The sequence below is a fragment of the Toxotes jaculatrix genome, chromosome 20 (assembly GCF_017976425.1).
Source record: "Toxotes jaculatrix isolate fToxJac2 chromosome 20, fToxJac2.pri, whole genome shotgun sequence".
NCBI classification, from domain to species: domain Eukaryota; kingdom Metazoa; phylum Chordata; class Actinopteri; family Toxotidae; genus Toxotes; species Toxotes jaculatrix.
Window position 1 is genome coordinate 1,666,532 of NC_054413.1, and position 70,182 is coordinate 1,736,713.

A 70,182-nucleotide genomic window follows, 5' to 3' on the forward strand; every position below is an offset into this window, starting at 1 on the left:
ACTTCAGTTATACATCAGGTAACAAATCATAAAGCTTTGAAGGGTCGAACACATTCTTCAAATATTAAACAAAGCAAACTTACATATCATTTACACTGTCCAAACTACAGGAGGACGAAGCGTCCACGTGAGAGCAGCCAGTTTTCTGTGCCCCCCCCCCTCCCACACATCTTCCTGCATCTGGCCTGTCTTGTTTTGGTCAGAGTGAATAAGTCATTTGAATACACTGCATCAGGCTCTAGGAACATGTCTCTCGGGGCCCTAGGCAGAAATTGATAGTGGGCCCTCCGACCAGTGTTCATCCTCCTTACATAATAAATAATATCACACTAACAAAAAAATGTGAAATGTAAACATTTTTTATTTCTTTTCAAAATAAGAATAAGAACATTAAAAACGTGCGGTTTAACAGCATCATACAAACATACATTTTTCAGTATCAGAAAACCACAAATCCTCCTTGACTCATATGGAAAACACAATAATATACACACAGCACTCGCACACAGTTCACAATAACTTCTGACCTTGGGCCCCAAGCATTTGTTGTGGGTTAGAAGGCTGAATGTGTGGAGGAATCATTTTATGGAAGAGAAGGTGTGAAGCAAGGAAAAAGAAAATTCCTTCACCATGTGAGAGCAGGAAACCTTTGCTGTGGCTGATTTGGACTGTAGATGATATTTTTTACTGAATGAGCCAAGATGAAGGTTTACAATCTAAATAATAGAAAAACAGCAAGAAAACACAATAATATCAACAATACACTAATTTAAAGTTACAACTTTAATTAAAGGGTGGGGAGGTGACGTGGCTTCATTCTCCTGCAAAACACAATGAAATAAAATTCAGCATCAGAAACATATGAAGGTAAAATCCAAACAATCCCTTATTTATTCCTTCAGAATAAAATACAAGTTGTGCAGAGCAAAATAAATCCTCACAGCATCATGATTCCTTCATTTGATTTTCTGTTTCATTTTGTGAGTTTGATGTTTTCATATGATGCATTTTGTTAAACTCTGCTGCTTTGATAGAATAATGTTCTACCTCCACTTTTTAATTCATTTCCTGTCTGTTGTTTGTATTGATCAGATTATTTTGTGGACTCTCTCAGGTCAACAGGAAAACAGGGACAATCAGGGACAGACAGAGTCAGACATTATTTTGCCTTTCTTCATTTTACAATACAGGACAAGGACAGTTACTACTACTGCTGCTGCTTGCGCAGCTGCTGCTGCTGCTTGCGCAGCTGCTTCCACAGCTGGTCCCGCTGCCCCTTCTGCTCCCCCAGCTGCTTGCTTAGCTTCTTGCGTAGCTGCTCCCGCTGCTCCTCCTGCTCCCGCAGCTGTTTGCGCAGCTTCCACTGCCGCAGCAGCAGGACCAGGACAGTTACTGCTGCTGCTGCTGCTGCTGCTGCTCCAACCACTCCACCTATAATGAGTCCAACAGTAGAAGGCTCTGAAATAGAAACAGAGTCAGTTAGTTGAACTGTCCCATGATGGTGTTTTCTGCTGTTGTGATTTCTGCAGCTCATTACAGATAATAACAGCTGCTGTTGAGGATCATGTTGCTTCAGTGTGGTAAGATGTTCAACTGTTTGAGGCACAGTAACCCACCACATTAGATTAATAAAGTTCCACTGTGACTGCAGCTCTGCTTTAAACCAGAGGATGTTGATTCTACATTTGGATGAATTCACAAATATGTTTCTGTATTTACTGTGTGTTTCTCATACCGTCCACTTTCAGGATGATAAATGATTCCTTGTTTTCTCTCATGGTGCTGGTGAAGCACCGATATCTGCCCTGGTCCTGAACCTCCACCCCTGTCAGCTGGAGTGAGGCGTTTCCTCTGGAGATCTGGTCCTTGAACAGTGATGTTCTGCCTCTGAAGCTCTGGTCCTGGTCTGTGAGCTGGTCTTGGTTGCTGTAGTAGGAGTGGACAGGAAGGTTTGTTGCTCTCAACTGAATCCAGTCGATTTCCACATCAGGACCGACCTGGAAGCTGCACGGTAAGATGCAGGTCTCCATGGAAACACAGGAGACCTCAGTGTCTGTAACATGAAGGTTGAACAGATGAATGTGATTGATGCCCCCCCACAGTCTGATACAGAAGGACTGAAGTGAAGAGACTTGACTAATGAATGAAGGTATCAGGCTGAGCCAGCTGTGTGTGTTTGGAAAGGTGTGATCATGTGAGCAGACTGACGACCTTTGACTCTAAATTTCATTTCACTTCATCTCAACAAAGTTGGATTAACTGGTTGGTTTCAAAGTTACATCTGATGGAAGCTTCTGCTCGAAGCCACAGAGTCGAGCTTTTATCACAGTTTCTTGTTATAACATTAAAACTTGTTCTGTTATAAAGAGAAATGTAGATATAACAAGAGGTGTCTTGTCAAAAAACCCCAATATATTTGTACCAAGAATAGAACGAAAAATATGAAAAATGATCTTGTAGGTACAATTACCTCAAACTGTGTGTAGATATAGAAGTTGATCAAATATTCTCAGTAAACAGATTTTACACTAAACAAGAATCATAAAATGAAACACAGGAAGTGAGTAAATACACTGCTCAAAAAAATTAAAGGAACACACTGAAAACACATCACATGTCAGATATCTGTACTGATATGGACTGCATAATGTGTTAGGAACCAAAGGATACCACATTGTTGATAGAAATGAAAATGATCAGCTCAATTCAAAGACACCCTGAAAATCAAAGTGAAAAAAGGATTCAGCAGGCTGGTTCATTTGCAGCAACTCAGAATGGTACTCAGCAGTTTGCATGGCCCCCACGTGTTTGTATTCATGACTGAAAACATCGGGGCACGCTCCTAATGAGACGACAGATGGTGTCCTGGGGTATTTCCTCCCAGATCTGGACCAGAGCATCACTGAGCTCCTGGACAGTCTGAGGTGCAACCTGGTGGCGCCGGCTGGACCAAAACATAATGTCCCTGAGGTGCTCCATTGGATTTAGGTCAGGCGAGTGAGGGGGCCAGTCAATGGTATCAATTCCTTCATCCTCCACGAACTGCCTGCATACTCTCACCACATGAGGCCAGGCACTGTCCAGGAGGAACCCAGGACCCACTGTCCCAGCGCAGGATATGACAGTGGGTCCAAGGATTTCATCCCGATACCTGATGGCAGTCAGGGTGCTGTTGTCTAGCCTGTAGAGGTCTGTGCGTCCCTCCATGGATACGCCTCCCCAGACCATCACTGACCCAGCACCAAACCGGTCATGCTGAACGATGTTACAGGCAGCATAACGTTCTCCACGGCTTCTCCAGACCCTTTCATGTCTGTCACATGTGATCAGGGTGAACCTGCTCTCATCTGTGAAAAGCACAGGGGAGCAGTGGCGGACCTGCCAATTCTGGTGTTCTATAGCAAATGCCAATCGAGCTCCACGGTGCTGGGCAGTGAGCACAGGGCCCATTAGAGAAGTCTGTTTCTGTTTGGTCAGAGACATTCACACCAGTGGCCTGCAGAAGGTCATTATGTAGGCTCTGGCAGTGCTCATCCTGTTCCTACTTGCACAAAGGAGCAGATACTGATCCTGCTGATGGCTTAAGGACCTTCTATGGCCCTGTCCAGCTCTCCTAGAGCAGTCCTTCTCAAATAGTGGGGTGTGCCCCCGGCATCGCACCGGAGATGGAGATAAAGAGACAAACAAAAGTCACCTGACAGCTAAGGGGAAGACGAGGAAGACGAAGCGTATGTAGTGCTTGATGCGAAATGTTTTCTTCTTCCTAGGGGGGACTTAGCAGAAAATAATTGAGAAGCACTGTCCTAGAGTAACTGCCTGTGTCCTGGAATCTCCTCAATGCTCTTGACACTGTGCTGGGAGACACAGCAAACCTTCTGACAATGATACATATTGATGTGCCGTCCTGGAGGAGTTGGACTGCCTATGCAACCTCTGTAGGGTCCAGGTATCGCCTCATGCTACCAGCAGTGACATTGACCCTTGCGAAATGCAAAGCTCGTGAAAAACAGTGAGAAAAGATGAGGAGGGAAAAATGTCAGGGCCCTCCACCTGTAAACCCATTCCTGTTTTGGGGGTTGTCTCATTGTTGCCCCTTTAGTGCACCTGTTGTTAATTTCATTAACACCAAAGCAGCTGAAACTGATTAACAACCCCCTCTGCTGCTTCACTGACCAGATCAATATCCCAGAAGTTTAACTGACTTGATGCTGTACTCTGATTTAAAAGTGTTGCTTTAATTTTTTTTGAGCAGTGTATTTGTTTGGTCCTGTCGACAGCAGCTGCTGTAGTGAACGTCTCACTCACCTCCTCTGGAAAGAGTTAACATCCACAGAAAGGTCACAGCCCCCAGAACCAGGTTCCACTGGACCCTGATCATCCTCCAAATACATTTAATGTCACAACACAGGAACTGTACTGAAAGATAAGAAGAGATCTGAAGATGTTTCTTTATCTTTTTGTTCATCCAGGTGCAGCCTGTGACAGATTCTGTGGAAACAGCAGCAAACTTCATACTTTCACTCCTCTGTATTTGACAGCTTCAGTTACTGATTCAGATTATTGATGCAAAAATAATCAACAAACAAATAATTATGTGTTATTATACATATTACAATCCAGCAGTAAATAAAGTTGTTAACAGATACTTACTTTGAGGTTAGTTTGATCCGACTCTGCTCAGAGAGAGAACACGGAAACTGACAAATGGAAAGCAAAGTCCGGTCTAACTGCATTTTATAAGCTGACTGGAGATAAAATATCAAGTGTTCCAACTTATTGGTTGCGCAATAAAGTTAATCTTTGTGTGCAATAAAGTTTTTCTTTAAAAAAAATTGAATCTGTGAAGCAATGATTTGGGAAAATTTAAGGTGGACTGACCTTTAAGGTGGACCATCGAACCCCACCACATTAAGTTTTGATGTCTCACTCAGAGAATCGATGGGCTCAGAGGTCAAACCTGTGTTGTATAATTTATTAGAGAAAATATTTATTGTCCCAGTTTGAGACTGAAATGTTCACTGTTGAATCAGAAAGAAAAAAACACAGTAATCTATTTATTTTCATTATTTCTGTTATTTTGAGGCTGATAAACAGCTTCAGTGGGATTTACATGAAGACTGGAGTGTGTGTATATTTTTAATATTTAACATCTGTGTCCAAACAGGAAGATTAGAGATGAAAACGGAGGAAAAAACTCATCAAGTTGACAGTGAGAGGCTTCAGTCAGTCGTTACAGCGTCCTCTGCTGGGCAGAAACTGAAAGCACCGATCATCTGCTGCTCTGAGAGAAAGAAGAAGAAGAAGAAAACAGGTAAAATCCCATTAAATATAATTCAGCATTTGTGCTGCATCTGTAGCTCAGATTATCTTCAAGTTCCATGTTAAATTTATTTGAGCTTGTGAAACAGTGATGAGATATAAAAGTGAGAAATCTCCCTGATAATACTGAGTGGAATGAGCTTTTACTTCAGCTGCTTTAGTTAGAAAAGAGTGGCCACGGTTTAAAGTGTATATCAGCTCCACAACTGACCGTTGGATCCAGCTCATCACAGCACAGACGCCGCCTCTCTCTGTGTGCTGTGCCTGCAGTGGACGACCTGATCACATGATACTTTCCAACCAGATTTAGGAAAAGAAGCAGCTGAGATTTTAGCCCAGAATCAGCACATTATCATGAGCATGTGGACTTTGAAGAGACGATGCTGTGAAGTGGGCGTGTTCACACACAAACAGCACACTGACTGTGATGAGGTGAACTACAACACTATGTACACATGTAAGTACATCACTGGCTCCACCTACAGGAGACTCAGGTGGGAGGCGTCTGTGGTTTGATGATGCTGATCCAACAGGAGAGTTGTTCAGTTTCCTATTAAAACATTTTCACCAAAGTAAATATTAGAACCATCTCAGTCTAAAACATCACAGTTCAACAGCACCATTAACTACAGCGTCTAAAAGAAGCATCAGTGTGAAACCAGTAGAATATGGTTTTAACTCAGCTCATCTTTAACTAACTGGCCTGTATTAATGTAGAAAAGGCCCAAAGTTACATCATATATGTTCATTGTGTGACGTTTGTAGATGTAGTGTTGGTCGGCTCTCTTTGGGACGGCTCCCTCTGCTGGCTGATTCGGGTAACTGGCGGCATTCAGACAGTGGATGTTCCGGCAGAGTGAGTGAAGCTACGGTTAAACAGGTAATTACCGTCACGGTGAGCGGTCTGTGCGTGGGTGAAATGTAAGTACGTGTGTATCGTTGACTGATTGTGTTACGTTCTGCAGCTTGAAATCACCCTGTTGTTCGGCGGTTTAACTTTAGCACTAGCCCTGTTAGCGCTGTCAAGCTAGTTGTAGCATTTAGCTTTTAGCTCGCCCCTTCGGACTGAGTGTACGTCACGTCAAGTCAAAGTCAACTTTATTGTCAAAACCGTATGTACAGGTCATACACAGGTTATGAAATTGCAGTGCTCCCTCGGCCCACAGTGTTACAGTAAAGTAGTAAGATAATTAAAGACAGAATAAACATAAACAGTATAAACACACAGTTCCATCAACAATACACAACAGTATAAACAGTATAAACATATCTCAGTAGTTGAGAATAAAAGACAATAAACACGTCATGTTTATTGTTATTGATTTGAGTTGTTAGTGTGACGTAATGAGCGTTATGTGAATGTCACTGTATGATGTTATATATGTGTTAATATACTGGTTGTCAGGTGAACTGTGTTTAAGAGCTGGGACAGTGGGAATTAAAGGCAAATGGAGAAATAACAATATCAGTACTGTTAATGTTTATTGATCATCAAGAGCCTTCATTTTTCATTCATTCATTGAACTTTATTACTGTATTTGATATAGAGAACCACGTGGGCTTTTAATGGGCTTTAGTTTGAATAAGATACTGATGGTTCCTGTGGAGACACAGTGGAGCAGTGATCAGCACTATAACCTACAACCCTCCAAAAGAATGAGGCTCATCACAGTAAGTGTCCAAAGCTATGAATGAAACAACCTGTGAAGCTCTACTGAAGCTCTACTGAAACTTCAGTTATACATCAGGTAACAAATCATAAAGCTTTGAAGGGTCGAACACATTCTTCAAATATTAAACAAAGCAAACTTACATATCATTTACACAGTCCAAACTACAGGAGGACGAAGCGTCCACGTGAGAGCAGACCGTTTTCTGTGTTCACAATGAGGAACTACTCAAGCAGGTGGTCTGGCCCCCCCCCCATCCTCCCCCTTCCCCCTCTCCTGCACCTGTCAGCTAATGGTTGAATGGATAAACTGGTTTTCTGTCTCATGCTCAGTGCTATGCTACTAGCAATGCTAGTTTTTCATTGGCCTGTTTTGTTTTGGTCAGAGAAAATAAGTCATTTGAAGACGCTGCATCAGGCTCTGGGAACCTGCGATTCACCATCAGAGGAGATTCTAGAGTCTCTCAGGGCCCTCAAACCAGTGTTCATCACCCTTACACAATAAATAATATGACACTAACAAAAAAATGTGAAATGTAAACATTTTTTATTTCAAAAGAGCACATTGGCATTTTTTCAATAGTAGAAAATAATAATAATAGTAGAAATACAGATAGAAAACAATAATATCAACAATACACTAATTAAAAGTTACAACTTTAATGAAACGGTGGTGGAGCAACGTGACGTAATTTCCTGCAAAACAAAGTTAAATAAAATTCAGCATCAGAAACATATGAAAGTAAAATCCAAACAATCCCTTATTTATTCCTTCAGAATAAAATACAAGTTGTTCAGAGCAAAATAAATCCTCACAGCGATCATGATTCCTTCATCTGATTTTCTGTTTCATTGTGTGAGTTTGATGTTTTCATATGATGCATTTTGTTAAACTCTGCTGCTTTGATTGATTTAATAATGAAATAACTTTGATTCAGTGCAGCAGTTCATTTCTAACACAAAAGATTTACTTCTATTTGGTCTCTGTCTGACTCTGTCTGTCCCTGATTGTCCCTGTTTTCCTGTTGACCTGAGAGAGTCCACAAAATAATCTGATCAATACAAACAACAGACAGGAAATGAATTAAAAAGTGGAGGTAGAACATTATTTTACCTTTCTTCTTTTTACAGTACAGGACCAGGACAGTTACTGCTGCTGCTGCTCCAACCACTACACCTATAATGGCTCCAACATTGGTAGAAGGCTCTGAAATAGAAACAGAGTGAGTTAGTTGAACTGTCCCATGATGGTGTTTTCTGCTGTTGTGATTTCTGCAGCTCATTACAGATAATAACAGCTGTGGCTCATATAGACTCAGAGTTCCTAACTTGATGCTGCCTCACCTGGACCTTTGTCCATCCTCAGAAAGGTGTTGCTAATCAGCGTCTCCTCAGTGTTACTGAGTTCACAGGTGTATGTCCCCTGATGATTTGAAGATAAGTCCTGTAGCGTGAGGCTGCCTGACTCTGACACAGCCTTCACCTGCTGCCTCCACTGCTCTGAGGCTGTGTAGGAGCCGTCAGACCTGGTCTGGTTCAGGATGGTCTGAGTGTGGTTGAATCTCCAGATGAGACTGAAGCCTGTTAGAGGAGCGTCTGAGTCAGTGCAGGAGATTGTTGTTTCAGTGTGTGAACCACTGAGAGCAGCTGTAATGATATAACACAGAAACACATGAGAAAAGTAAGAAGATCATATTTTACTGTGGATCTGGTTCCAGATCGACCGACTTGACTTGTGAACCACTGCACTGCTGAAACAGCAGGTAAAATGTGATCCTCACACAGTGTCCTCAGACTGGTTCTCCTCCCGAGTCTGTGAGTGCTGATGGTGCAGGTGTAGACCAGATCAGTATCAGTGTCTGAACGTATCAGAGAACTGCTGATGTTGTAGAGCTGCTGCTCAGTCTGCTGGACTGTGGTTTTCCTGTGGAGGTTCCTGTTGGATGGAGGTGTGGTGGACCAGGTGAGCTCAGGCTCAGGGTAGATCCCCTCTGAGCTGCAGGTGATCCTGTTTCCTACCTGCTCAATGTTGACTTTATTTACTGGAGCTGCAAAACCAGAGGATGTTGATGTTACGTTTGGATGAATTCACAAAGAACTTTAGCTCAAAAATGAATTTTCAATTCAGCAATTTGACAACAAGGTTCATAGAGTTGTGTATTTACTGTGTGTTTCTCATACCGTCCACTTTCAGGTTGATAAATGATTCCTTGTTTTCTCTCCTGGTGCTGGTGTGACACTTGTATCTGCCCTCGTCCTGAACCTCCACCCCTGTCAGCTGGAGTGAGGCGTTTCCTCTGGAGATCTGGTCCTTGAACAGTGATGTTCTGCCTCTGAAGCTCTGGTCCTGCTGGTGGAGCTGGTCTTGATTGTAGTAGTAGGAGTGGACACGAAGGTTTCCTGCTCTCACCTGAATCCAGTGGATGATGGGATCAGGACCGACCTGGAAGCTGCACGGTAAGATGCAGCTCTCCATGAAAACACAGGAGACCTCAGTGTCTGTAACATCAGGTACAAACAACTGATCTTTATTTTAAAGTCTGAAGAAGTAGGCAGCTTTTCAGTATCATGGATAAATCACTGAACAAGACTAACAGGTCCAGGACCAGCGTCTCTGGACCAGAACCTCTTAATGAAGGGACCTCAGAGCGGCTGGATATGAGTTTCCAGTGAGACGTCAGTAAATCCTCACAGTGAAAGCTTCACACTGTAACTACAGTATATCAGTAAAAACATGCTGAGGTTTTACTTTGAGCAGAGTTACACATGTTTTTAAAACCATCATGTTCTGGAAAAACCTGGATGTATTTTGGCCTTTTCTCGCCCCCTCGTGTTGATTCTTGAGTATTTTTTTATAAGGTCAAGGGCAGAACGAAAATGGCAAAATTAAATTTTAAACCAAATTTCATTTCAGCTCATCTCAACAAAGTTGGATTAACTGGTTGTTGTTATAACGTTAAAACTTGTTCTGTTATAAAGACAAAAGTTCATTTCAACAACATGTTGGTTTTGTGAAACTATGAAAACGTTTTGTGATATAAGATAAAGTGAAATGTTGATATAACAAGAAAAGTTTCTTGTAAAAAAAACTATAACTTAGTAAAAAGAATAAAATGAAAAATGTTTTGTGAAAAATCTTGTAGGTACAATTACCTCAAACTGTGTGTAGATATAGAAGTTGATCAAATATTCTCAGTAAACAGACTTTACACTAAACAAGAATCATAAAAGAGAAAAGTTTGTCCTGAACATGAAACAGAGGAAGTGAGTAAATATTTGTTTGGTCCTGTCGACAGCAGCTGCTGTAGTGAACGTCTCACTCACCTCCTCTGGAAAGAGTTAACATCCACAGAAAGGTCCCAGCCCCCAGAACCAGGTTCCACTGGACCCTGATCATCCTCCAAATACATTTAATGTCACAACACAGGAACTGTACTGAAAGATAAGAAGAGATCTGAACATGTTTCTTTATCTTTTTGTTCATCCAGGTGCAGCCTGTGACAGATTCTGTGGAAACAGCAGCAAACTTCATACTTTCACTCCTCTGTATTTGACAGCTTCAGTTACTGATTCAGATTATTGATGCAAAAATTATCAACAAATAAATAATGATGCGTTATTATACATATTACAATCCAGCAGTAAATAAAGTTGTTGACAGATACTTACTTTGAGGTTAGTTTGATCCGACTCTGCTCAGAGAGAGAACACGGAAACTGACGAATCGAAAGTAAAGTCTGTGTTTTACCACGTGACTGGTTCCTGGAGATAAACATAACGTGCCCCAACTTGATGGCTGCGCAATAATGTTTGTCTTCTTGCTCTTTAAAAAAAAATTGAATATGTGAAGTAATGATGTTGGAAAATATAAGGTGGACTGTCCTTTAAGGTGGACCATCGAACCCCACCACATTAAGTTTTGATGTCTCACTCAGAGAATCGATGGGCTCAGAGATCAAACCTGTGTTGTATAATTTAATAGAGAAAAGATTAATTGTCCCAGTTTGAGACTGAAATGTTCACTGTTGAATCAGAAAGAAAAAAACTATTTCTGTTATTTTGAGGCGGATAAACAGCTTCAGTGGGATTTACATGAAGACTGGAGTGTGTGTATATTTTTAATATTTAAATCAAACTTGAAGCGTCACAAACATCCACATCTGTGTCCAAACAGGAAGATTAGAGATGAAAACGGAGGAAAAAACTCATCAAGTTGACAGTGAGAGGCTTCAGTCAGTCGTTACAGCGTCCTCTGCTGGGCAGAAACTGAAAGCACAGATCATCTGCTGCTCTGAGAGAAAGAAGAAGAAAACAGGTAAAATCCCATTAAATATAATTCAGCATTTGTGCTGCATCTGTAGCTCAGATTATCTTCAAGTTCCAAAACAAAAACACATTTTATTTTTGTTCCATGTTAATTTTATTTGAGCTTGTGAAAAAGTGATGAGATATAAAAGTGAGAAATCTCCCTGATAATACTGAGTGGAATGAGCTTTTACTTCAGCTGCTTTAGTTAGAAAAGAGTGGCCACGGTTTAAAGTGTATATCAGCTCCACAACTGACCGTTGGATCCAGCTCATCACAGCACAGACGCCGCCTCTCTCTGTGTGCTGTGCCTGCAGTGGACGACCTGATCACATGATACTTTCCAACCAGATTTAGGAAAAGAAGCAGCTGAGATTTTAGCCCAGAATCAGCACATTATCATGAGCATGTGGACTTTGAAGAGACGATGCTGTGAAGTGGGCGTGTTCACACACAAACAGCACACTGACTGTGATGAGGTGAACTACAACACAATGTACACATGTAAGTACATCACTGGCTCCACCTACAGGAGACTCAGGTGGGAGGCGTCTGTGGTTTGATGATGCTGATCCAACAGGAGAGTTGTTCAGTTTCCTATTAAAACATTTTCACCAAAGTAAATATTAGAACCATCTCAGTCTAAAACATCACAGTTCAACAGCACCATTAACTACAGCGTCTAAAAGAAGCATCAGTGTGAAACCAGTAGAATATGGTTTTAACTCAGCTCATCTTTAACTAACTGGCCTGTATTAATGTAGAAAAGGCCCAAAGTTACATCATATATGTTCATTGTGTGACGTTTGTAGATGTAGTGTTGGTCGGCTCTCTTTGGGACGGCTCCCTCTGCTGGCTGATTCCGGTAACTGGCGGCATTCAGACAGTGGATGTTCCGGCAGAGTGAGTGAAGCTTCGGGTTAAACAGCTAATTACCGTCACGGTTAGCGGTCTGTGCGTGGGTGCAATGTAAGTACGTGTGTATCGTTGACTGGTTGTGTTACGTTCTGCAGCTTGAAATCACCCTGTTGTTGTTCTGCGGTGTAACTTTAGCATTAGCCCTGTTAGCGCTGTCAAGCTAGCTGTAGCATTTAGCTCGCCCCTTCGGACTGAGTGTACGTCACGTGACGTCACGTTATGTTTATTGTTATTGATTTGAGTCGTTAGTGTGACGTAATGAGCGTTATGTGAATGTCACTGTATGATGTTATATATGTGTTAATATACTGGTTGTCAGGTGAACTGTGTTTAAGAGCTGGGACAGTGGGAGTTAGAGGCAAATGGAGATATAACAATATCAGTACTGTTAATGTTTATTGATCATCAAGAGCCTTAATTTTTCATTCATTCATTGAACTTTATTACTGTATTTGATATAGAGAACCACGTGGGCTTTTAATGGGCTTTAGTTGGAATAAGATACTGATGGTTCCTGTGGAGACACAGTGGAGCAGCGATCAGCACTATAACCTACAACCCTCCAAAAGAATGAGCCTCATCACAGTAAGTGTCCAAAGCTATGAATGAAACAACCTGTGAAGCTCTACTGAAGCTCTACTGAAACTTCAGTTATTCATCAGGTAACAAATCATAAAGCTTTGAAGGGTCGAACACATTCTTCAAATATTAAACAAAGCAAACTTACATATCATTTACACAGTCCAAACTACAGGAGGACGAAGCGTCCACGTGAGAGCAGCCAGTTTTCTTTGTTCACAATGAGGAACTACACACACACTGCTGCTCACTTATTTCACTTATTCCTCCTCCTCTTCCACTTCGTAGCCTGAAAGTAACAACTTTCACTGTGACTTAACTTCCGTTGTGAGGCTTTTGCGTTTGTGTTGCGATGTTTGCATTGCGACTTTCTCAGCCACCGTAGTTCTGGACTGTAGCTTGATATTTTTTTCTGAATGAACAAAGATGAAGGTCTAAAGTGTAAATAGTAAAAAAAACAGCAAGAAAACACAATAATATCAACAATATACTCATTAAAAGTTACAACTTTAATTAAACAGTGGGGAGGTGACGTGGCTTCATTCTTGAATAATGAATAACATTGAATAATGTTCTACCTCCACTTTTTAATTCGTTTCCTGTCTGTTGTTTGTATTGATCAGATTATTTTTGGACTCTCTCAGGTCAACAGAAAAACAGGGACAATCAGGGACAGACAGAGTCAAACATCATTTTACCTTTCTTCATTTTACAGTACAGGACCAGGACAGTTACTGCTGCTGCTGCTTGTGCAGCTTCTTGCGTAGCTGCTCCTCCTGCTGCTGCAGCTGCTGCTGCTGCTGCTGCAGCTGCTCCTCCTGCTCCTTCAGCTGCTTGTGCAGCTTCTTGCGCAGCTGCTCCTCCTGCTCCCGCAGCTGCTCCTCCCGCAGCTGCTCCTCCTGCTCCCGCGGCTGCTCCTCCTGCTCCCACAGCTGCTCCTCCTGCTCCCGCGGCTGCTCCTCCTGCTCCCGCAGCTGCTTGCACAGCTGTGGGAGCAGGAGGACCAGGGCAGTTACTGCTGCTACTGCTGCTGCTGCTCCAACCACTCCACCTATAATGGCTCTAACATTGGTCGGAGGCTCTGAAATAGAAACAGAGTCAGTTAGTTGAACTGTCCCATGATGGTGTTTTCTGCTTTTGTGATTTCTGCAGCTCATTACAGATAATAACAGCTGCTGTTGAGGATCATGTAGCTTCAGTTTGGTAAGAGGTTCAACTGTTTGAGGCACAGTAACCCACCACATTAGATTAATAAAGTTCCACTGTGACTGCAGCTCTGCTTTAAACCAGAGGATGTTGATTCTACATTTGGATCAATTCACAAATATTTCTCTGTATTTACTGTGTGTTTCTCATACCGTCCACTTTCAGGATGATAAATGAATCCTTGTTTCCTCTCCTAGTGCTGGTGAAGCACTGGTATCTGCCCTGGTCCTGAACCTCCACCCCTGTCAGCTGGAGTGAGGCGTCTCCTCTGGAGATCTGGTCCTTGAACAATGATGTTCGGTTTCTGAAGCTCTGGTCCTGGTGGTGGAGCTGGTCTTGGTTGTTGTAGTAGGAGTGGACATGAAGGTTTCCTGCTTTCAGCTGAATCCAGTCGATTTCCACATCAGGACCGACCTGGAAGCTGCACGGTAAGATGCAGCTCTCCATGGAAGCACAGGAGACGTCAGTGTCTGTAACATGAAGGTTGAACAGATGAATGTGATTGCTGCCCCCCCACAGTCTGATACAGAAGGCCTGAAGTAAAGAGACTTGACTAATGAATGAAGGTATCAGGCTGAACCAGCTGTGTGTGTTTGGAAAGGTGTGATCATGTGAGTAGACTGACGACCTTTGACTCTAAATTTCATTTCACTTCATCTCAACAAAGTTGGATTAACTGGTTGGTTTCAAAGTTACATCTGATGGAAGCTTCTGCTCGAAGCCACAGAGTCGAGCTTTTATCACAGTTTCTTGTTATAACATGAAAACTTGTTCTGTTATAAAGACAAAAGTTAATTTTAACGACATGCTGGTTTTGTGAAATAATGAAAAAGTTTTGTGATATAAGATAAAGTGAAATGTTGATATAACAAGAAAAGTTTCTTGTAAAAAAACTATAACTTAGTCAAAAGAATAAAATGAAAATTTTTTTGTGAAAAATGATCTTGTAGGTACAATTACCTCAAACTGTGTGTAGATACAGAAGTTTATCAAATATTCTCAGTAAACAGACTTTACACTAAACAAGAATCATAAAAGAGAAAAGTTTGTCCTGAAAATGAAACAGAGGAAGTGAGTAAATATTTGTTTGGTCCTGTCGACAGCAGCTGCTGTAGTGAACGTCTCACTCACCTCCTCTGGAAAGAGTTAACATCCACAGAAAGGTCACAGCCCCCAGAACCAGGTTCCACTGGACCCTGATCATCCTCCAAATACATTTAATGTCACAACACAGGAACTGCACTGAAAGATAAGAAGAGATCTGAACATGTTTCTTTATCTTTTTGTTCATCCAGGTGCAGCCTGTGACAGATTCTGTGGAAACAGCAGCAAACTTCATACTTTCACTCCTCTGTATTTGACAGCTTCAGTTACTGATTCAGATTATTGATGCAAAAATCATCAACAAATAAATAATGATGCGTTATTATACATATTACAATCCAGCAGTAAATAAAGTTGTTAACAGATACTTACTTTGAGGTTAGTTTGATCCGACTCTGCTCAGAGAGAGAACACGGAAACTGACGAATGTAAAGTAAAGTTAGGACTAACTGCAGTTTATCAGCTGACTGGCTCCTGGAGATAAAACATATCATGTCCCAACTTACTGGTTGCGCAATGAAGTTAATCTTGAGCTTGAAGGGTCACAAACATCCACATCTGTGTCCAAACAGGAAGATTAGAGATGAAAACGGAGGAAAAAAACTCATCAAGTTGACAGTGAGAGGCTTCAGTCAGTCGTTACAGCGTCCTCTGCTGGGCAGAAACTGAAAGCACAGATCATCTGCTGCTCTGAGAGAAAGAAGAAGAAGAAGAAGGAAACAGGTAAAATCCCATTAAATATATTTGTGCTGCATCTGTAGCTCAGATTATCTTCAAGTTCCAAAACAAAAACATTTTATTTTTGTTCCATGTTAAATTTATTTGAGCTTGTGAAACAGTGATGAGATATAAAAGTGAGAAATCTCCCTGATAATACTGAGTGGAATGAGCTTTTACTTCAGCTGCTTTAGTTAGAAAAGAGTGGCCACGGTTTAAAGTGTATATCAGCTCCACAACTGACCGTTGGATCCAGCTCATCACACCACAGACGCCGCCTCTCTCTGTGTGCTGTCCCTGCAGTGGACGACCTGATCACATGATACTTTCCAACCAGATTCAGGAAAAGAAGCAGCTGAGATTTTAGCCCAGAATCAGCACATTATCATGAGCATGTGGACTTTGAAGAGACGATGCTCTGAAGTGGGCGTGTTCACACACAAACAGCACACTGACTGTGATGAGGTGAACTACAACACTATGTACACATGTAAGTACATCACTGGCTCCACCTACAGGAGACTCAGGTGGGAGGCGTCTGTGGTTTGATGATGCTGATCCAACAGGAGAGTCCTCCTCCAAAAACACATCCCTGCAAAGCACAGTGTGGTTCAGAGGCTCCCAGTCAAAGAGCAGAGTGTCCTTCATTAATGTGTTAGTGTGTGTAACATGAAAGTTATTGATCAGAAGCTGAAAGTCAAACTTCAGAAAAGTCAAGAAGACGCAGCAAAGGAAAGACGATCGTCTGCTGAGACACTGGATGAGAAAACGTTAGTGTTTACTCCACAGGGACCATTTAATCCTTCAGTGTGTAGTGGACAGCTTCACTTGTCCTCAGCTTCTCTTCTTCACAGTTCTTGTCCATATGACATGAATGTCTCCATGTTCACAGTCATTTCACACAGTCACAGCTCGGGACTGCACGCTGTGTCCAGAGTCTGCATGTCCTTCAAGCAGAGGAGTGTGGCTGAGGTTTCCATCATTCTGATGAGACGTTACTTCATTCGTACGTTCTTCAAGTTCAGTTCCTCTGAAAACAAAATGAAATAAAATCCAAACAATCCCTTATTTATTCCTTCAGAATAAAATACAAGTTGTGCAGAGCAAAATAAAGCATCACAGGAATTATGATTCCTGAGGTAGAACATTATTTTACCTTTCTTCTTTTTACAGTACAGGACCAGGACAGTTACTACTGCTGATGCAACTGCCGCTCCTCCAGCTGGTGCTCCTCTGGCTGTTGCTCCTCCAGCTGGTGCTCTTGCCGTTGCTGCTGCTTTTGCCGCTGCTCCCGCAGCAGCAACAGGACCAGGACAGTTACTGTTGCTGCTACTCCAACCACTCCACCTATAATGGCTCTAACATTGGTCGGAGGCTCTGAAATAGAAACAGAGTGAGTTAGTTGAACTGTCCCATGATGGTGTTTTCTGCTGTTGTGATTTCTGCAGCTCATTACAGATAATAACAGCTGTGGCTCATATAGACTCAGAGTTCCTAAGTTGATGCTGCCTCACCTGGACCTTTGTCCATCCTCAGAAAGGTGTTGCTTATCAGCGTCTCCTCAGTGTTACTGAGTTCACAGGTGTATGTCCCCTGATGATTTGAAGATAAGTCCTGTAGCGTGAGGCTGCCTGACTCTGACACAGCCTTCACCTGCTGCCTCCACTGCTCTGAGGCTGTGTAGGAGCCGTCAGACCTGGTCTGGTTCAGGATGGTCTGAGTGTGGTTGAATCTCCAGATGAGACTGAAGCCTGTTAGAGGAGCGTCTGAGTCAGTGCAGGAGATTGTTGTTTCAGTGTGTGAACCACTGAGAGCAGCTGTAATGATATAACACAGAAACACATGAGAAAAGTAAGAAGATCATATTTTACTGTGGATCTGGTTCCAGATCGACCGACTTGACTTGTGAACCACTGCACTGCTGAAACAGCAGGTAAAATGTGATCCTCACACAGTGTCCTCAGACTGGTTCTCCTCCCGAGTCTGTGAGTGCTGATGGTGCAGGTGTAGACCAGATCAGTATCATTGTCTGAACGTATCAGAGAACTGCTGATGTTGTAGAGCTGCTGCTCAGTCTGCTGGACTGTGGTTTTCCTGTGGAGGTTCCTGTTGGATGGAGGTGTGGTGGACCAGGTGAGCTCAGGCTCAGGGTAGATCCCCTCTGAGCTGCAGGTGATCCTGTTTCCTACCTGCTCAATGTTGACTTTATTTACTGGAGCTGCAAAACCAGAGGATGTTGATGTTACGTTTGGATGAATTCACAAAGAACTTTAGATCAAAACTGAATTTTCAATTCACCAATTTGACAACAAGGTTCATAGAGTTGTGTATTTACTGTGTGTTTCTCATACCGTCCACTTTCAGGTTGATAAATGATTCCTTGTTTTCTCTCATGGTGCTGGTGTCACACTGGTATCTGCCCTGGTCCTGAACCTCCACCCCTGTCAGCTGGAGTGAGGCGTTTCCTCTGGAGATCTGGTCCTTGAACAGTGATGTTCTGCCTCTGAAGCTCTGGACCTGCTGGTGGAGCTGGTCTTGGTTGCTGTAGTAGGAGTGGACATGAAGGTTTCCTGCTGTCACATATTTCCAGTGGATGACTGGATCAGGACCGACCTGGAAGCTGCACGGTAAGATGCAGCTCTCCATGAAAACACAGGAGACCTCAGTGTCTGTAACATCAGGTACAAACAACTGATCTTTACTGAGAACAGAAAAATAAATCTGAGTGTTTGTGTTAGATTCAGTTTGTTGTATATTGATGTTGATTTATTTTTCCCAGTTCATCAAACTCAGCCAAAGCTGTAAGTTACAGACTGAATCCACTCAGCTCCAAACTTTGAACCAGCTGGAAACAAACAGAGTCCTGGAGCCTTCTGCTGTTCACTTTGTATTGATGCTGGTTCACAGATGAACTGAGCAGAGGGTTGGTCACTGTACATGTGGCTGAAAGAGCTCAGTCCATTGTTTGTTCATCCATGAAGAGCGAACAAAGAGTCACTGGGTCTAAAATGCGGTTGTGTGCAGTTGGTCAGCAGCAGCTGTGGTTTAGTTTCTGTTTTCCAGTCAAACTCTGTCAGAATAAACTCCATCCTGTCTGTTTCCAGTCTGTGAGCTCAGACATGATCGAGTTTTATTTATCACCTTCGTGTGTGTTTGTGTGTGTGATAGATTCACCAAACAGACCACCGCCCTCCATCTTTGTTCTCATTTTCTAACTTTATCTTTCAGAATCAGAATCAAAATCAGGAAAACTTTATTAATCCCTGTAGGGAAATTCTTTAAAGTTTATTTGTGTGTTGGAGAAACACAGCGATGATTCACAAACAGACCTGTGGATCGTGTTGTTGTTGTTGTTGTTTATATGGTGAACGACAGATAAGGGATCCAGTATTTTCAGCTCTAACGGCTCTGAAGTCTCTTATTTCCTTTTTATGTAAAACTCAGAGGACCAGACTCACTCACCTCCTCTGGCAGGAGACACAATCCTCAGAAAACTCCCGATCAGCAAACACACGACAAAGTGGAGACACATCACTCTGTGAGCTCCGTGCGGTTTAACGGTTTTTCTAACGGTTCTGAGGGTCCTCCGCCCTCTGCTGAGGGAGGGTGTGGGATTATTCCAGGAGCTGCACGAAGAAGAATCAACAACAAACTGATCAATCATTGAACGATGGAAACAGATAAAACGTCTTTAGATGAGAGCAGACGTCGGAGTTTTCAGTTTCATAAAAAACGAGTCAGACTGATGGAAAAATAAGTTTCCACTTCTGTTTTTCTTTGATTTTGGGGAAGTTTCAAATGGTCACATGTTCCAAAAAAAAAAAAACCCAGCAGTGCACAACCATCAACCCAAAACATTTATTTTATAACTCGAACCAGTTTCACATTCCACAGCGTTTATAGCTAAAGTTAACTTCCTCTGTCTGATCCAGTACAAACTCCACAATTAAACACGTTCAGTACAACACAAACACCCAGGGTGCAGTGCGCTGCGTCCTCTGAGGACCTGCTGCTGTGAGACTCTGTGAAGTCCAGAGGGAGTTCAGTGAGAAAGAGCAGCCACACGGGGAATTCACCCACACACAGCTGGATGAATAGAACCTGTGAAAGCGGAGCTGAACCACCAACAAAGAAAAGGACAAGAAGAAGAACATCGGTGAAAACAAGCAGCACCAGAACAGCGTGGAACAAAGATCCGGCCTGTGAGCAGCTGTTGGTGTTCGTGTGTGGACTGAAACGCGTGTTTGTGAGAAACTAACATTACGCACAAATCTGTTTATTTGTTTATGTCACGTTAAACATCATTTGTGAGCATTTAGAGTGTAATGTTTCTGAGTGGGAATAAGATCCGACGGCCTTTGAACGCCTCACTCAGCTCCCCCGGTAGGAGTCCACAGAAATGTCCGGAGCAGCACAAAGAGCGGAGCTGATCCTGGACATCCGCCGTCACCGGGACAAACACCGGGATGAGACACATGATCCGTTTCCCGCCTCCAGCTCCCTCTGCACTGACACGGTGCAGACCCACAAACCTCCCGCTGCTCGCAGCTCCGCGGTGTTTGTTGGAGGCGCCGGACAGGAGGGAGGAGCGGGAGGACTCACCCTCACAGCGGAGTCCGCGGAGGCTGGAGGAGGCGAGTCAGACCCGACACAGTCCGTCTGATCCATGTGGGGAAAGGAAACCGGCTGAGTCTCCGACACTGAGACCGACCCGGTTCTTAAAGAGACCGGAGCCTCGCTCGTCCGGAGTCGACGCGGGTCACAGAGAGCCGGATCTCAGGTTCCTCACAGCAAGACACGCTGATATATCAGTGATGTTTTTTGTATTATTTTTATTCCCACTTTAAATTTTTAAATGCAATTTGTAAATGTCTTAAATATTTTCTGTAGCCTGCCTGATTTTTTAATCCATAAAAAATTGAGCTCATAAGAACTTTCCAAACTTTAGCTATAAAAACATTAAAAACACATTTTTATTGTAAATGAGAAAAAACAACTTTGCAACAAAAGCAAAACAAAAATAACAGCTGAGCACCAAAAACACTTGTTGCAAACTGTTGTCCATCCAGCACCTCTGCACATCTGCAGCTGCAGCAGCTGTTACCAGGTAAACTCACCTGCGAGTTGCCTTAGTTAAGATGATGTTGCTTCAGTCGGTACAGTAAACAAACCTGGCAACACCACAGTGAAACCTGGACGTTTCAGATGCAGATTGATTGTGAAACATGTAACTGCTGCTACATTTGAAATGAACGTCTGAAACTTCAACAAAAGAAAATGAGAATCAGTGTTTGTTTACTTGTTAACTGTTGTTTAACAGGACTAAACTCAAACTATGGTAGAAACTCTTCTGTAACTCACTGCTACTTTTCCTTTGGTGTGCAGTGTCCTTCATTTATGTTTTCACCAAATGGATCCAAACACTGAACTGAACGTCTTGTTCTCTTTTTTTTTGTTTGTAAAAGTTACAGCTCAGTTCAGCTGAAAGTCAAACTTCAGCTTGTTGATCCATTTTGGTTTTGCTCAGTCATTTCACACAGTCACAGCTCAGGACTGCTCACTGTGTCCAGAGTCTGCATGTCCTTCAAGCAGAGGAGTCTGGGTGAGGTTTCCATCGTTCTGATGAGATGAAGCTTCATTCTTAAGTTCTTCAAGTTCAGTTCCTCTGAAAACAAAAAGAAATAAAATCCAAACAATCCCTTATTTATTCCTTCAGAATAAAATACAAGCTGTGCAGAGCAAAAATAAATCATCACAGCGATCATGATTCCTTCAGTGCAGCACAAAAGATTTACTTACTCTTGGTCTCTGTCTGACTCTGTCTGTCCCTGATTGTCCCTGTTTTCCTGTTGACCTGAGAGAGTCCACAAAATAATCTGATCAATACAAACAACAGACAGGAAATGAATTAAAAAGTGGAGGTAGAACATTATTTTACCTTTCTTCTTTTTACAGCACAGGACCAGGACAGTTACTGCTACTACTACTGCTGCTACTGCTCCAAGCACTCCACCTATAATGGCTCCAACATTGGTCGGAGGCTCTGAAATAGAATCTGAGATAGAAACAGAGTGAGTTAGCTGAACTGTCCCATGATGGTGTTTTCTGCTGTTGTGATTTCTGCAGCTCATTACAGATAATAACAGCTGTGGCTCATATAGACTCAGAGTTCCTAAGTTGATGCTGCCTCACCTGGACCTTTGTCCATCCTCAGAAAGGTGTTCCTTATCAGCGTCTCCTCAGTGTTACTGAGTTCACAGGTGTATGTCCCCTGATGATTTGAAGATAAGTCCTGTAGCGTGAGGCTGCCTGACTCTGACACAGCCTTCACCTGCTGCCTCCACTGCTCTGAGGCTGTGTAGGAGCCGTCAGACCTGCTCTGGGTCAGGATGGTCTGGTTCAAGATGGTCTGAGTGTGGTTGAATCTCCAGATGAGACTGAAGCCTGTTAGAGGAGCGTCTGAGTCAGTGCAGGAGATTGTTGTTTCAGTGTGTGAACCACTGAGAGCAGCTGGAATGATATAAGACAAAAACATGCAAACAGAAAAAAAGTAAATCATTTTTTTTTCCAGATTCTGATAAGAATCACTTCACAGTCACTCCTGGTTCAGTGTAGAACTTATACAATACTAACCCTGATCTAACAGTCACACTAAAAAAAAACAGTCTGGATCTGATGGATCCGGATCTGATGGATCTGGATCTGGATCTGATGGATCTGGATCTGATGGATCTGGCTGCAGTGTGTCAGAGTTTGGCCTCAACATCCATGAATCCATGGACCCAACCTGCCTTGTGTCATCAGTCCAGGCTGGTGGTGGTCTGATGGTGTGGATGTTTTCTTGGTTCACGTTGGACCTTAATACCAATCAGTCATGGTCTGAATGTCACAGTCTGTCTGAGTATTGTTGCTTTATCATCTTCTAATGGCGACTTCCAGCAGGATGATGCTCCGTGTCACAAAGGAAGAGTCGTCTCATGGTTTCATGAACATGACAATGAGTTCAGTGAACTTCAGTATCCTCCCTCCCAGTTACTTTCCACTGTTACTTACTTGGTTTAAACAGACTGGTTCTCCTCCTGTGTCTGTGAGTGCTGATGGTGCAGGTGTAGACCAGATCAATATCATTGTCTGAACGTATCAGAGAACTGCTGATGTTGTAGAGCTGCTGCTCAGTCTGCTGGACTGTGGTTTTCCTGTGGAGGTTCCTGTTGGATGGAGGTGTGGTGGACCAGGTGAGCTCAGGCTCAGGGTAGATCCCCTCTGAGCTGCAGGTGATCCTGTTTCCTACCTGCTCAATGTTGACTTTATTTACTGGAGCTGCAAAACCAGAGGATGTTGATGTTACGTTTGGATGAATTCACAAATATGTTTGTGTATTTACTGTGTGTTTCTCATACCGTCCACTTTCAGGTTGATGTATGAATTCTTGTGTTCTTTGGTGCTGGTGTAGCAGTGGTATCTGCCCTGGTCCTGAACCTCCACCCCTGTCAGCTGGAGTGAGGCGTTTCCTCTGGAGATCTGGTCCTTGAACAGTGATGTTCTGTTTCTGAAGCTCTGGTCCTGGTGTTGGAGGTCGTCTTGGTTGCTGTAGTAGGAGTGGACAGGAAGGTCTCCTGCTGTCACATATTTCCAGTGGATGACTGGATCAGGACCGACCTGGAAGCTGCACGGTAAGATGCAGCTCTCCATGAAAACACAGGAGACCTCAGTGTCTGTAACATCAGGTACAGAAACATCCATCAAGGTTCAGTTCAGGGTAAAATGGCAGCTGAATTATTTCCACCTTTCAAACAGTGATGTCCCACAAACGAGAACATCAATGAAAACAACGCAAAAGTAACACAACCAAGAATCTTCAATAAAAAAGATAAAGACTGCAAAAATAATTTTTAGCAAAGACGAAACTTCTTTCTGACCTGTGACCCTCAACACGTCTGTGAGCTGGTTTCACTTAAATCGTTTTCAGAGGCCTGAAAAAGTAAAAGCCTCCAGTGTTTGACCAGAGACAAAGGTTTGAGTAAAGTCCTCGTAATGGAGCAGAGAGACGATGGTTAGACGTCAAAACCCAAAACTGGTTAAAAACAACAAGGAAAGTTATGAACTTAATGCTAATACAGCTAAAGGCACAGTTTAACAATGAAATTACATCTGATAATAACAACTAGTAATAATAATCATCGTCATTAATACTGTAATAAGTCTTATTATCAAGATCCTGTTGTGAAACAGTTATTAAACAGTAAAGCTGGAGGATTTACAGATAAACTGTTTGTCAGTGTTTGTGTTTTTAAAATGAGAAACACTTTAATTTAGAACAACAGTGTTGATGCTGCGTTTAATCCTCAGTAACCAGGAGCAGGAAGTGATAGCACCAGGAATTTAAACCCCCAAATATTCAGCAGCTTCACTGTGTGAGAGTACAAATGCAAACAGACTTGTTCCTCAGGATTCCAGGTGCAGCTGAAATCAGAAAGCTCCGGGTCTGTTTCCAAACATTATTAGAAACGGTGTAACTGACACCAGTCAGTGGGTCTGTGAGTGCGTACGACCACATGATAACACTGTTCACACCAACACAACTTTAATTTAAACTCCAGAATATTTCTGAGCATATTTGAGCAACAACCATGAAACTGTGAGTCAGTAAGAAGAAACCTGTGTCTCTAATGGTCATGCAAATCATGTTTCCCTGTCTTCTTGGTTTCTCTGGTCAAAATGAAACTGACACACACACCACAGTACTGTACAACTCTGCTGTGCACCAGGTTTTAACATATGTGTGCTTTTGTGTTTAGATTGAAATGAGAGCAGGCGTCACTCACCTCCTGTGGCTGGAGTCCACAGAAAAGTCAGCACCATCACCAGCACAGTGCTTTTCATCCCAGTCATCGTCCTGTTCAAGTTCATCTGACTGCTGCTACGGAGCGTGAGGCTGCCTGCCCCAAAGGTGTGTACTCACAGTGCAACAGGAAATCAGGACTCAGAGTCAGATAAATGCTTTGCATAGCTTTACCTAACATTAGTTGTTGCCAAGACACAACATCATACCTGTCTGATTAGTTGTCAGATGAACTGTGAGCTGAATTTAATCCAGTATCAATGCCTTCCCTCAGATTAGCCACTGTTAGCTGAGTGTTAACATGTTGTTTAGCAGGTAACGTTCTGCATGTTCACTGTTTTTTGTATGTTTGCTGTTAAACCGAGCAAATCAGCACTTGACACAAAGCACAGCCGAGGCTGACGGAGAAATGTGTTGTTGCTGGTGGACAAAAATGATTCTTTGACCACATGATGGCGCCAGATGGAAAGTTAGAAGTTCAGCAAAGTTGTGGCTAAAAATACGATTCAGGTAAATCCGAGATGGAGCTTGAGTCAGGAGTTACTTATGGCAGCTCCATGACTGTAAGTGAAAGTGAAATAGCTGCACTTGTTGGAAACAAACACATCTTCACTATTGGTTTGATTAATTAATTAATTATATTAATTAAATTTAATTAATTTGTCACCATGTTCATTTAGCTGGTAGACAAATTCATTTAGTCTGTGGATGGTGAGATAGTTTTATTGTTCGAGAGGAGAAGTGCTTCAGATTGAAATAACAGCAGACATCACTCACCTCCTGTGGTTGGAGTCCACAGCAAAGTCAGCACCACCATGAACACAGTGATTTTCATCCCACTCTGTATTATATAAGTTCATTCGTCTGTTGGTGCAAAACAGCAGAGAAGAAAATCAATTGGAGGAAGTGGTGTCACATTCCTGAGCCTCAAAGCAGGAAGAGACTCCAGAGTCGAGATTAGGAGAAATGTCTGGACGCACACACAGACTAATGTGTGTGTGTGTGACAGTCTGTTTCCTTCTTTTAGATATTTGGATTTAGATACAGCTGAGGTGAAGTGAGGCCACAGAGAGAAAAGAAGAAAGTCCAGCCTCCGGCCTGACTCTGTGACTCTGTGAGTCTCTGAGTCTCTGAGTCTCTGACTTTCTGAGTCTGTGACTCTCTGAGTCTCTGAGCCTCTGAGTCTCTGACTCTCTGAGTCTCTGACTCTCTGACTCTCTGAGCCTCTGAGTCTCTGACTCTCTGAGTCTCTGAGCCTCTGACTCTCTGACTCTCTGAGCCTCTGACTCTCTGACTCTCTGAGTCTCTGACTCTCTGACTCTCTGAGTCTCTGAGTCTCTGAGCCTCTGACTCTCTGACTCTCTGAGCCTCTGACTCTCTGACTCTCTGACTCTCTGACTCTCTGAGTCTCTGACTCTCTGACTCTCTGAGCCTCTGACTCTCTGAGTCTCTGACTCTCTGACTCTGTGACTCTGTGAGTCTCTGACTCTCTGACTCTCTGAGTCTCTGAGCCTCTGACTCTCTGACTCTCTGACTCTCTGGGCCTCTGACTCTCTGACTCTTTGACTCTCTGACTCTCTGAGTCTTAGCAGAGGGTTTGAGGATTTATTTTTGTAGAGTGATCTTTGTCTAAATGCTGCTCTGTGTCTGTTTCCTCCTCTGGACTGTTTCTGTTGGAGTTCACAGCCACAGCATAATAACAGGGTGAGCTCAGTCAGACTCCTGAAGTAAACAGGGTCGGTCTCTATCAACCAAACTTACACAAACAGACTGAGAACTACTGCAAACAATAATAAGTAATGATGAACACCTTCATGTACATCACCACCTCATCAAGCAGGTGCAGTAAATACAAAGCATGAAAGAGGCTGAAGTGTGTAACGTTAAATACAAGACATCAACACAAGTTTCAATAAATATGTTTTTAATCAAATGAAATCCAAAACAAAAGCTTCATTTCTTTGATTGTTAAAAATCACAAATACACAAAAACAAGGCAGTAAAAATAAAATACTTCTGTTCTTACCACAAACAGTTTGAGCTCACAACTGAAATCTTCATGCTTCCATCCAAACGCTCGTAAAAGCAAATGAGAATTAGTTTTGTTTTCTTGTTCACTGTTGGTTTGATTCATTTCATTTAATTAATGTGTCACCGTGTTCATTTAGTCAGTGGCTGGTGAGTTTCACCTTCTTATCTTTTTTCCAGACAAACCAGAGCTGAGCTAAGTCTCTGACTTTTATTTTTATTGTTCTTTCTCCTCCACTGTTTTGTCCGAAAGGAGAATCAGAACATGAAGCAGAGCAGGAACAACGTGTCGTCCTTCATGAGCTGGAGTCTGATTTTAGAAAATCCCTGCAGTGTGGGACAGAGGCTCACAGTCAAAGTGCAGAGTGTCCTTCATTAATGTTTCCACCAAATGGATCCAAACACTGAACTGAACGTCTTGTTCACTCGGCTTTTTCTTTGTAAAAGTTACAGCTCAGTTCAGCTGAAGGTCAAAGTTCAGCTTGTTGATTCATTTTGGTTTTGCTGTTTTTGTTCTAAAGTTTTTCAAGTTTGTCTGAAGAAGACGCAGCAAAGGAAAGACGATGGTCTGCTGAGACACTGGAGGAGAAAATGTTAGTGTTTACTCCACAGGGACCATTTAATCCTTCAGTGTGTAGTGGACAGCTTCACTTGTCTTCAGCTCCTCTTCTTCACAGTTCTTGTCCATATGACATGAATGTCTCCATGTTCACAGTCATTTCACACAGTCACAGCTCGGGACTGCACGCTGTGTCCAGAGTCTGCATGTCCTTCAAGCAGAGGAGTGGCAGCTTGGTTTTTACCATTCTGATGCAATGTTTCTTTATTTGTACCGTCTTCAAGTTTAATTTTCCTGCAAAACAAAGTTAAATAAAATTCAGCATCAGAAACATATGATGTTGTAGGTGAAAGGATCCAAACAATCCCTTATTTATTCCTTCAGAATAAAATACAAGTTGTTCAGAGCAAAATAAATCATCACAGTGATCATGATTCCTTCATTTGATTTTCTGTTTCATTGTGTGAGTTTGATGTTTTCATATGATGCATTTTGTTAAACTCTGCTGCTTTGATTGATTTAATAATGAAATAACTTTGATTCAGTGCAGCAGTTCATTTCTAACACAAAGGATTTACTTACATTTGGTCTCTGTCTGACTCTGTCTGTCCCTGTTAATAGCTGCTTTCCTGTCGACCTGAGAGAGTCCACAAAATAATCTGATCAATACAAACAACAGACAGGAAATGAATTAAAAAGTGGAGGTAGAACATTATTTTACCTTTCTTCTTTTTACAGCACAGGACCAGGACAGTTACTGCTGCTACTGCTGCTGCTGCTCCAACCACTCCACCTATAATGGCTCCATCATTGGTCGGAGGCTCTGAAATAGAAACAGAGTGAGTTAGTTGAACTGTCCCATGATGGTGTTTTCTGCTGTTGTGATTTCTGCAGCTCATTACAGATAATAACAGCTGTGGCTCATATAGACTCAGAGTTCCTAAGTTGATGCTGCCTCACCTGGACCTTTGTCCATCCTCAGAAAGGTGTTCCTTATCAGCGTCTCCTCAGTGTTACTGAGTTCACAGGTGTATGTCCCCTGATGATTTGAAGATAAGTCCTGTAGCGTGAGGCTGCCTGACTCTGACACAGCCTTCACCTGCTGCCTCCACTGCTCTGAGGCTGTGTAGGAGCCGTCAGACCTGGTCTGGTTCAGGATGGTCTGAGTGTGGTTGAATCTCCAGATGAGGCTTGTTAGGGGTTTGGTGTTTGAGTCAGTGCAGGAGATTGTTGTTTCAGTGTGTGAACCACTGATGGAAACTGAAATGATAAAGGGGATAAATATTTTTGAGGATATTTTGAAAATTTTTCTTTTAAGAGAAATAAGTTTCAGCTGATTAAGACGACATTAATTTAATAATATTCCACAGAGAGTGCAGGTTAAAACCACTAACTTGGTTTAAACAGAGTGGCTCTCCTCATGTTTGTGCGAGTGCTGACAGTACAGATCAGATCAACATCACTGTCTGAACATATCAGAGAACTGCTGATGCTGTAGAGCTGCTGCTCAGTCTGCTGGACTTCAGTCTTGTTCTCGAAGGTCCTGTTGGATGGAGGTGTGGTGGACCAGGTGAGCTCAGGCTGTGGGTAGATCCCCTCTGAGCTGCAGGTGATCCTGTTTCCTACCTGCTCAATGTTGACTTTATTTACTGGAACTGCAAAAAAGAAGATTCATTTTATAGGAACAGTTTTTGTTTGGAGAATCATTTGTTTTCCACGACCTTGACACTCTGAGTTTAAGATCAAACTTTGCACTGTCAAAGCTTTTGCAGCAAACTCATTTGTAATTCATTAAAATATGTTAGTTACTAAGTTTGTGGAGTTAGGTGGGAAATCAGGGGAAGGTGTATGATTTATGAGCATCAGTTTTAATATGAATGCATGTTCAGTACTTGATCTTCAGCCTTTGGACCTGTGCTCAGTGCAAATCACTTTTATTACTTTTTATTAGGCGCAGGACTTAAAGAAAACATTCCTGCACTGTTTTTCTTTACTGCCGACAAACTCTTCAAACTTCTGAATGTTCACAGCCACAGGTTCTCTGCCTCAGACTCACTGTGCTCACAGTGATAACAGTAGGTACAGTAAGTCTCTCAGGCTGTGAAACAGAGTTTGTTGTGTCGGTATCTTTATCTGCTGGTTGACCTCATTCACAAGACCTTGAATGAATATCAGGTTTCTGTTCCTGGGAGTGAAACTTTATCAGCTCGAGGCCTGTGATATGTGACTGAGGCCTCAACACACAGCAACATGAGGAAAGAAACCAGCGGAGACATTTTCACCAGTTTGACGCCTCCTGTCCTGTATTTACACTGTGAAACATTTTAAGCTAATTTAATAGAAATACTGTCAGTGATATATTGGGATTATAAATGAATATGCCACATGCTGCTGATACTGTGTGATGAAAAAACAAAAAACTACCACGTTCAGACAGTTTAACTTCATGAGCTTTATAAAACAGAAGAGCTTATGATTCTGTTCTGAAACGATAACTGAGATTAATTAATAACAATTCAAGTTCACAGTGCAATGTACAAATTTATAAAACAATATCAAAAAGCATTTCTTGTATTTGTTTGTGTTTTCTATTCACAACTGTGTGTTTCTGTACCACCTTTCACTTTCAGTTGGACATATGATTCACTGTTGGCTCCGCCGCTGGTGCTGGTGTAGCACTTGTATCTGCCCTGGTCCTGAACCTCCACTCCTGTCAGCTGGAGTGAGGCGTTTCCTCTGGAGATCTGCTCCCTGAACAGTGATGTCCTGCCTCTGAATCTCTGGTCCTGGAGTGTGGTCTGGTCTTGGTTGTAGTAGAAGGAGTGGACCTTAAGGTCTCCTGCGCTCAGCTGAATCCAGTGGATGATGGTGTCTGCACCAGACGGAAAACTGCACGGTAAGATGCAGCTCTCCGTGAGAACACAGGAGACCTCAGTGTCTGTAAAACACGAGAAACACAGAAACAACCATTGAGTTCAGTTCAGGAAAAAAGGCAGAGGAGATGAAACGTCTTTAAAAGGCTGACTATTAACTTCGACCATTTAAATCAAAATCACACCGACACTCAGACGTAACTGAAAGTGAAAGTAAGTCTAATGTCAGTCTCTTATTCCCTTTCTTTTAGCTCTGTTTTTGGTCTCTACCAGGAAATTTTTAGCACTTCAGCAGCTAAATGCTCCACTGAGAGAAGTGATTCATACATTTGTGGCCTAAAGTAGAAGGAGCTGGTTGGAGCGTTGTCCTGATCAAGAGATCAGCGTAGTGGGCCGCTTTTCCAGGAAGTCCATCGCCAGCGCTTCCTTTGTATCCCAGAAAATGGAGGCCACCACCTTATTGCCTTTTTTGGGAGCTGGAGACTCTGAGTGTTTCCACTGTTTCACTGCTTCATCTCTGGTATGGAGTGGTGGACCCAAGTCTCAGTCCATGTTTCACGAATTGCTGGGGCTTCACCTCAAAAATGTCAAGATTGTCCCTTGACATCCACTTCCCATCAGGTCTAAGGCCTGATGGGAAGGCCTTTTTCAGTTTACATTTTGATGTTCTGTAAGAAGGAAACGTTGACACTGGAAATCAAAAAACAAAAGCGTTCATTCCAGAGCTTCTGGTTTCTGCTTCATCTGCTTTGGAATGTCCTCTGGCTGGTTTGGCAAGAATCCTGTGACGCCCTGTCAATCCTTCTCTCTCCACTTCAACGCAGCTTCATTTTATTCAGTTCAATTTTAATCCAATTTTATTCATATGGCTCCTTCCACAATCTGAATTGTCTCAAAGTGCTTTACAGAGACCCAGAGTCTGACCCCAGAGCAAGAGCTTAAGGCAACAGTGGCTCACATGGGGGAAGATAGAACAGCTGGGAATGAATTGTTATTTATTCATTTCACTTACACTAATTCATTACTTTCACACTTTTGATGACAATGAAATTTCCCCGTGTTGTTTATTTTTTCATTATCACATGAGCACGGTCAGCCTGGACTCTGCACTGACCCTGGTAATAAATAACCACCCCTGGTTGTTGTTGGCTTGTTGTGTCTTTAAAGTGTCCCTGTTTGTGTTGAGATTTCTTCCTTCAGTGAATTAATCACATAAATTTGAATCAGGGAATCATTTCAAATATTTATAGTTCCTGTTTTGTCAGTATAAAGTACCAAGTTTAAACCTAATCTGAGATTCATATTTTGACCTGATTGAAGTTGGGCTGTAAAAGCTTCACTCACCTCCTCTGGCAAAAGTCCACAGAAAGATAAAGATCACCAAAACTCCCAGAAACTTGTCCACAGACATCCTCAAGTTAAATTTCCTCTGTCAGAACTGAAAAGTTGGAAATCCACACGAGGAGGGAGTCAGAGAGCAGTGGGCAGCCTGCTGCCATGGGTTGGGAAAGCTAAGTTTAGATCCTGACTGTGTGCGCGTGTCGTTCCAGAGTAGAGGTGGAGCCAGAACAACACAATGCACCTGAGTATGAGTAAAACTCACACAGCTGGCAACATTAGTTTCATGGGCTAAGCCTGCAGAAAAAATATCTGGAATACCACCGCCTGACCCAAAGTACCCCCTCCCACAGCTCCCACCCATCCGATACCTCCCACAGGATAAAGATAGTCATCTCATTTAACCCAGTGGTTCCCAACCTCTGGGTCTGGCCCCTCAAACAAGAACTGTCCCTTTTAATAGTTTACGTAAATTTAGTTGATACTACTTTACTGCTTTTTACCAGGATTATTCAGGATTTTAAAAGCAGGAGTTTTTCTTGTACAGGAGAATCTTTTACAGTGCTGTATTTGTACTTTGAGTCAATATTCAGTCGGTTTCTTCCTCCACTGTATTACTAAATTACAGAGGAAGGAAACCTCTGCCCCAGTGGGGCTTTGAATTTTTTCAGTCCCAAACTGAAACTTCAAACATTGCGATTTAAAAGACAGACAGGAATTAAATAAGGAAATATTTTTCCTGAAGTTAATTACTCACTGTTTACAGGAGATGTGAGCCTCCTCAGTTTCTTTCATAAATCATTTCAGTGTAAACTCCACCCAGAGACGTATGACCGATGCGCTAATTGTTCCAGTAGTTTCAGTAATGTGTAATGTGTTCACATTTAAAGGGATCAGTCTGGTTAAAATCTCAAATTTTTGTAACTGTCAACAAACCCCATGAAAACACCAGAGCCAACAATAAAGTACTGGGTGTGTTTTTGTGTGTTGAGGCTGCATTTTTTTCTTCCTCTGACTCAGAGCTCCATTGTTTCTACAACTTTTAGAGACACATTAGTGAAAGCAAGGATCTCCTCTGGACTGGTCCCCTCGGACTAAAGGGACAATCCCTCCTCCCTCATTATGTCCAATAAATACTGATGCACCACACAAGAAATTAGGGATGATGGTGTTTCTAGTTTTTGGAACTACAGTCCCGTGACACTTTGTGGGACGTGCGGTGTTTCCACAGACTGAGTGAGTTTCTCTGTGGTCTATACGATTCCCTCCCTGTAGCAGAGTAACGTGAAACACACAAAGTTCAGTGATTAGTCCTTTTAATAACATTACATTCATTATGACACATTGTGAAACGGATATAACTGGTGAAGAAGGATGAACTATTTGACTCTGCTGTAGATTGTAGATGGTTGATTGTAGATTGTAGATGGTTGATTGTAGATTGTAGATGGTTGATTGTAGATTGTAGATGGTTGATTGTAGATTGTAGATGGTTGATTGTAGATTGTATATCGTCAGTGGAAGTTGAAGGCCATTCCCTCCACGTCTGTATTGTTCAGTCACAATCAGTGGTTTACAGTCACATTCATTTTTGCCATCCAGGAAACAGCTCTCAGATGGAGTTTGACCTCTGGGAGTGTCCGCACAGTTCAGTGACATGAGGGTTTAGACGCAGCAGGACGGCGCAGGCAGCAGTGGAGAACATGAGGTCAGTCTTTAAAGTTGGGAACCACCCGCTGCAGGAGCAAGTGTCCTACAGCAAAACCCTGATTTGACTCCAACCTCAAGAGAACAGACTTCACCTTAAAGCATCATCAAATTCACACAGAGGCTCTCAACAGTTTCAGTCTCACAGAGCAAAATGTCCCTGGAGTTATTTCAATGTCCCTCCTTTTTTGGGGGGGGACAAAATAGTTCCAGCAACCACAGATGTTAAATCAGGAACCATAAATCAGTTTGTGCATTTCTGCCTCAAAGGAACTGTCACATGTATTTAACTCCACAGTGACAAACAAATATCCCCCCTGTGCCCTGGTGACTCTTACTCACTGTCTGACTGAAGGTGTGGTCACACCACCGTGAGTCATTTTCATCAATTTACTGTCCCCTTAGTCATTTTGTCAACAAACATCTAGAACCAAATATTTCAGAGACACAGATTTATTTTGCTGTAACACTTTCTGTTGTGACCAGGCCTTAAAGCCGTACACAGGAAGCAGCCACAGGCTTTGTTTTTGACGTCTGAGTGAACCTCAAGTTCTGCTCCAACGGTTCGTGGTCCGCCAGGAAGTCCTGTCCCCTGAGCAGACACTTTCCAGGACCAAGTCCTGTGGCAGAAAAACTAAATTCAAACCGTGCCAACATGCAGGTAAAGTTCCTTAGTTCTCTGGATGGAAACTGGAGAACCTTTAAGTTCAGTTTTCAGTTAAGTTTTCTCTAAAAAAGCTCCTGAACAGAACTGCAGATTCATAGCTGCAGGGTGTGGGTTCACAGACCCTCCATCAAAAGCATTCTCTACTCAGGGTTTCCTCTAAAACCCAAACAGACAAAGAAGAGTTCCTTATTCAGAAACACCCAGGTATTTGAAAGTGTTCAGTATAATTTAATTAAAAAAATAAAATAAGTTTGTGAGGAAACTCTGAAGTTTTTAGTTCCTCTTCAGTGTGTAGCTGTGTGTGTTTGTGTTGTTAGTTTTTTGTTAGTTTGGGTGTTGCCAGGTTGTCGTCTGTTGCGCCGGTTTAGGGGCCCGACTGTCCGTTCGTGCCGCCGACATTCAAAGGGCTGCTCTCATTCAGGGGACTGTCTGCTGTCGACTCTGGAAGAACAAGAAAAGTAGTTTCTGGGTTAGAGAACTGAAAAGTGAAGGTTGTGAAGTTTGGACTTACACGTTTCTTTCTTTCCCTGATTCCTCTGTTTACCTGTGGTCCTGTGTGACTCAGCGCTGTAAGGTGTTTATTAGAGAGGTGCTTGCATTTCCCTTCTTCTTCTAACCTCTCGTCACAGGCTGCATATCTCTATTGTTTATGTTAAATTATCCATTATAAATCTGACTCTCAGTGAGAAGTGTAATGTTAGTGTAATAATCTTTGCAGGAACGGATTCAGAGACGTGTTGACTGAGTTTGTGATCCGTCTGGAGTCTGTAGTTCGTGATGCGTTTACTGCCCCACACTGAGAGGAGCTTCAAACACTTGGTTCACCCCATTAGATAATGAGTTATGTCAGGTTAAACTCTGGCTCCATCTAGTGTCTGACAGTGTTTGTAGTATTTTATTTTCTGTGACCGACCTTTGACTAAATGCAGCTCTGTCACCCTCTCTGGGTCATTTCTGGGCTTCCTTCCTGAGCGTCCTGAGAAGAGAGGAAAGATTTAGGGTTAAATCAGCGATGAATTTGAAAGCACCTGTTCGTGCCCTAAGCTTATAAAAATATAATTGTGGCTACATTTAGACACAGAATTTGGAAATGAAATGTAATCCCTTTCACTGCAGGGAGCTGTGACAGTATTTTCTGGTGTCTTTAAGGAGCCCACACTCAGCAGAGTGACTCTGAGCTAACACTGTGTGTTCTGGACGAACGTCACAGAGTGTATTTTTACTGAACATCCTTTGACACAGTGGGTCCCAGCTCAGGACGGGGTCGGGAGTTCAGTGTTTTTTTTTCTTGACCATTTCGTGTCTTCTACCACAACTGAAATCAAAATGTTGAACTATTGCTGCAACAAAACTGTGAATTTATTTTAAAAAACTTTTTTTTCTCCCACTTTCAGTTTGAATCTGAGTGTGTGAAAGCAGATATTGATCTAAAAGACAGAGACTGTGTTCTTCCGAGTTATGACTGATGAGAACGACGTCTTCAGTTCAGCCAAGCTGTTTGTCCCCTGGTGTCCGTCCTCACCTTTCACCTTCAAGTACGCCAGCATTCCTGCCAGAGCGAGAACCAGCCCGGCGATCACCAGACCCACAACCCACCAGTGAGACGATTCTTCAGATGTGCTTCGCTGATCTGCACACAGGCAACAAACACACACTCAACAACAAACTGTAAATGAAACCTGCTGATTTCTGTACGTTCTCACTTCATTTCTAATTTATCACTTTTACTATTATTATTTCTTTAGATCCACAGCCATTCACTGCTAACAGCAACACTAAAAACAACCTCTTTACATGTTGCTGACAGCGACCTCTTGTGGTTGAGTGAATAATGACAGTTGTCTCTCAGAAGCACAGTAATGTGATGCTGCTTCACGACTGCAGACCCTGTGAAAACTGTTGCACCTTAAAGCCTGCAATGGCCTAAAAACGTGAATCAATCCGCCACTGAAAATAGTCCCCAACAAAAGCACCATTTCCTCCTCTCTGATAAATGTAAAGAAAAACACCAGACTGATCCTCTGACATGTCCTGGTGTGTCTGATTGTGACCCTCACCGACAGGACTGTCAATGGTGACATCGGTGCGTTCAGTGTGTGTGTTGTGCGGCATTGAGAACATGCAGGTGTAGCTGCCCGTGTGCTCCGAGTGCTTGGGGTCCATCAGTCTCAGAGAGCCGTCTCCGAACGGGACCCCATAGCTGTCCAGCTCCACATGGTCGTGCCAAGATGGCGTGGAGACGCTTTGCCCCGACCGACTGTCGTAGGTGAGGATGTGGGAGACGTCCTTGCCGTTGAAGAAGCTCCACTCCAGGGACGGGTTGTTCAGGTAAGAAGGGGCAGAGCAGGGGATGGTCAGGTCTCTACCTTCAGCTCCTCTTATTTCTACCAAAGAGAGAAAGTATTAGAACTGTTTCTACCCACAGAGGACCATCGAGTCTTTCAGCACATAAAACCATTACCTGTTTCCCTGAGGGAGGCGGTCCAGGTTGGACTGCCGTAAGGGGTTGTGACTTTACAGATGTAGATGAGGTTAGGCTGTCCGCTGATCAGTCTGAGGCGGCTGTCGGCCGTGTACAGCCCCTGTTTGTCGGCCAGCATGCGTGTGACCGGTCGGAGGGCCTCGAAAGTGGGTGGTTCGGTCGCCCAGGTTACCCGAGGAGCCGGGAAGACATTACGGACGGTGCACTTCATCTCCTCGTAGCCGCTCAGCCTCGACAGCTCCAGGGACAAGGCCTGGATGGGTGCTGCAAACACACACATACACACACACACACACACACACACACACACACACACACACACACACACACACACACACACACACACACACTAAACACTCACAGCATGCTTAAATGTTTCCCAGCAGCCCCTGATGATAGACTCTAAATGCCAGGGCCCAATATAGCCTGGCAGTCTGTGATATCATTCTTATGCAGATAACATTAGAACTCTGTTACCACTACCTCCAGAGATCGGATCCACCTTTACCTCTTTACAGGTTGTTTACCTGACAATGCTGCACCTGAATTTACACAGCTGTGTTTTTTTACAGTACGAATTCAAATGAATACACCTGTCAGATACATGTGGTGGAGTAAAACCTCCAGCATTCACCACAGAAATGTTGTGGAGCATAAAACAGAATAAAATGATGATACAGGTTCATATTCAGGAAGTTTTCAGATTTTATTATTTTGCAGTTTCATGATAAAAATCATTTAAATCCATTTTTTCCCTTCATCAATCTACACTAAAAAAAAAAAAGCCAAAGGTAAAAGTAGTTAACTCACCTTCCATCTTCAAGATAACTTTTGCATTGTGCTCGCCGTTGGACGTGCGCACGTGACACCTGTACGTGCCTCTGTCCTTGAGACCACTCCCCCTGAGGATCAGTGTGGCGTTACCGCGGGAAATCAGGTGCGGAAAGACGGATGCACGTCCCGAGAGCTGCTGGCGGTCCGAGTGCTCCTCGCTGCTGTCGCTGTCCTCTTCCTCCTGCTTCTCTTCATCGTCGTCATCGTCGTCGTCGCGCTCGAACTTGTACACCACCACGCCCTGTCTGAACCACTCCACCGTCTCCTCGCTGCCGGGCTGGAAGCTGCAGGGGAGCACGCACTCCTCCGAAACCAGGCACCTCACAGTGACATCTGAAACACGGACACAAGGTGAGAAGTCAAACGCTGAACCAACATGAACCAACAGCGTGATGTTGTGTCAGATTTCTGTGATCAGGTGAGACTGGGCCCGGAGCAGTGATACAGGTACAACACCTGGACGTTTGGGTGCAGTGATCTGGTGTGTGACAGGTGTGTGGCCAGCTAAACCCCAGGCCTTGTCTTGTAAACATAAACTTTCTGGTGTTGAAGGAGCTGGAGCCAGTGAAGGAGGTGGGGCTGTACCAGGTACACAGTTACACCTGTGGGACAGGGGCACTGAGCAGGTGTAAGGACACTTACACACAGTAAATAAACAAACAGCTTTGGCTGAGGGTGTTAATCCTGACAGACAGGACTCTGCAGCTCAGACGGAGGCAAACTTCACCCTTGACTTCACAAATGTTTCACAGTGGCAACTGTTTTATCTGTTGTTGTAAAGATTGCAGGCACTTCACTCAGTAATCTACAGATATGAGCACTGGTACGTCTCTGACTGACCAGCACAGACTCCTCGGGTCCGGCTCCGGTCCGGCTGATCGTGGCCCACTGGGGGCAAACATGTGCTGGTGGATCCTTAATTAAAGAGACCGAGCATTAAGATTAGCATTAAGATGCTTTTTCCGAGCATAAGAAACCTGCCGCCTATCAGATATCAAGAAATTCACCTCACCTGCTCAAACAGGCCAGACTGAAGGAGGAAACGCTTCGCGGCGGATGGTCGTGTTCATGTTGTTTCTACAGAAGATGATGAATGATAATGAAGGTGTTGTTGTTCATGCTGCTGCTGGTTAAACATGTGTTTTACATTTTTAAAGCAGAAGTCACTGAGCAGTCCGAGATCAAACATGCCAGAGTTATTTAGAGTTATCTAATTATCACTTCCATCTAAATGTGAGATCACACTCTCTCTGTTTAAAGTGGGAAACCACAGCTCGCACACGCAGCACGTCTGATGTGGATGCAGAGGGAATTTCTCCGTATTCACCCTCAAGTTCCCTTTATTGCTCCACATCCAGGGTGGAGGTGGGTTATTCATCTGGGCAGTGATGAATAAACTGCAGAAGCATTCACCACACGAATTACACAACAATGAAACCGTGTTCCTGGGAAACACTGTTTGCTTTACAAACAGCTTCAACACCACCAGTTCTACTGAAGCCAGAACAAACCAGTTTTACTCTGAATCCAGATGTAAACAAACGTGAACGGCAAAAACTAAAATCATTCATCTGTGGCTTTGATATGTCACAGGGTTAAAATAAAAAATAAACAAAAAGCATTTATTTAATATTACTGTGCATGCATTTTGCTGCACTGCTCATTCTGGGCTGAAAGTTTTAAAACATCTGGGACTCATAAGATCTTTCCTCAGATAAACTCTGTAACTTTAGAGTTAATATGAGGCTGAATCAGACTGAGTGAGTCCGCTCACGTCTCTGATCACATTCAGATTCCTGTCTGTGGATTTTGTCCCCTTCTTCCCCCGGGAGCATCAAACTGTGAGCGAGATTTCTTCACCTTGTTTTACCTTTCTAACACACCTGTCTGCACACCTGGGGGCGTGGACCCGGTCACAGCGTTGAATTAATTCAACCACTGAGATTGTTCCTGCCTCAGGTGAAACTCTGATTCATAGAAATGTTTGTAAAAGCTCGGGCCTGGATTCCACACACCTCTGCCGCTTTCTTCCCAGAAAAGCACTTCACAAGTCGCCCGGTCCACCCACCTGTCCTCAGGTCGCCCGGTCCACCCACCTGTCCTCAGGTCACCCAGTCCACCCACCTGTCCTCAGGTCAGGGTGACTGCTGGAAGGCGTTTGAGCCAGAACTGGAACCAGACCGTTGGTTTCGTTCCGCGAGGCGTGAGATTGTCGTTTTGTCTTTGTGTGCGCTGCATGTACACGTCCATGTGTTTGCAGGAGTGTGTGAGAGTTACTGACGTGATTACTTTATGGCCTGAGCGGTTCTTTCAGCACCTTCCACACCTCTGTCCTGAATGATGGGGCTGTCAGCTGCTCGCTCTTCTTGTAAATCTCAGCTTCGACGGCGACGCAGTGATGACTCAGACCTCTGACTCACGCCCGTACTTGTCTGACAGCCCGGTGATGTTGAGGTATCACAGTTCGCTGCTGTCACACAGTGAAATGTGACATTTCGTGCCCTTGCATTAAAGGCTGTGGCTTGTTCCTCAGCATTTTACTGAGCAAACACAGTTTCTTCAAGGCAGCCGACGACGTACGAGACTTTAACTTCTAACGTGCCGTTTTATTTGTACAAAGAAAACTCTGAGCCCAGTCCTGTGACTGATAGGTGAGCTGACGCTTTTAAATGAGATTACACGTTTGCTTGAGTATTATTCATTTTCTGTTGTGTGGAGTGGAGATATGAGCGTGTAAGTTCATTCTTGGCTTTGGAAACACAAGTTTTATCCATGAGCATTTTCTTGGACTTTGAACTACATCACAGCAGACAGAGTTTGCTTAGTTGTCGTGGAGAGCAGCATTAGCTTCATAAACAGTTTGAAAGGTTACCATTAGTTAAGATCAACATGTCCATTAGGGATCTGTCCTTTGTTTGGTTTTCTGGCCGGAAAACTCAGAGAGCAGCTGGTGAACATTGTGGAGCCTTTAGCAGCTAAAGAGCCAGATATTTCCCTCAGGAGCAGGTAGAGACCAAAGCAAGACGTCAAATAGCTTTCCTCGTGCAGCTTCAAAACTGCACGAGGAAACTTTGAGAAGTTTTGGTCCCGAAAAGCAACAAAAGGTAAATCTCTAAATCTGAAGCTACGCTGCCGTTAACCAGAAACAACGATAGAGTTTCTGCTGTTTTTCTCAAAATCAGTTTAAAAGTTGCTCAAGTCATCTCCTTGAGATGCCGTCTCCATGGCAACTAAGCAAACTCCATCTCCTGATAAACACCGTGAGATGCAGTGGAAAGTCGTTTGGTGTTTGAAGCTGCATCCTGACAGGACGTCGGATCAATAAATCAGCTTTCTGATGCGCAGGGCTGCGCAGCACGTGTTGAGCCGCTGAGACTGAGGGTTACCCAGAAGACCCGTCTCTGCACAGAGAAATGTAATCGAGTATGAAGCCAGATTTACTGCGGATCTTCATTCACCCAGTTTATCAACAGAAAGAAGAAGAATTTCAAACATTTAAAGTGCAACGATTTTCTGTTTCAGTTCCAGACGAAGCTGATCAGGTTAGAGCTGCTGTGTCGACAGATGGTATCAATAAAGCTGCTGAGTCACATATTATCTCAGCTGTCAGGAACGATGCTCCGAACTGTGAAAGTAGGACCAGACAAAGTTTTCCCATTAACTTCAGCCACTCTGTCTCTCGCTCTGGTTGGCAGATGTTTCCGTCCTGAGTTCATACCTGACGTCAGATTTGAATTCAGGGGAAAAGTTTGGACATGCCATCTGACTAATTCTGGACTGTCCTCTGTTGCAGGGAGAAAAAAAATCTTGCAGTTCTGCAACTGAAACATTTATTTTTTTGCATTTCCCAGACTGGATCAGATTCTGCTGAGAGGCCTTTCAGCCTGTTGCCTGTGAACGTTTCCCTGCTGACGGATCAGTTGGAGCTTCTGGACAAAGAGGCGTTTGTGTCTTACCTGGGGTTTTGTCCTGTGTGGAAAAGCTGATCCAGAGGAGGAAGCAGGCCCAGGTGTGTATCGCTGACATGATTTCCTTTCAGCTAGACGCATTTAAGACACAAACAGACACACACATGCGCTCGGATGACGCAGAGAAACACACGCAGACCGGCCCTCAGTCCATGCTTCTTCCACTGTGGCGATTTCAGCCGAGTCTTTCCAGTTTTTTTTTTCCTCCGGCAGGTTTGTCCTTGGATCTCTCTGGGTGGTTTGGCATCACACACACACACACACACCACAAACACACACACAGACACATACAAGGAAAAAGGAAGAGAGAAAAGCATAATTAGAGACACATTCCTGATGATACGGACACAGGAAGATATAAAAGATGGAACGTGCCAGAACATGTGCAGCTTTCTGAGGAGAGCTAGAGTTAGGGTGTGGGAGGATTTGGCCGTCTTTAGTCTTATTCTTTCCTTTTCATCACCAAAAAATGTTAAATAAAAGTGAGATTTTCAGCTGCAGCCCTGAAGTCTTTCATCTGCCACAAACTTTGGAAGCTGACAGCTGTTTTTTCTTTTCCTCTCCGGCGATTTCTTCTTCTTATCCTCCACACTGAGATCTTCCTATCTCTCCAGTTGACTTGATAAGAGAAAAGGAAGAGCATACATCTGTTGTTCATGCACAATAAACCCCTCTCACGTTATCTTTACAATATCTTAGCACTCCAAAACAAACACGGGTGAACTTGGTACCGTGCATCAAAGAGCGTGATGAAATGAGGGATGATAAAGAAGTCAGTTCACAGAAGGGGAAGAGAGAGAGTGTTTCACGACGAGTAGGCTGAGGAAATTCTGCTTAAGTGTTGTGACGTTTGTCGGGTGGAAGTGTGGCAGGCGTGCAGCTGATGTCATTGTCCTGACGTGTTTATGTTGCATCCTTCCTGCATCAGCGCTGAGGACAATCCCCCTCTCTAAGTGTGATGCAGCACAGGAGAAGTACATCACCACATATTTACTGCCGAAGAACAATCGGCTGGCTGTTTTCCAGACGATCCTGCTTGGTAGCTGAGCAGAACTGGAGCAGAGCTAGAGCAAGTTTACTCTAAATGACTAATGACTTTCGTCTTGTGGCAAAGAAAACGAGTTTGTCCGTTTTCTTACAGAGACGACAGATGTCGTTTCTCTCAGCAGAAACGACGGCACAGAGACTCCCAGCTCAGTGCACTTTACGTTAACATGTACGCAGCTGCAGGCAACACACAGAGGAATATAATAAGTAAAATATGAGGAAAATGCGACTGAAGATTTGTGCAGGAACACACCACACTCACTCTGCTGCCTCTAAAACTTGAAGCAACTTTTTTTTAGCGCCTAATAAACCTTTATTAGTGCTGTTAACACACTAACAATAACTCTGAACTCAGGTGCACTCCCAGCTTATCTTTAACTCACTGTGCTTTTACTTTAATATGCATACAGCAATAATTAATCAATGAAATCAATGAAAATGTGCATGGAAACACACAGTCTGGATTTATAATCAGACTCAGTCACTCTGTGGTCACTGTAGCCAAAATTCAAAATAAATTGTTCGCCACAGAGCAGGAGAGACGAGAAAGAGCTGAGTCTGTTTCCTCATTGTCAATATTTCCAAAACCAATTTGTGATTTAACGTATGAATATGTTTTATTGTTGCTATGGAGACCTTTGCTGTAACTCTTTGACCTCAGGTGAACTCCCAGCTGATCCTAAAACAACTCGACCCCGGTGATTTAACTCTGTGTCCGACCAGCTCATTGCTGTTCTGAATGAAAATGACTTTCTTTTTTTTTTTTTTTTTAACATTGATAAACAACTTTCTTTTAGCAGCTCAGCAAAATAACATTTGGATTCTTCTACACCTGAAACCTTTCACACAGACCTCAGGGTCTAAATAACTAAAGTAACATCAGGATTATTATGATTATTATTATTTGTCATAGAAGCAGGACATGCAGCAGTCTGTAGAAAAGCACTGTCTGTTTTAAATAAATTACAGAAAGCACAACATCTTAGAGAAGTTGCTGGACCTCAGCAGAAAAACCTACATTACTACAACAAGTCAACTTTTTATGGCCCTGAGATTCATTCATAGATTTACTCTGTTGCCCATAAAGTTGGAATCATTTTCGTTTTCTGATCAATAAAGTTTTGAGAAGATATAAACTTTATCCACCAAGAATAAATCACACTGTAACAATCATTTCATGAGAGGACTTCATGGGCAACAGCGTACACGTATACACTCCTGAAATCACTGTCACCTGCCGGCGATCTGCTGGGAAATCTGTGTGACAGCTGAGAAAACACAAAAGTCCGACACTTACCGTGAGTCAGCTGGAGCTGCAGTCCAGATGAAATCCAGGAGAAAGAGGAAGAAGAGCAGAGCAGAGGAAGAGCCAAGCCTGCTGCCTCCTGAGACTGAGTGAGCCTGACTGGATCAACAGGTTATTTAGAGAATAGGCAGCACACACACACACACTCACAGACACACACACACATTTCAGGGAGGGTAAGGTCGCTCCTCACATGCACACCCTCTGAATGGGTGGAGTTTGGTTGTGATTGGCAAAGCCATAAACACACAAACACAGTGTTTCCTCTGCAGCGCCATCAAATGTCAGCGGGGTTTGTTTTCAAAGTGGAGAGCTGTTTTAGTACATGCTGTGTACCATGTGCTATGTGCTGTATGTCACACAGCCGACGCGAAGGCTGTGCAGCACCTGCTGAGCAGACACACACAGACAGAAGACACAGTGAGGGACGGACTTTGATGCAGAATATCAGTGTGTGAGACGAGGCAGCGAATGAAGAGTGAGAGGTTTATCTTTCACCATCTGGAGACTGGGTCTGCCTCGTGTTTCCTCTTAGTCATCATCAAATCACGATCGACTCAGCTTTTATTCACTGTTCAGTCATCTAATGTGGTTCAGTTTAAAACTAAAGTAAAACACTGCAGGTGAGTAACTTCACTTTAATCCAGGAAGTTGCATTGTTCTGTTTTTCAGGCGAGCTCCTGCCACTGTTACTCACACTCTCAGCTGGCAGCTGGATACCAGTACAACCAGTCTGATCCTCAGCAGCTCCACTGGAGGTTCGGTGCCTTGTGTTAAAGGCAGTTGCATTAAGTGATGGTGATGATGGAGAATAATGAGGCAGCCACAGTGTGGTGATTAAAAAAAAAATCAATAAGCAAAGCAGAAACAAGGCAGGATTAAACCTCATGGTTCCACCAGAGACTGACATTCAGCTGCTTTGTTAAAGTTTGATAAATGTAAAGTTGTTTTGAAATGTGCAGTGATGAGGACCAATGAATGTCCAGTGTGAGTATTCACTGAAGAGCAGACGAATCAGTAACAGCCTGATAACTGAGGAGGAGTGGCTCGTTAATAACCTCAGGACTCTGAAGCAGGAGACAATGAGTCACTGTATTAATGAATCAGTAGTTAATGATTAGTTCATAAGTATCTGTGAATGAACACACTCACCCTGTCACCTGAACCAGTCACTGAGCAGCACAAAGCGAGTGACCGTTACCTTCCAGCTTTATCCTGGGATTCAGTTTGGAAGCAGACAGAAGGCAACACGTGAAACACACAGTTGTGTATCTCATCTCTCAGTTGTGTATCTTATCTCTCAGCCACAGACTCACACTCACTGACTCATTGTCTGTGACAGCTGTGATTCTTGGCTGTCTGACGGGTTTTGGATCTTTGATCCATTCTGGATGTAAAGACGTCGGAGATGCTGTGAACTCGGTTTCACTCATGGTGAATTTATTTCCTCCTGTTCCAGCTCCTGTTCCAGCAGCTTTCAGAAACTCCTGCTGGTTAAACTGGGTCAACAAAAGACTTTTAGGGCCGACTGACTGTGAAAGACTCACTGTGAACAGACTGAAAACACTCACTGACACAGCCTAGCAATATCAAAGCTGCAAACAACCCACAATAACTCTGTGTAGCGGCTTATTTTCACGACAGTACAGTAACTTTAACTTCTCTCCTGCTGCAGTGATGTCGAAGTGTACCCCAGGGTGTGATGGTACGCCGTGATGTCATGATGTGACGCCGTGATGTCACAGTTGGATGTGGAGCAGGCCTGAAACCAAACAGGTCAGTGAATCCACCGCCTTTTAAAACCTCTTTGTTTTTCATGATCACAGCACAATAAGGTTTGGTCTCTCGTGATCTTGAAATTATCAGGAGATTGTGTAAGAGTTATCTGTCATGTTGACAGAGACGCCGCTGAATTTCTCAATTTAAAGATGCAAAGCAGGAAATTCCCCCGAATTCCTCAGCTGCACAGAAACCACAGCAAACGTGAACGCGACACCTAAAATGTTTCTTCAGGGGATCATTTATTCACAGCATACTTCTGGTCAAACTGGTCTTTTTACCACAGGTGTTATTTCACGTGTGTGTGTCTGTGTGTGTGTGTGTGTGCATGTGTGTGTGTGTGTGTGTGTGTGTGTGAGATTATGTCTTCTAGAGGTGTAAACTGAGGAAGGTGAGGCAGTTTGCTTCCCTCCAGCTCGGATTAAACCTCCTCTGGTCTTGACGACCTTTTGCTGTTTGAACTGCTTCCAAACCTTTGATTCATTTTGTTGCACGCACGCACACACACACACACACGAGGTGGAGGTGTGCACTAACCTCCTATAATCACACCAGGTGCCTGTTTTTTCATTGTCCCGCTGTGAAAGGACTGATTACTGATGGTTGTGCGTGTGTGTGGGTGTGTGTGTGTGTGTGTGTGTGTAGCTGTTTGTAGGTTAGTGAAAGATTGCTGTGGCTGTAGATAAGAGGATTAGGGTGGAATTAGTGTCATTCCTTTATCGCTGCGAGGAATAGATTCATATCGATTTTAATCAGAGATTGAAAGATCCACAAAACTGCTGTTAAAACAGACAGAGGCAGAGAGAGACGAGGACTGGATGAACAGAGCGGAGGGAGGACGGAGGACAAAGATTCCCCGGGATCATCGCAGCTGGAGACAGAGGAGCCGCACGGACCAGCTGCTGCACGTAAACATACATGTGTGTGCATGGGAGAGAGGCTGTCCCCGGGACGTGTTTGCCGTGTCTGGACGTCCTGGAGCTCTCCTGCTGAGGAAACTTCCAGCTGCTGTGGGATGTCAGACCAAAACCACCGGAGTTAGTCAGCAGGACGGGTCAGTCTGGACGGTTTGACTGCAGAGACCTGGAGGTGGAGGTGGAGCTGGGGAGGGGGGTCCGTGTGGCCGGGATGCTGCCGTGGTGTCTGCTGTGGCGGGGAGACCTGTGAAACATGAAGGTGGAGGCGCTGACTTTCCTGGCCCTGGCTGTGTCCGTGGTCAGCCTCGTTGCCACGGTGACCGGCGGGCGCTCAGGACGCAGGAGGCACAAAGAGGTCTTCCTCGGGGAGAACAGCAAGTTCAAGTTTGGAGGGTGAGACACACAGATGCACACTCACACTTGGTCAGATGGGATGAGTGATTTTCCTGAGTCAGATGATTGGAAGCGTCTCGCTGTTTGTTCCCCTTCACGTTAGTATGTCATCCTCTTATAAAGCTGATGTATACAACACACAGCAGCTTTAGCTGAAGTTGTGTTTGTGTGTCTGATTAGCAGTAAAGTGTGTGTGAGCTGTCGCCGAGGCTGATGGGAAGGTTTTTGGTCATAAACCAAATTATTGGACAAACTAAAAACCTGATGATGCTGGACGGACCGGCATGATGTCCATGTGGGATCCAGAGGATTAACCATGACCTTTCCTCTTGTGCCGCCAGCAGCTCAAAGTTTGATTATAATTACTGAAACATGTAAATGGCACAAATATTTGCTGTCATGACTCGTGTGCAGGATTATCTGATGGTCGCCCGCTCAGTTACTCCTCACACTTTAACAGAGTAAAGTTAGAGTCAGGAAGTTGTGATTTCACTTCGGACGAACGGGTCACGCAGAGGTTCACACGGTTTCATCATTTTCACTTCTCTGTTTCATTGAAAACCAGAGAGGTTTTCAGCGAAGGGACTTCTTCTGTGAATGTTTGGTTTGGTGCAGAGGAAAGAAGTGATGTAGTGGTTCTGATCTGACACTGACCGCTTCCTGTTCCGCATTATTTCCTTTTAAAAAGTGGATTCCCAGCAGTGTTCTTCACAGAGCCGGCTAAAGTGGAAAAAAGGCTGCACACAGCCGACGGCTGACCAAGTCAGGTCAAAAATATTTCAGCTCCTGGTCAGAGTGAGCTCCTCACACAGGTTTTATTTGCTTAATAGGAAAAAAAAAAGCAGCAGCCAACTTTTCCTGGAGCGTCTGTTGGAAAGTGAATGAATGAAGCTTCAGTTCTGTGCAACCATGGCGAGTTGTGTTAGTGAGTTCTGTGCGATTATGTTGATCAGTAACACTTCAGAGAAAAGGAGAATTAATGACTTTACCTGAAATCTGCTGAGAGCAGAGTAAACACGAGTAAACTACACGTGTTTACAGCGGAAGCAGAGATGTTTGGGTTCAGAAGAGTCTTCAGTTCTGACAGAAGGAAGTGTGTGTGAATGTGGACGTTAGTTAGTCTCAGAACCTTAAAAGTCTGAAGTTAAAGTTAACTATCACAAGTCTCAGTTTGTTGCTGGAGCAGCTGAGAACAAGTAAAAAAAGAGAAATATTGATAATAAGACATATAAATAGTAAAATCTGGAAAAGTTGCAAAATAAATGATGCTGTTGTTGACAATGAAGGTTTTGATTTGTTGTAATGTTGTAATGAAATGAAGAGCCTGTGTATTTTGTTTCATACACACACACTCACATTGCAAACTCGGTCAATCCCAGCAATAAAAGTCCAACTTCACTTTACTGCTCGGTTATTAAGATTTCAGACAACGACTGACGTGTGTGTGGCAACAGTCAGATAACGATATAACCTTGGTCCACGCCGTAATGTCACAGCCCTGCTCCCGCTGTTTGAATAACAGGTGATGTCAGGGGAACACGCGGCGATTAGAGCCGAGCATGACTCAAATAAAACTCAGTCTTTAAAGGAATATTCTGACTTTAAGGGTTTGTTCAGTTCCTCATAGATTCACCACATGATTCCAGTTATTATTCTATTATTAGATATTGTTCAAAAGTCATTTTTCACAATGACAGCAAGAGCTGAAGCAGCCTGACAGAACTCAGCCGTCACTCATTTTATTTTTCACAGATGCTGATGGTTCAATTCCAAATGACTAATGTTGTTTACGACCTGCAGAATGAATTTTCCTCCTGTTACAGCTGCTGATGAAGTTAAACACATCACAGTTACTGTGGCAGCAAATTAGCATTTTGTCCAGATTAGACTTTTACTTACTTTAATTACTTTTGTGTGTGTGTGTGTTAAGTATAGTTTTACAGCAGTAGTTATGGTTGAATGCTGCTGCTGAGAGTAGCAGCAGGCTGCCCTCATCTGTCGGGCCTGACCTTAGGTTTTCTCAGTGGTTATAAAAGACTGGTGTGTGGGTGTGTGTGTAGGTGTGTGTAGGTGTGTGTGTGTGTGTGTGTGGGTCTGTTATTCTAAAAAAAGCAGCAGCATTTTCTTTATTGGTTCTCACTTTGGCCAAGTTAATTCTGGTCTGGTTTCAGGTTCAGGGCTACAGTTAAACTCGGGTCCAGGTTCAGTTTTAAGTTCAGTGAATTAAAATCACTTTGTGTTTGAGGTCAGTGTTTAATTTGGTTTGTTTGGGCAGATTGTCGTGTAATTCAGGGTTAATTTAACAGATTAGGGAAATGGGATTTGGCTCAAATAAATTTTGTGACCTCACAGTGATAGAGGAACAAGTGTGTGTGCGTGCCTGTATGTGTGTGTGTGTGTGTGTGTGTGTGTGTGTGTGTGTGTGTGTTTGTGTGTGTGTGTGTGTGTGTGTGTGTGTATAAGGTGTGTGACTTTCAAAGAGGCTTTTCATCAGCAGAGAAAATCTCAAACAGCTTTTACCACTGTGTGCTCACCTGTACACCGCACGTGTGTGTGTGTGTTTACGCCCTTCCCTAACACACACACACACACGGGGCACAGCGTGTATGCAGCCATGATCCAGCTGTAATTACACCCTCTGCGTCCTGCGTCGTCTCTTTGGGGTTTCCCTGGTCCAATGTCAAACGTACATAGTAGTTTACAGTTTATTTAATGTTGGCATGTGTTTATTTTATGTTGTTATGTTGCTGTGGACGAGCTGCTACATCCGTCACGTTTCTTGGCAAACATATATGTTACGTGACGTCATATTTAAACGTTTAAAGCAGCTTTTCAGGCAGGTTTGAGCCTGAAGGTTCATTCGTCTCAGCTGAAAACTTTTATTTTGTTTTTCATGTTTTTCATGAAGCAAAAGCTTCAAAATCAGATTTAAATGAATGCATCATTTGTCATTTATGGTAAACGTGTCTGTTATTATATAGAGGGTTAGCTAACAAGATTCAGATGTAGTTTTTCATCCACTCTGACTTTAATCTAAAGGTTGGGAAACAGATGGCTCATGGGAAACGTAGTATGCCTCTTATTGCCTGTTAGCTGGTTTCATCAGTCCTGCAGAAGCACGGAGGATTGTTTTGGAACATAATAAATCACTTTGTGTGTGAGATAGAGAACGTGTGCACACGTGTGTACGCGTGCACGTGTGTTTATTTGCTCATGAAGCCGCGACACGCCTTCAATTAAGGTTATGTTTTTTTGGCAGGAGGAGAGTGAGCTGCAGGGAGAGAGGGAGAAAACCACAAACTGTGTTTTCTCTAATCAAAACCTGCAATTACAGCCTCGATAAACCAACTAATCACTCAACACACTGTGTGTGTGTGTGTGTCTGTGTCTGTGTGTTTCTGTGTGTGTGTGTGTGTGTGTGTGTGTCTGTGTCTGTGTTTCTGTGTGTGTCTGTGTGTGTGTGTGTGTGTCTGTGTGTGTGTCTGTGTCTGTGTTTCTGTGTGTGTGTGTTATTTCTGCAGACGTATTGACTACAAACTGAAGAGGCAGGACAGCACCAAAACGCTGCTAATAAAAAGTGAACAGCTGCTGAGGATCGAGGAGCACGACTTCGCCATGAGACCAGGCTTCGGGGGTGAGACACACACACACACACACACACACACTCAAAGCCACAGACAGACAAACACACAAAGGCACACTTCATTTCATCTCCGATCCCTGATGATTTAATCCACTCACTCACACATCGTCTAACACAGAAAATCACTCCTCCATCCCACGCTGATGATGCAGTGGGTTGATGATGATGATGTGATGATGGGCACTGGGTCACACAGACAATGGATGTGTCGATCCAAAATCGCCAACACTGACCCAGATTACACCGTTGTGCGGCAGCACGAGTGTGTGTGAGCACTAATGCGTTCGAAATACAGTAGTACTGTGTGTGCTCACTCAAATGTGATTGTGTGTCCCTGTGTGTGTTTTTGCAATATGATGAGTGCCTGCCTGTCTGTGTGTGTGTGTGTGAGTGTGTGTGTGTGGGTATTGTGTGTATTGTGTGAGTCGGGGGGATTCGTGTGCATTAATCTGGATTATATTCCAGGTCTGGAGCAGATGGAGGGGTGGGAAACAAACTGACGTCTGCGGTGAAGATCATCGCTGTCAAACCCTCAACCATACATGCATCAGACACACGCAGCAGTTCCTACAAACACATGAAGCAGAATCACACATGCATCTATAATAAGCATTTCAATGGATTAAAATTATATCAGTGTATCATCTAAAAGCTCTTAATGAGATATACATGTATAAGTACTGCATCTGTGTATTTAAATCAAGAGAAGTAACTCCGTACATTTACTCTGTTCTGTACGTGAGTATTTCCATCGCTGGGTTGAACTTGACTGTTGGCAGGACTCTGCCGCCGCGGTCTCCGGTTTGTCACACCCAGTCACTGATCCTGACCTGAGACGTTTTTACAGTCATTATCTGCGCGAGGCTGCGTGTCATGGAAATGTAAACATAGCTCGTTTTAAGTTGTTGAACAAAGGACAATGCTGTCATTTTTTCTGGTGATGACAGTCTCTTCCTTTTATTCTTTTAAAGATGTGAAAACATGAAGCTCTTTGTCACAGCTGAACTCCGCTCTTCCTCACCACGAGCACCTCCACCTGATTAATCAGGAGGATAAAAGGCTTGTAGCCGTGCACCGTGGTGAAGGAGCTTTAAATTAAAGGTAAAATAATATATAGTAGCTGCACACAGGATCTGTTCCACCTCTGTTTCTGGCTCACACAGTCACACACAGCCTCGTTGTTGCCACCATATCTGCCTCCGTCTCCTCTGTCTATATGGTTGGTTGGCGTCTCTGTGGTCCTGCCTGTCATTCAGGGTGGGGACAACAAAAGCACCACTGTCTGCCCCACGGCCCTGTGGCATTTCCACGCACTATAATTTTACAGCGACATGAGGGGAAATCTGGGCTTTCTCTGCTTCAGATAAGCTTATAGCTCCTGTGTGTGTTTCAGTGTGTGAGTGTGTGTGTGTCTGTGTGTGTATGTGAATGTGTGTGTGTGTGTGTGTGTGTGTGTGTGTGTGTGTGTGTGTGTGTGTCTGTGTCTGTGTCTGTGTGTCGAAGCTGAAGAATCGAAACCATCCCCTCCTCAGATCCCTCCGGGGACAAGAGTCCAGAAATACACCATGCCACATTTCTTGCACGTGTTGAGAACTTAAGGTCAATGTTTAAATGACGTCTGTAAACTTAAATTAATCCCTACAAACTTTTTCTGTAAACTCCGCACCAGGCCGCCTCGCTCCTTCCACACTGTGGTTTCACGTCATGATGCCAAATGCTTGTAACTGATTTACCAGCAGGGCCTGCGTTCACCTGGTGACCTGCCAAACGCCAGTATATTTTGGCCGTAGCTCTTCACTGCGTGGCCTTTCCTGGTCCCAGTTTCAGGTAACCAGTCTGGACTCTGATTGGCAGATTCATTCCTGTCCAATCAGAGAAAAGATAAGACACATCTATGATTGATCTATATGGCATAGATGTGGTTTGAAAAAAGAAAGCAGTTTACCCACTTCAAAACACACGTTTTCTGCTTTGAATTTGAACTGGACTGTCGGCTGTGTGACCTGAGACGCTGCAGGAAATTTACATCCTCCTTACATCTTAAAACAAAGCAGAAATATATTGTTGTGAGTGTAGGAAGCTTCAGTCTCCTGTCAGAGCGTCGCTCTCAGTCAGTATGGATTATGAAGGAATCTGACGTTCATCTTCAAAGCTGCCCAGAGAATCACCTCTTAATCGCCGTCACCTCTCACCTCACCCTTCCTTTGACTGGTGGCGACGGGAGAGTCACATCACAGCGCTCAGCCTGGCGATGGAGGCTGGACAGAAACATCCGGCGACCTCAAAGCTGCATTATGCTGCTTATGACTGCGTGAATTGATCCATCTGTGGCGCTGTGTCCTGGGATTACACGACTCTTCCTAAAAAGCTGAGTACACAAACATTTCGGGACAAACAAAAAAACAAAACAACAAAACATAACCTTAAAGCTGCAGCAGGCAAGAGTTTACACGTTATTAAGGTAAATCTGCAGCATCTCACTGACTGAGATGTTGTAGATTTACCCAAATAGAAGTCCAGCGGTGGATTTGGACTTTTGCTGCTGTTCAGGAGGAAAACGCTCTGTTTTTATCACCTGAACTTACCTGTTTCATCACCTTTCTGCAGAAAAAATGTGACTGCTCGAGGCTGTTGACTGAACAGAACTCAGCTCAGGACAAACCTTTCTAATCTGCCCATTGCTGCCACCTTCACTGCTCTGAAATCTGTTTAAAGACAAAAGCTTTGGATTGACAGTGAATCTGTGCATCACATAAACCCAGAGAGTAAAACCTGACCTCCTTTTACACGTGTCTGTCCATAAAATGCCTGCCTCACGCACTAAACATACACTGGCTGGGTGTGACGTGGGAAAAGCAGAGCAGTAAGGAGAGGAGAGAGGGAGAGCGAGTGACCTTCTGCCTCAGGTTTTTCCCACCGACAGCGGCCGTTGTCTGGGCTACGCCAAATGTTGAGTCTGCGCCGCCGGCGGTTCTTGGGAGACAAAGCTGGGCTGCGGGAGCTTTATGGTCCCGGCTGTCAGATGAACTTCATTAAATAAAGTGTTTAGTGAGCTGCTGCCCTGCTAACATTCAAGTGGAATTAACACACTTTACATCCAGGTTCGCACTAAGAAACGCACACTTTCGAGTACATCTCTTTTTTCTTGCTGTGAGGGTGAAAACAGGAACGTGGTAAACCACATCCAGACCTGTGTGTGTGGTGTGTGATACTGTGTGTGTGTGTGTTTATGCCTACTAAACTAGCAGGTGTGGTTCAGGTCATCTGTAGGTGAAAAGGATATTTGCATTGTCTTGACCTTTGAGTTTATTAGAATTACTGGATAGACTGGAGTGAGGTGAAAGTTCAGGTGGTCAGAACTGGTTTAGCAGGTCTGTGAGTCTGAACACTCATGTGTTCCATATGGAAATATTTATGTGTTGAGGACAACAGTAAAATCACTGCTGATGCTTGTGGTTGAGGCAGGAATGAGCTTTTCAGTCTGCAGGCTGCAGCGGTGGATGAATCCTAAAATTAGTCAAGTAGAGTTTCAGGAAAAGAACGAGACCACCGAACATCGTCACCGCTGGTTCACAAATGTCCTGAAAGGCTCCTTCTCTGTCAGGCCATGTTTGGTTTGTGGAGGCGCAGCAACAAAGAGGGAGTGAACCGTCATGATTGAAGCTTGTTTTTTTTCTGTTTGCTATTCCTCCTGTTTGTGTGTATAAATCAGGTTGCACAGGTTTAGCGGTTAAACAAGCTTAATCTGTTAATGAGGCGGGTGGAGCGTGGGAGTGCTGACGACAGATGTTGATGCTGCGGTGAAGTGGCAGAGGACAAATGATGTTGTTACCAGAGTTTGACCAAAGTGAGGTTTGAGGGCCGACACAGACGAAGCTGAGAGCTGATATCTGACATCCTGACAGCGTCTCGTAGCAGGTTTTCTGATGAAGCAGATCAAGTTAACTTGAGTTCATGTGGCTCAGAGGTTTCAGAGCATTTGCTCATCACCAGCACAAGCTCTGACACTGATTTATGAGTTTTTAAGTCTTGTAAAAACCAATGATGTTCCGCTGCTGCTGTTTCAGGTGCAGCCATCCCCGTCGGCATCGATGTGCAGGTGGAGAGCATCGACAGCATCTCAGAGGTCAACATGGTGAGAAACTGCTGAACCTTACGTTTCATTTTCCACTGATCCTCAGGCTCTTCCTGTCCTCTGGTTAATGAGGCACAGAGACTGATCTGCTCTCTGAATTCCTCAGTGTCCAACCTTTTAATGTCAGAACACAAATTCAACACAAACCTGTTACAGCTTGAGTTTTTGTGAAAATGGTTCTCGCTTGGTTGCTTGGAGGAATCTTTAACCTATGTGGAAATAAACACATTATTGTCATTTATGTTGATAAATCGGCACAAGTTAACCGTTTGGAGTCTGAGGTCGTTTTTCCAGTTTGGTTTTACGTTCACAGAGAAACATAACCACCTGAGGGGTGAAACTGAATGTGCCCTGAACAAGAAACATTTAGGGAGTAAAATCAGACGGTTTTTAATTCATATAATTAAAATACATATACATTTAGAAACATTTTTAGATGCATGCAAAAACCTTATTTTCACTAAAAACAGAAAGCATCTGATTTTATTTTTTGTGAGGACTGAAAAGGTGAGAATCTGCACTTGTGACAGGCTTTTTCCATTAACTACTGATTCATGATAATGAGTTGAAATAAACTGAAACTTCAGAGGGTTTAAAAAGATCGTGGAGAAATAAATCTGGATCCAGGCGAGCGCTGCCCTGACATCACATCCTGTCCGTCCCCTTCATCGGGTTTCTGACCTCTCGGTGACTTTGCTTTCAACCCAGCCACTTGCTTGCAAGTGCTTCACCAAGTTCCTCCAACCAAGAGAGATAAATGGTGAAGAGGAAGGTGTTGTCACGGGCGCCTGGACTGGAACGGTGAAAGTCTGCATGTGGCCTGGTCCTCGGCTCAGACTCCAGTAAAGTTTTCTCCTCAGGCTGCTGCAGAAAAAAATGTCCATTTCATCCATCTGACACCCAATACTCCCAAAATAAGGATGTCACAGTGTTAATGACATGCAGACTCTGACATCAAACGCTCATAAACATGAATCAGTTCAGGAGAATGCGTTTACACAAACGACTTTTCGTCGCTTTGCGTCTGTGTCTTGTAGGACTTCACCATGACTCTCTACCTGCGTCACTACTGGAAAGACGAGCGGCTGGCGTTTCCGTCTCGGAACAACCAGAGCAGGACGTTTGACTCCCGACTGGTGAAGAAGATCTGGGTTCCCGACGTCTTCTTCGTCCACTCCAAACGCTCCTTCATCCATGACACCACCATGGAGAACATCATGCTGCGGGTTTACCCCGACGGAAACATCCTCTACAGCGTCAGGTACAGGATGGCTGTGAGTTAGGTTTACCAGAACCAGACCAGTGTACCTGAGCTGATTCTCACAACCCTCTAAAACAGGTGTTCTTTGCCTTTGTCCACTAACAACCAATGCCAATAAAGTTAACTGAATTTGAAAGTGTGAGAAAAGGAGACAGAGAAGAGGGAGAGAGGGAAGTTGTGCTCAGGTTTCCTTGGCAACAGCAGGAAAGATCCAGGACATGGAGAATGTTGTCTGCAGTGCAGGAATAATTGCAGAGAAAGCTGTTTTACACTGTGTGTGTATGTGTGTGTGTGTTTGTGTGTGTGTGTGTGTGTGTGTGTGTGTGTGTGTGTGTGTGTGTGTGTGTGTGTGTGTGTGTGTGTGTTTCAGGGTCACTGTTACTGCTCTCTGCTCAATGGACTTCAGCAGCTTCCCTCTGGATACGCAGAACTGCTCACTGGAGCTGGAGAGCTGTAAGACACACACACACACACACAGATACACATAATAAACACAATATTATCACCTTCATGCTCTACGTTTGTGGTGTAACGCACGCAACAACAGACGAGGGAACGGAAGGAAAACCTCAGCAACTGCTGTCAAAACCAGCCGTCCTCTGTCTCCTCTTTCACTTCTCAACTTCCTTCTGTTTTCCATGTCTCTGATCACCTCCCTCTCTCTCTCCCCTCTCCCCCTCTCTCTTCCTCTCTCTTCCTCTCTCTTCCTCCCCCCCTCTCTCTGTAGATGCGTACAATGAGAACGACCTGATGCTTTACTGGAAGAATGGGAACGACTCTCTGAGGACGGATGAAATCGTCTTGTCTCAGTTCTTCATTGAGCATTTCCAGGCCTCCAGTGGCCTGGCTTTCTACAGCAGCACCGGTCTGTGTGTGTGTGTGTGTGTGTGTGTCTCTGTGTGTCTCTGTGTGTGCGTGTGTGTGTGTGTGTGTCTGTGTCTGTGTGTGTGTCTGCAGGTTAATAACCTGAATTCACACTGAAAGGGCTGAGGTTTCTGTTTACAGAGGGATGCAGAAAGTAGTTCACTGCTGAAAAGTGAATAAAAATAATCCTGAGTATCAGTTACAGAAAATAATGCAGTATCATATCATATTTGTTTTTATTTAGTGGCCAAAAGTATGTGGACAGACCTGATGTTGAAAATCAGTGTCTCCCTGTTTCTTTTTGTCAGGTTGGTACAATCGACTGTTCATTAATTTCATCCTTCGGAGGCACATCTTCTTCTTCATGCTGCAGACGTACTTCCCCACTATGCTGATGGTGGTTCTGTCCTGGGTCTCCTTCTGGATTGACAGGAGGGCTGTGCCTGCACGGGTCTCACTGGGTGAGACCACGCAGTGAAAGGGACCCACTAAATGTCAGAGGTTATGTTATGCCATGAAAACAAACACGCTGTGATGTACAAACATACCTCTGCTTGCTCTTCCTGCAGGTATAACCACAGTTCTCACAATGTCCACCATCATCACAGGCGTGTCCTCCTCCATGCCTCAGGTAACGGCTGTGTTTGTGTGGGGCCAGGAGGCCTTCAGGCTCGTTGACTTTACTGCTCTCAACGAGTATTTGCGCATGTGTGTCCTCGTTGTCCAGGTGTCATATGTGAAAGCAGTGGACATCTACCTGTGGACCAGCTTCCTGTTTGTCTTCCTGTCTGTTATCGAATATGCAGCGGTGAACTACTGCACCACTCTGGAGGAGATGAGGAAGATGAAGAGGGGGAAGGTCAGCACAGGGGAGCAAAGGGGTTATTACACCACACAACAACACACTGACAACACACTGAGGGGACGACAGGGACTCGGCCAACTCATACTTTGCACTACATCTCACTCTAGTGGTTAAATACAGGCATTACACAAGGTAATGCACCGAAAGCCTCCTGCAGCTTTCAGCCTGGAGCTTGTGGACAAAAAGTCAAACCAGAACTACAACTGACTACATTTAACACAATCAGCATTATCTGCTGAATCCCACGTTTCATCTGAAGGTGGATAAACATGCATCAAAATGGATTTTTAGTGTTTTAACAATACAAACCTCTGCACACCAAATGCAAACACAGTTCGACCCCTCCAGTGTTTTCTTTCTTCACCTTTTCAGATCCCGTCCACTTTCAACGCCAGCCAGGCGATGGCCTTTGATGGCTGTTTCCACGATAATGAGATTGAGCTGACCTCGTTTCCCCGGATGGCACCGACCCTGACCTCTGACCCCCTCACCACTCCAACCCAAAATCCAGACATTCGCCCCACGGAGGGAACGCGCCTCCGCCGGCAGCGATCAGTGCGAGAAAACGTGGACCTGCTAGTCAGCAACAGCTATATGATCGACTCGTACTCCCGCCTGGCCTTCCCTCTGTCCTACCTGCTCTTCAACACCATCTACTGGAGCCTGTACTCCTGATCCAGCACTTCAAACTCTCCCTGAACTCTGCTGCACTTAACTGAGTCCAAGTGTTGAGTCAGAGAGCAGGTTGGAGGATTCCTCCTCTCCACGGGGCTCCACAGGCACTTCACTTCACTGATCACAGGGGCCCCTGTTCACTCATTCAGCTCCTGCTTCATCACAGATCACGTTCTTTGCAAAAGAGATTGAGATAAAAGCACTCGAGTCCCTCAGCCTGAGTAGGAACTCTCTAATTATGCAGTTTCACCCTGCTGTTTGTCTCATGGGAGTGGGATGAATCCTGAGAGTGAGGTAATGAATCCTGATTTTTTTTTTTAGAATAATCTGTACATGTGGCTGTTTCTTTTTAGTATACTATTAATACTCGAAAAGCTTATTTCTGATGGATATTAGACTTGTGTTGAATTCCTTGGCTGCAGGGAAATACTCAAAAATCTAATTTATGTGAAAATGTTCTTTTTTTTGAAAAACATTCTTTTCCTTTTGATGAATGGAGCAAACAAACATCTGTACGTGTAATTTAATTTATTTCTCAATAAATTTTTATCTTGTTCATGAGGGTGTAAAACTGACTTTATGTGCCTGAAATTACTGTACCACCAAGGACACAGGTGTTACTGCCCTTATTGTGAAATTTCTTTTCTTTTCTTTTTTTTTATTTAGATAACAAGCATGGTGGTTTTCAAAGTAAACCGATATTTTGAACATTTAATTTAATTAACACTGAATAATGGTTAAATTTCGTGAGAAATTCAGCTGCATATTAAACTCACCAAACTCACCTTTCATTGCTTACACGGATATATATATATATATATATATATATATATATATATATATATATATATATATATATATATATATATATGTGTGTGTGTGTGTGTGTGTGTGTGTGTGTGTGTGTGTGTGTGTGTGTACACATAGATATAGATATTTTAATTGTCAGATTTGATGTCAACCTGCAGTTTCCATAACAACAGCAGAGTTTGTGCGGTGGGGAAAGTAAAGCTAACGATCTGTTTCAGTGGAGGCAAACCAGCGGACAAACACGCCGCTGCACAGCCAGAAATCACGTCCGACCTCGGGCTAACGGAGGGGGAAGGCGACAGGTGAGTTCCGGTGTGACAGTCAGTGGCCGTAACCCGGACGGACGGAGCCCGCCTTTTCTCACACAGAGCGGAGCGGAGTTAGCAGCGGCAGCCGTTAGCTGTTAGCTGCTAGCCGTTAGCCTGTTCTACGTTGCTGTTATTGTTCGATTTATGGACGTTAACTCACCAACGGTAGCCGCACAGTTAGAGGCTCGGTTAGCGGCTGCTTGACGCCTGAAATGCAGTTTACACCGCGGGGGAGAGGAGGCTAACGGCTCCGTTAACTTCTCTTTCACTGACCACAAGTGTGTTTGTAGGTTCCTGCTCACTGAAACCCTCCAACTGAAGCTAAAAGGCGAGAGTTTAATTCAGTTTGGAGCCCAGAAGATTGTTCAACGTTACCGAGTAAACACCGGGGGCTTCCCGCAAGGTAACGCAAGCTGTTTTATTTTTGTTTTCAAGAGTGAACTTTACTATAAAACTGTGCTGCAAAGTTTTGTTTTCCAGTCGATTTAAATCAGCGATGTGTTTTGGATGTTAGAAAGTTGACCTAGCTTAGCAAAGTTAATTAGCAAATGTTTGGGAAATCTGACGTTAGCTTGCGTTTAACGTTAAAATCGGTTGGAAGCAGCAGGAAAGTTTGGACTGATCAGAAATTAATGAGAGGTCAAAGCTTATTTTTATTTATTAGGTACACCCAGCTTAAACTCATGCAGTCTAATACAACAGTCCTGCAATAAATTCTCCTTAATGTTCAGTTTTTATTGAATTTGATTTAGAGATGTGTTGATTCAACTGCATGCTAATTCTGGAGGATGTAGTTTTTGGCATTATTGATCTGAACTCCATTACACAAAGAGGAGTAGGATTTATTGCAGTCACCTTCAAGCACTGTAAATGAGAGAGTCTGTGCTGTCACTCCTGGGACTGCAGCTAACAGTTACTGTCATGATCAGTCAACCTGGTGATTTTATGTTTGAATTATTGTCAATAAAATATTAGAAAATAATGTCCAAAACTTAAAAACAATCAATTTAAAATGAGAAAACCAGCAAACGTTCACTTTAGCTTTGTAAACAGTTATCAATGATCAATCAAAACTGGTGCAGGTTCATTTTAAACATCTGAACAAGCTGAAATATCAGGATTTCGCTGTTTAAAGTTTGAAGAATTTGACCTGCTTGCTTTGATTTTTTTTAAAAGTTTCCATATAAAATGTTTTATTTTAGATTATTCAGCTTTTTCAAACTAAGCAGGACATTTAAAGCTCTATTATTCTGCACTGGTCAGTTGTGATTGGCATCTGTCTTTAGTTTTGAGATTTATATAGTGAATTATTAACTGATTAATTAAAAAAGCTTTTGTCATTAGTGAAAGCCCTCTGTAGTTTACAGCAGTTCATCCTGCAGGATTTAGCAGTTGTGTTTCAGTCCATACAGTGATCTAGTTGTTGCAGTGTTTTCATCATACCAGCTGGCGTTGTGACTCATTTCCTCCTCTCCATCGCTCCCCCGGCCAGACTCCGTGGTGACCCTTGACGACGACGACAGCACTGGTGCCGTGCAGATACCCATCAGCCCGAGTCACATGACGTCAGGCCAGAATCCATTTGTCCCAGCTGATCTGCAGGTGCAGTTAATGCTTAGAGCGCTAGGTCCTGGATACTACTACGTCTACCAGGTATTGTAACATTAATCTCACTAAACGCACACACACACATACACACAAACACACACACACAAACTCTCTGTTCTACACAGATGAACTTGGAAAAATAAAAGAACAAAAGGAACCTCTGGAGAAGAAAGGTGGAGGTACAGAGAACACAGAAATTACAATATATGTTTCATTGAAAGAAAAGACAATCGACGGAGGCAGCGGCCTTGTCAGGGGAGACAGGGAGGAGGTTGGGAGGGGGAAACCAAAGCACTGAGGGCAGAACTGATGTAAGGGAAACAGAGAAGTATCAGTGGGAGGGAAAGAGGTGGTGGGATGGGAGGAAGTTGGGGAAAAGGGGGAGTTTCAGGGAGGGAGAAGGAGGAGTGGACACTGCTGCAGTACTGCTCTGTGATTGGTGGCTGCTGGGCCATGTGCTGACCCCTCTCAGACTGTAGCCTAACTAGGGCTTCCACATCATTTCATACGTTCACTCACATAAAGTGGTGTGCAGCCCCCCGTTGAGTGGCAGGGACATGTGAGCTCTCTCACATTTGCTATTTTGGGCAGGGGAGGGGAAACAGGGAGGGGGCGAAGCCGGGGGGAGTAGAGGGTCTTTTCTCTTTCTGCATGTGGCTGAGCCATCGTGAGGAGCTGCTCATGATTTTGTCTGGTGTTGTGTAGGCTCTTGGTGTGTGTGGCCATAGCAGTCTTTTGCTTTATTCCCACTCTAGGCCGGAGAAGATGGGCTGCTGCTTTAGTAAGGACCTGAACCCCGGCCCGCAGAATGAGAGGAGTAATCTGTTACAGCCCCCACACCATGATAGGCTGAGTGAGGTGACAGAGCAGGTCAGGCAACACGCTGCGGCTGTAGCTCAGCACGTGTGCTTAGAGGAAGAGGAAACATGTGTGCCAGACGAACCGGCCCGAAGGAAACCTCTGGAAGGAGAGGACAGACATCCAGAGCTGGACAACAGAGTTTGTACAAAGGTTGCCGTGGCCAACAGGGACAGCAGCACGCGGAGCGAGAGGGATCTTAAACCAGCAAGCTCTCACGGGGAGAAGGAGGCTATTATTATCACAACCAGCACAAACATGCATACAAACACGGACACAGAGGCAGGCATGGCACACATGGCCAGCAGTGAGCCGGCTCCCCGTATGGAGGTGTCCACACACAGTCCAGTCAGACAGAAGATTTTGGAGAACGCCACCATCAGGGCTCATTGGTTCAATCAGCTCCCACAGGAGCAGAAGCCGAACAAACCCTCAGGTTGTTGGTCAGCTCCCGCCAGGTTATCCTCTGCTACCTGCCTGGGCAGCGTTACTCTGAGTGAGGTGTCAGATGACCAGCCGCTGCTGGTCAGTTTGTGTCAGGAGACACGGCACGATTCCCCCAAAGATCAGCACAACGATGAGGAAGGCGAGGAAATCTGTGTCGTCACGACACTGTGCCAAGGTTTTGAAACAAGGACCCAGAGATTCTACAGCATATGTTCCATTGACGCAGACGACCTTGAACATGACCACGATCACAGCCAGTCCCAAACAGCTGGAGCAACACAGTCACTGCTCACAGCTGAAGCAGAAACAGCTGCTCTGCCCCGCACAGAGGAGTCTCCGGCCCCCAGCCAGCCAAACATAAAGGCATCTACAGTCTGTGACCAGACATATGTCACAGAATCAAAAATGACCCGCCAGTCACATGATGAGGAAGCAGCGTCTGCACCGTCACATGCTGCTGAACAGTCTTCCACCGTCCTGTCACATACACACACCGAGAATTCGCTCTCAGCAGAGCAGAGCACCTCATCTCAACTTGTTGTTTCTCCACAGCTGGTAGACCCTCGGCCTCACCCTCTGCCTCACCCTCTGCCTGACCCACTGCCTCACTCTCTGCCTCACCCTCTGCCTCACCCTCTGCCTGACCCACTGCCTCACTCTCTGCCTCACCCTCTGCCTCACCCTCTGCCCCCATGCAGCAGTCAGATAAACGGTGAGCAGCCTCAGGCGTCCTCATCACACAGCCCTCAGACTGAAGATTTCATTTGCAAGACATCTGGAAAGGATACAGATGAATCGAAGGATGACATGTTGAGTGCATGTGTGGAGGAGGAGAATGGGCGTGTGGTGAGTGACACTGTGAAGGGGTCAGAGCAGTGTGTGTGTGTGGAGCGTGTGTGTTCAGAGGAGCACACTTTGTACCGAGAGGACCACGGAGCAGCAGAGGAAACAGTCGCCGACTTCCAGGAGAAAGAGTTAAATCCTCTGGATCATCATCATCTGCATGAGCCTGACGTCTTCACTGAGAAACACACCCAAAGCTCACTAACAGCCTCTGAACCTCCTGAACTGGATCCTTCCAGTCAGAGCCCCAGTTCTTCTAAACTGGACCTCAGACTGCTGCACGAGGAGGAGAACGGTGCTTTGCCTCTCTCTGGAGGACAGGCCATCCCTGTGAGTACCTGCAGAAGCCACGGTGAGGAGGGTGATGTTGTCCACAGCAGCACTGCAGATACAAGTCTTACAGAGGTATCGTCAGTGTCCACCGTCTCTGCTGCGTCTTCACTGCCCATTGAACTCACTGCCTTCTCCTGTCACACAAATTTGACAAGTCTCTCAGATTTAACTAAATCCACATCTCGCCAACGCGACGCCGTCACATCTGATAAATTAGATGTTAATTCTAATGATCCAACATTTGAACTGAGCAACTTTAAGCCTCCTGGTCAAAATGCTGAACCTCCATTCACCGCGTCTGAGCGTAGCGATGCCGGGTTTGATTACTGTGACAAACAGGTTGGCAGCTCTGATGTGAAAACCGAAGGTGAGGTGGCGTCCAGCTCAGACGAGCTTTTCCAGTGTGTCCTCATGAGCGGAGACGACAGACCGGCAGTCAAAAAACCCAAACCAGAATTTCATCCGAGCAGCAAACATGTTGAGCAAGGTGATTTTACTGAAACGGGCCAAAACACTTTTCCCATAGAGACGAGTGATGAGAAGTGTGATGTGTTGTCTGAGCACGGTGACCGTTGTCCAGCTGTAAGTACAAGCAGCACTCTTCAGGACCCTGAGGGCAGCGTTGAGGATTCAGGTCTCGGCCCTCACACACAGCCTCCTCCTGCTGAAAGCGAGCCTTCTGTTACACCTTCCTCCTCTCCGCCTTCCTCTTCCTCATCCCCCTGTACATCTTTTGAGGGTGAGCTGAGTTTTTGTACTGCACCTGTGAGTGGAAGCAGCCAAGTCCAAATCAGCCCTCGGCAGGATACTGCCCACAGTTTACCTCAACCTGGAGATTCATCCCAGAGAATTCACCTGGAGGAAGCTGATGAGATGAAGATGACACAGGAGGAGCACCCTGTACAAACCAGTGATATTCCTCCAGAAACTCCCAATGTTTCAGCTGCAGAGACACCGTCTGAAAGCTCTGAGGTCCATGCTGACACCAGCATCTGTGAAACATACACGATTCCTAATGACTTGAGCTGTCAGGATGACAGAACTTCGGTTTTGGACTGCCAGGAAGACCACACCATGACCTCAGTGGACCCAGGTCAGATTGATGTTAATGCCTCAACTCCGTCTTACGAGATCCACCCGCTGGGTCATGAACGGCCATCGGCTCCCGAGGAGGGGGAGAGGGAAGGAGGGTTGAGGGAGATGGTGTCTGAGCTGCTGGGAGAGGATGCAGACTCCTCAGTCTGCCGCCTCTATCCTCACCCCTGGATCAAGCTGGGTCTGGAGGACAACTGTGAGGGGTGGGCTCAGGGGGCATCTGAGACCCAGCCCAGCCAGGATGAGAGCAAGACAGGCGCTGACGCAGAGCAGATCCCAGCCTTGGTCTCAGAGCTCCAGCCCTCGATGGCTCTATTAGGAGCTTACCCCTACAGCACTGTGATGCCTCAGGGATCGTGTGTGTGGGACTGGCACACAGATTGCACTCAGTCTGTAAGTGTTGGCTCAACATGTGGGGTGGCCGGGTCAGTCTGACGTCTTATCCATAAAATCTTTAAAGTGTTTTTATGTGATTCTGGGAGGAAAGAAAGACGTGATTCTCTTGGGAGATGATTTTGTTTATTGATGCGTTTATGTACAAACTGAACACTGAACAGGTGAAGACTAAGTCTTACATGCTGCTACTTACAAACGTGTTACACAGCCAGTGGTCATTGTTCACACATGTTCTTCACACGCAGTCACAGTTTTATAGGAATGAGACTGATGCTATGTAACAGAAATAATACAGGTAAATAACAACTTATAAAATATGACATGTGACAGTCAAACTGGATCCAGAGGTTCTGTTTTCTGATTGAACTTTTCATATTAGATTAATACTGTGCAAATTTGGTGTCTTTTCCTTTCAGGAACCAGTTGCTGCTCCTAGCCTTAACCCTGACGCTGAGGTATGGAACCATCACAACTTTAATTTAGACGTCCATGGCACTGCCTACCCGCAGGCTCAGCAGCCATGGCTGCAATTCTCCAACGATCCGACCAATCACGAAGGTAGGCTGAAGCTACCTTTACCTGGATCCCAGAACTAAAATAAACGCACTGTCTTCTGTGTTAGATTTCATCAGGTTGTGATGTTCACTGCACTGCTTGCAGATGATGGTTATAATGTGGTGATAAGATGTTGTGGGGTTAGGGTATGTGCCAGAGTTTCAGCTGGAGAACGTGGGCCCGTTTGAAGCTGCGGCGGATCCCAGCACACTGGAGTACCAGACACTGACTGCTGAAGCACCTATAGTTAATGGAGAGTCCAGTGACCCACCTGTCACAGGTGTGTGTTGTATTAGGTGTACATGTGCTTGAACACAGTTTTTAAAGCAGTGGCTGTGAGCTCACGTGTGGCCATGTCTTCCTTTGGTTTCAGATGAGATCAGAGAAGAGCTGAGGACAGTGCTGGAGTCCTGCCTGACCAGGTCACAGCTCACACTGTTGGTTATAAACAATACAACATGTTCATGAACGTGTTCAACATGACATAACCTTTGGTGACCATTCCTCACACCCCCCCCCCCCCCCCCCCCCCCCCACAGAGAGCACCTTGGCAGCGACCTGTACCTCACATCTCAGATGGACAGTGACCAGTACATTTCCATTGCAACTCTAGCCAGTCTCGACAAGATCAAGAGTCTCAGCACAGACGTGGACCTTATCTCCAACATCCTGAAATGTCAGCACAGCATTTATTACGTTCTTATTCAGAGTAGAACATTAAATGTAGTATTTGGAAAAGATGAATAATTGAATCAATCAGTTTCCACTCTATGTATTAAATATTAATGGGAAACATTTGTTGGCAGCCCTGCCGCTGGTCCAGGTGGCTCCGTGTGGACAGAAGGTTCGGCCCAGTCAGAGTCGGTGTGTTCTCATCCTTCGTGAGATCCCTAACACCACACCTCGTGAGGCAAGGGTCCAGCACCTACACCAACACAACCTGTCTCCTTTCATACTCATATACCGAGTCATGTTAATGAAGCTGTTAAAATGCAGGGTCTTTATATGTGACGGTGTTAATGCTTTTAACATTGCTGTGGTTGTGCAGGAGGTGGAGGCTCTCTTTGATGGGGAGAACCTGCCAAGGTTCCTGAGCTGTGAGTTTGTAAGCAACGATAACTGGTTCATCACCTTCACATCTGAAGCCGATGCACAGCAGGTAAAATACAGCCCACCAGTGTGCGCCTGGTGCTTAAAATAATGGGCTACAGGACGACTGTAAGACAACTGTCAAACTGTGTAGTTCTTGTGAATTGAAAACAGAAGTGTTCAGACTGACACATCACTGTCTGTGCACGTCTTCAGGCCTACAAGTACCTCAGAGAGGAGGTCCGGGTGTTTAAGGGAAAGCCGTTAATGGTGAGGATAAAGGCCAAAACCATGGCAGTCACTTCCTATGCTCCAAAAAATGGCTACTTACCCACCCAGCTGGACCAGTGCGCCAGCCATTACGGCTCCTACTTTCCCCCGACCACCTACCAGCAGCCCTGCCCCGCCCACATGCCAGCACAACAGCTGTACGATTTCACCAATGAGATGTGGGTCTCCGCTCCATCAGGATACCAAGAACATTCTGACGTGAGTTCTTTGATGCTGGAAAACAGGAACGTGCTTTTCAGTGTCTTTGAATTGTGGACGCTGTTGCTGATTGATGGATCACTGAATGTGTGAACAGCAGCTCTGTGGTCATAATGTGATGGAGTTGTCACCAAGCTACTGTTTTTCCCACAGGCGTCATTATTGAATGATTTCATGAATGGATTCGCAGCAGCTCCCAACTTCAAACCTCACAACCCGCACAGGCCAAGGTAGCTATCTGTCATTCTGTTTCGTGTCTGTTGTTGTTTGCATAATTGCTGCGAGTATGCGTCGTCATCAGTGATGTCTTCCAGGAGAGGCTCGAGGTGGTCGAACTCTGGAGAGCGTTGGCAGGTCCATCAGAACGACTCCTCGCACTCGTCAGAGCAAGCAGAAGCGGTGGAGCGCCCGTATTCTCCGACAAAGCCAGGCCGAGGGTGGCAGCGGGGCAACGTGCGCCGTCAGAACAGAGGTGGAAGGATGGAGCCCAGCAAGCAAGTAGCTCCGCCCACTTCAGAGGGGGGAAGGTAAAGGCATTTACTTATTTACCTGATCCTCAGATGTTTGTGAGTCTCAGCGGTGTCACGTTGTGTTACCTGTTGTCATATCATCCTTCCACTACCATGACATGTGATGAATAAATAAATCCTAGTTGTGGTCTATTGGTGATTTATGGCAAACAAACCAGAAACTGTTAGCATGAAGTCAAACTGACAGGAGCTCATTCACCTCAGGGCTGCGTAATAAATCCCAGGGACTGACAGTAAGGAATGCAGCTCTTTACTGCACCTCACGTGTTTATTTATCTGTGCTGTCACAAAGAAATATCTGGATCTATTAGACAAGACTGTAACTGGGAAATAAAAAATCAGCAAGAAAACACTGGATCCACCAAACCACGAGGAAAGTGAAATGATAAAAAGCCTGTAAAAGGAGCCGCTGGTGAATTTGGGGATTTATGTCTGAATTATACTTAATCATCAAGATGCTGTTGTAGCTACAGCCGTGGGTGCTGCAGTGTGAATTACAGCCTGACGTGAAGGAGGTTTGCTCTGAGAAGCTGCACCTGTACATCATTACGATTCATCCATAGCCCTCTGTGCCTGCACAGACACATTTGGAATACAGTCGGCTGAGTGATGCTTTAATGCAGAAGTATAAATCAGCCTCCACTCAGAGCTGCAGCAACTTCACCGCTCTGCTTCGTCCCTTTGCTCTGAAGGAAGGGAAACTTCAGCCAGAGGAGGAGAGAGAACCCGAGGTCGTGGGACAGATCTGCTGGGAACAGTGGTGTAAGTAGTTACAGTAGTCACAGTAGTGTTTGTGAAGTTCATTTTGTTGAGGCTGTGTGTTTACTGAGTGTATGTTTGTGTAGAATCCACCAAGTAAGTCGCCTCCTCGTAAGCCATCTCCTCCTCTTGAGCTTGGGCCTACGAGCTTCCCTCCTCTTCCTCCAGCAAACGCTGCCATAGCAACCGAACCTGCAGCTAACGGCAACATCAAGGTAACAGAGTCTCACACACACACACACACACACACTCTGATCACACTGATCACACTGATGTACATGCACTGACGGCTGAACGGTCTTCTGAACATCACAGGGTCCAGTCAAATGCAGCGCCGCCTTTACATCAGCGCCAACAAGTTCACAAGAGCCTCAGCCAGCGTCACAGCAGTGAGTATCCCTGAACCCGCAGATGGACGAGGAGTGACTGCTGCAGGAGACTCTGTGTTATCTGTTTCCTGTGTCAGAGTTGTGTGTATTGAGATTGTTCTGCTTTTCTCCATAGGAATGTGGAGAGTGCAGAGACGGCGAGTGAGGCCGAACCCGCTCAGCTCACACAGGAACCAGCCACAGTAAGACGTGTTCAGCTACACTCAGCTGCTTCACGCTGTTGATTGTTTCTCCTATTTTTATTTTAGAGCTACTCTGTTTGGAATGTGTGACTGACACTGACCCCAGGCTGTGCTCTGATTGGACAGGAGTCCAAAAAACCAAGCTACGCTGAGATCTGCCAGAGGGCGTCGTCCAATGAGCCGGTCCCGCCTGCTGACCAGGCCTCCTCAGAGGCAGAGCACACCCTAACCCAGCCGGGCCACACCTCTGAACCTGGCTCGGTTACCACGGTGATCAGATAAGATGGAGAAACAGACACCTATGAATTTTTTTCTTTTTTCTTTTTCTTTCTGTCTTATAAGCTGAAAGTGTATTATTGTACTGTCCTAACTGTGCAGACAGGCTGCGCGGGGGTCCGGGGACGTTAACCACTCAGGATGTCAACGCAACATTTCAGTTTTTACACAGGAAGCTGGAGAGAATCTGTAAATGTTGCTTTTCTGCCTTATGTTAGTTTTATTTCTTGGTTTGTGGTTCAGGTCAGTTGATCGAGCGCCAGGTTCCGTTTTGATTTGGTCTTGTTTTGCTGATGGCACTGGCACTTCTCTCCCAGCTGTCCCAGTGTGTGTGTGTGTGTGTGTGATCATTTCTCGCTGTACAGGATGTTCTGCCATGATCCTGAACCTGTTTTGGTGGTTTTTACTTCCATACATCTGTGTTATGCTTTAGCCTACAGGGCGGCTGTGATGATTTTTTTTTTTTTTTTTTTTTTTTTTCCAGATGTTAGTGCTCGTTACTCAGTTTGTTTCCGTTTCAGATGAGGGCGAGGTGTCACGGCCTGTAATGAACCGAGGTCCAGTGTGCGTTAGTGAGTACTAGGAGGGTCACACCTCTGTATTGATTTGATCTTGCTCGTCAAGCAATCAGATTGACCTTAAAAGTATGTTCCCTTGAAAAGCTCTGAATATCGATCCTTTATTTCTGCATGATTTTTTTTTATTTCGTTTTAGAATTTAATTTATGCCAGATTTTTATTTACGTTAGACAGGAGTGCATTTGTGTATTAAAGCTTTAGTCTCATCTGTGTTGACAAAGAAGTCTGTTGGATGTACCTGAGTGTCACAGCGTCCACAGGACACAGGTCATCCCATGAAGGGAAGCATGCTTTTGGTTAGTGAGTGTCCATAAGGAAGTCCAGCGCAGAGAACTTGAACTGTGTTTGATTGTCTGGAGTCCAATGTTCTTCTGTTCAAAATATAACATTTTAAATGTGAAGCGGTTGTCATGGAGAAGGAGCAGGTGTGGTTGTGGCACATGTTACTTTGCCTGTACAGATGTACATAATACTGAACAAATATTAAAGACGTGCCTTTGAAGTTAAACGTGTTAGTTTGTTCTGTGCATTGATGCAAAGATGGCCATGGCAGCACTAGACTTTTTTTTGATGTTTTCATTTAAATAAAATTTACATCACTAATACCCTTACAGACACCGTGGACACCCAGAGTCAC

At 44.3% G+C, this 70,182-nt stretch overlaps 3 protein-coding genes and 2 long non-coding RNA genes across 7 annotated transcripts; 4 read left to right on the top strand and 1 right to left on the bottom strand.

The window, feature by feature from the left end:
* The first annotated feature begins 5,986 nt into the window (after window positions 1–5,986).
* LOC121200463 lies at window positions 5,987–11,113 on the top strand. The gene is made up of 4 exons (XR_005896532.1): window positions 5,987–6,199; window positions 8,120–8,211; window positions 9,267–9,445; window positions 10,477–11,113. It is a non-coding gene; the product is annotated as an uncharacterized LOC121200463 (long non-coding RNA).
* Window positions 11,114–12,007: 894 nt separating this feature from the next.
* On the top strand, window positions 12,008–14,840 carry LOC121200466. Its single transcript, XR_005896536.1, has 4 exons — window positions 12,008–12,262; window positions 12,673–12,796; window positions 13,943–13,993; window positions 14,194–14,840. It is a non-coding gene; the product is annotated as an uncharacterized LOC121200466 (long non-coding RNA).
* An 18,515-nt stretch (window positions 14,841–33,355) lies between these two features.
* Window positions 33,356–43,597, bottom strand: hhla2b.1 (HERV-H LTR-associating 2b, tandem duplicate 1). Its single transcript, XM_041065739.1, has 8 exons — window positions 43,460–43,597; window positions 41,104–41,346; window positions 37,124–37,480; window positions 36,293–36,577; window positions 35,889–36,215; window positions 35,354–35,461; window positions 34,745–34,807; window positions 33,356–34,272 (listed from the first exon to the last, which is right to left on the bottom strand). The coding sequence occupies exons 2-8, from the start codon at window positions 41,171–41,173 to the stop codon at window positions 34,196–34,198; spliced, it is 1,287 nt and encodes a 428-aa protein (XP_040921673.1). The 5' UTR covers window positions 41,174–41,346; window positions 43,460–43,597; the 3' UTR covers window positions 33,356–34,195.
* Window positions 43,450–58,556, top strand: LOC121200411 (gamma-aminobutyric acid receptor subunit rho-3). Of its 3 annotated transcripts, none has more exons than XM_041065708.1 (11): window positions 43,450–43,579; window positions 45,144–45,244; window positions 50,079–50,191; window positions 54,268–54,335; window positions 55,373–55,596; window positions 55,967–56,049; window positions 56,324–56,461; window positions 56,769–56,921; window positions 57,030–57,091; window positions 57,188–57,319; window positions 57,698–58,556. In XM_041065708.1, exons 3-11 carry the CDS (start codon window positions 50,173–50,175, stop codon window positions 57,998–58,000), a joined length of 1,182 nt encoding a protein of 393 aa, XP_040921642.1. In that variant the 5' UTR covers window positions 43,450–43,579; window positions 45,144–45,244; window positions 50,079–50,172; the 3' UTR covers window positions 58,001–58,556. The 3 variants fall into 3 exon arrangements, with proteins under 3 accessions (XP_040921642.1, XP_040921643.1, XP_040921641.1); XM_041065709.1 differs by lacking the exon at window positions 43,450–43,579 and adding an exon at window positions 43,887–44,091; XM_041065707.1 differs by lacking the exons at window positions 43,450–43,579; window positions 45,144–45,244 and adding an exon at window positions 46,143–46,557.
* Window positions 58,557–60,694: 2,138 nt separating this feature from the next.
* LOC121200365 lies at window positions 60,695–70,028 on the top strand. Its single transcript, XM_041065624.1, has 17 exons — window positions 60,695–60,771; window positions 61,482–62,592; window positions 62,689–64,695; window positions 65,115–65,256; window positions 65,399–65,533; window positions 65,627–65,675; window positions 65,793–65,929; window positions 66,060–66,163; window positions 66,302–66,412; window positions 66,559–66,831; window positions 66,985–67,061; window positions 67,146–67,358; window positions 68,054–68,123; window positions 68,207–68,335; window positions 68,436–68,509; window positions 68,625–68,691; window positions 68,818–70,028. The coding sequence occupies exons 2-17, from the start codon at window positions 61,492–61,494 to the stop codon at window positions 68,971–68,973; spliced, it is 4,845 nt and encodes a 1,614-aa protein (XP_040921558.1). The 5' UTR covers window positions 60,695–60,771; window positions 61,482–61,491; the 3' UTR covers window positions 68,974–70,028.
* The last annotated feature ends 154 nt before the right edge of the window (window positions 70,029–70,182 follow it).

Coding starts and splice junctions, on each gene's coding strand:
- hhla2b.1 (XM_041065739.1), bottom strand. CDS start 41,173: ATGTCAGCGATACACACCTGGGCCTGCTTCCTCCTCTGGATCAGCTTT. Junction 36,216..36,292: donor CGCCTCCCTCAGGGAAACAG/GTAATGGTTTTA, acceptor TCTCTTTGGTAG/AAATAAGAGGAGCTGAAGGT. Junction 34,273..34,744: donor AGAGCTGCATTTAGTCAAAG/GTCGGTCACAGA, acceptor TTGTTCTTCCAG/AGTCGACAGCAGACAGTCCC.
- LOC121200411 (XM_041065707.1), top strand. CDS start 46,418: ATGAAGGTGGAGGCGCTGACTTTCCTGGCCCTGGCTGTGTCCGTGGTC. Junction 54,336..55,372: donor GCATCTCAGAGGTCAACATG/GTGAGAAACTGC, acceptor TGTGTCTTGTAG/GACTTCACCATGACTCTCTA. Junction 55,597..55,966: donor AACATCCTCTACAGCGTCAG/GTACAGGATGGC, acceptor TGTGTGTTTCAG/GGTCACTGTTACTGCTCTCT.
- LOC121200365 (XM_041065624.1), top strand. CDS start 61,492: ATGGGCTGCTGCTTTAGTAAGGACCTGAACCCCGGCCCGCAGAATGAG. Junction 65,257..65,398: donor CGATCCGACCAATCACGAAG/GTAGGCTGAAGC, acceptor TTGTGGGGTTAG/GGTATGTGCCAGAGTTTCAG. Junction 65,534..65,626: donor CAGTGACCCACCTGTCACAG/GTGTGTGTTGTA, acceptor CTTTGGTTTCAG/ATGAGATCAGAGAAGAGCTG.